At 37.9% G+C, this 71185-nt stretch overlaps 5 protein-coding genes, 3 long non-coding RNA genes, 1 other non-coding gene and 1 pseudogene across 12 annotated transcripts; 6 read left to right on the top strand and 4 right to left on the bottom strand.

Moving 5' to 3' along the window:
* Positions 1 to 8069: 8069 nt before the first annotated feature.
* On the top strand, positions 8070 to 9230 carry LOC133716193 (UDP-glucuronate:xylan alpha-glucuronosyltransferase 2-like). The gene is made up of 2 exons (XM_062142914.1): positions 8070 to 8597; positions 8727 to 9230. The coding sequence occupies exons 1-2, from the start codon at positions 8394 to 8396 to the stop codon at positions 9228 to 9230; spliced, it is 708 nt and encodes a 235-aa protein (XP_061998898.1). The 5' UTR covers positions 8070 to 8393.
* Positions 9231 to 22435: 13205 nt separating this feature from the next.
* LOC133718705 ((-)-germacrene D synthase-like) lies at positions 22436 to 28419 on the top strand (annotated as a pseudogene).
* Positions 24798 to 25780, bottom strand: LOC133713869 (uncharacterized). Its single transcript, XR_009848296.1, has 4 exons — positions 25630 to 25780; positions 25463 to 25533; positions 25205 to 25276; positions 24798 to 25108 (listed from the first exon to the last, which is right to left on the bottom strand). It is a non-coding gene; the product is annotated as an uncharacterized LOC133713869 (long non-coding RNA).
* Positions 28420 to 30410: 1991 nt separating the features above from the next.
* LOC133717913 (uncharacterized) lies at positions 30411 to 32292 on the bottom strand. Its single transcript, XR_009850029.1, has 5 exons — positions 32189 to 32292; positions 31943 to 32054; positions 31400 to 31856; positions 31157 to 31205; positions 30411 to 30824 (listed from the first exon to the last, which is right to left on the bottom strand). It is a non-coding gene; the product is annotated as an uncharacterized LOC133717913 (long non-coding RNA).
* Positions 32293 to 43571: 11279 nt separating this feature from the next.
* Positions 43572 to 44069, bottom strand: LOC133716192 (uncharacterized). The gene has a single exon (XM_062142913.1). It carries the CDS (start codon positions 44067 to 44069, stop codon positions 43572 to 43574), a length of 498 nt encoding a protein of 165 aa, XP_061998897.1.
* Positions 44070 to 50154: 6085 nt separating this feature from the next.
* On the top strand, positions 50155 to 54333 carry LOC133718175 (uncharacterized). 2 transcript variants are annotated; one of them, XR_009850130.1, is made up of 5 exons: positions 50155 to 50293; positions 50835 to 51089; positions 51640 to 51754; positions 51931 to 52098; positions 53066 to 54333. It is a non-coding gene; the product is annotated as an uncharacterized LOC133718175 (long non-coding RNA). The 2 variants fall into 2 exon arrangements; XR_009850129.1 differs by having other exon boundaries at positions 51898 to 52098.
* On the top strand, positions 52166 to 52363 carry LOC133719132 (small nucleolar RNA snoR127). Its single transcript, XR_009850860.1, has one exon. It is a non-coding gene; the product is annotated as a small nucleolar RNA snoR127 (small nucleolar RNA).
* A 1689-nt stretch (positions 54334 to 56022) lies between the features above and the next one.
* On the top strand, positions 56023 to 59616 carry LOC133718138 (peptidyl-prolyl cis-trans isomerase CYP22). The gene is made up of 7 exons (XM_062144952.1): positions 56023 to 56261; positions 56356 to 56379; positions 56473 to 56560; positions 57051 to 57143; positions 58750 to 58782; positions 58908 to 58964; positions 59338 to 59616. Exons 1-7 carry the CDS (start codon positions 56104 to 56106, stop codon positions 59446 to 59448), a joined length of 564 nt encoding a protein of 187 aa, XP_062000936.1. The 5' UTR covers positions 56023 to 56103; the 3' UTR covers positions 59449 to 59616.
* A 344-nt stretch (positions 59617 to 59960) lies between these two features.
* LOC133717919 (dynamin-related protein 4C-like) lies at positions 59961 to 62178 on the bottom strand. Its single transcript, XM_062144678.1, has one exon. It carries the CDS (start codon positions 62088 to 62090, stop codon positions 60090 to 60092), a length of 2001 nt encoding a protein of 666 aa, XP_062000662.1. The 5' UTR covers positions 62091 to 62178; the 3' UTR covers positions 59961 to 60089.
* Positions 62179 to 64276: 2098 nt separating this feature from the next.
* Positions 64277 to 67603, top strand: LOC133717995 (uncharacterized). Of its 3 annotated transcripts, XR_009850060.1 has the most exons (9): positions 64277 to 64538; positions 64880 to 64967; positions 65063 to 65102; positions 65604 to 65718; positions 65860 to 65975; positions 66062 to 66156; positions 66313 to 66367; positions 66555 to 66628; positions 66730 to 67603. XR_009850060.1 is itself a non-coding variant. In XM_062144763.1 (3 exons), exons 1-3 carry the CDS (start codon positions 64344 to 64346, stop codon positions 65068 to 65070), a joined length of 333 nt encoding a protein of 110 aa, XP_062000747.1. In that variant the 5' UTR covers positions 64277 to 64343; the 3' UTR covers positions 65071 to 65589. The 3 variants fall into 3 exon arrangements, 1 of the variants encoding a protein (XP_062000747.1); XR_009850059.1 differs by having other exon boundaries at positions 65860 to 66156; XM_062144763.1 differs by lacking the exons at positions 65604 to 65718; positions 65860 to 65975; positions 66062 to 66156; ... (1 more) ...; positions 66555 to 66628; positions 66730 to 67603 and having other exon boundaries at positions 64838 to 64967; positions 65063 to 65589.
* Positions 67604 to 71185: the final 3582 nt, after the last annotated feature.

The raw sequence follows: 71185 nt of genomic DNA, 5'->3' as shown, positions 1-71185 counted from the left end.
TGGGCACTTAAATCCCTTGACATAGTAAAGATCCTTGAGGATTCTTATTTGTTCTGGAGTAGGAATCCACCTGGTACGGCTTCGCCAGAAATCCATGTTGGCACTACTTCCAGCTGCTTGGGTGTTTCCTCCCTCCTCTGTTGGTTGCTGTTGTTGTGGTTCCATTTGTTGCGGGGTTTGGAGCTCCATTAGTTGCAGAGTTCGTGGCTCTTGGGTCATGGGGTGAGAGGATGTGGAAATCGAGGAATACATGGTTTAGTGTTTGAGGGAGATTTTGTTAGAAGGATTGGAGTTGTTGAACTGGTGATTGGAGATCTGAGATTCTCAGAGGAAAGATGAGATCGAATCTTCAAATGGAAGAAAAGATCTGAGAAAGAAGGATTGAAGATTTGGAGGAAAATATTGAAGATCTGAAAGTTCAGAGGAAAGATGGGATTGAATCAACTAGATGGGAGAGAAGATCAGAAGAGAAGGATTGAAATTGATGAAGAAAGGATTTGAGAGAGAATGGCTGGGGAAAATTTCTTTTCTTTGGTGTGAACAGTTTTTCTCCAGGATGCACCTATTTATAGAACGAGGTGAGCAGATCTCCACCGTTGGATGAACGATCTCAGAATTTGAATCCACGCGTTGGATTAAAGTCGCCCCGAAAACCGGAAAAGCTGTTGGCGCGTGTTGAGCGTGTAAGGGGACCGAGGGAATCTCGAGGCGCTGTGGCAGACAGCTGTAGCCGAAAGCAGATTTGACTTTCCGTAAATCACGGAAGAGACGTGTCGTGGCACGTGGAGTGTACCGACAGTTTGTGTTTATTCTATTGCTTTTGATAGAATAAATAAAAGAATTGTGAGGACAACAGCGAGAGCAGCTGGTGCTCTAGTGGTTGAAGAGCAAAGCTCTTGTACAAGAGGTCAGAGGTTCGAACCTTGCCTCTCGTTTATTTTTATTATGTTCGCTTATGACATAATAAGTAAAACATTTGTACACATTATATTAAGCACAGCTTGTGCTCCAGTGGTTGGTGGGCAAAGCCCTTGTGCAGCAGGTTAAGGTTTCGAACCTTACCTCTTACAAATATTTTTGGATCTCGTATATGCTTGATATACGGACGTATATACGGTATGTACGGTATACATACGTATATACGGTCTGTACGGTATGTATACTTATATACAGTTGTACAGTATGCATACGTATATACGGTCTGTACGGTATGCATACGAATATACAGTTGTACGGTATGCATACGTATATACGATCTGTACGGTATGCATACGTATATACGGTATGTACAATTTCATACCGTAGCCGAGCTGGAAGTTGGTGGGCCGATTGGTAGGCCCAAATAGTAAGCCCAAATAGTAAGCCCAAATAGTAAGCCCAAATAGTAAGCCCGAATGGTAGGCCCAAATGGTAGGCCCAAATGGTAAGCCCAATTGTTCGGCCCGAATAGTAGGCCCAAATGTTAAACCCAAAGTGGTTTGGGCCGGTTCGAAATGTGGATGGTCCGATTTCTTCAGGCCCAATTGGCCAGCCCTAGTGCTTAGCCCAAGGATTGAGCAAGCCCAAGTCATCATCATTGGGTGACTTAATTTATTGGCGTACTTTTGGGGATGATTTGTTTTGAGTGATGCATCTTAAGTTTTACTATGGAGATTTACCGTGATGCTAATTGAGTAGCGAAACACTTTGTGAGAGTGTTTACTGTGCTTGTATGCCAGTACAGAGTGATGATCTATGTGAAGATCTATGTGATGATCTATGTGAAGATCTATGTGAGGATCTATGAGATGATCCATGTGACGATTTTGTGTATGTGATGTGGAGTGTTGTTGAGCAGTTGTTGTGTGAGTTTACGTTTGTGATGAAAGGATTTAGTGGCCATAGGAATGTATTTTTATACAAAGGATTGTGGCTCTGTAGATTACTACAGATTTGGAAGAGATGGAGATTCTATGGTTAGGTCAACCTTAATCGAGAGGAATTGACTTACGCTCAAATTTCGGGACGAAATTTCTTTAAGGAGGGTAGACTGTAATACCCCGGAAAATCCAAATTAAATTCCATGGATTTTTAGAAATGATTTCACGATAGTAGGAGCGAGTACGAAGCTTGGAGAAGTTGTGGAATTAGTTCGAACGATTTTATTTTCGAAAACGAACGTTTTTAGGGGGTCAACAAAGTTGACTTTTTATACGTTCAAAATTTGGGAAAACTTCCTTCATGAAAGTTGTAGAGCTCGTCGATACGAGTTCGTGGACATGTGGAACGCATTATTCGGAGTTCGTATGATTAAGTTATGAATTTTTGAAATTTGGGAATTTTCTATAAATAGAGAAATTTTCCGAATTCTTTCATTAAGGACGAAAAAATGCAAATTTTGCATTTTGGCCCCCGGTTTCCTCCGTTCTCTCTCCTCCCTACGCAGCCGACCCGACTGACCCGACCCGGACCCATCTCCCTCCTCCGGCGTCCTCCGGCCACGACCCGGCCCTCTCCGGACTCGCCGTGCCACGCCCAGCCGCCTGGTGGCCTCCCCTTGCACCGCCGCTGCCCCTAGACGTGGATCGAAGCCCCCCAGAGCCTAGCATTCGACCCGACCGGATCTTGGCCGTGCCGGCGTTGCACGGGCCGATCCTCCCCATTTTCGTGATCTCCTCCTCCCCCTGATCATCCCCATATAGGCCTTGCTTGACGATTTGGAGTGTGGAGTGAAAGATCACGAGTTGAAGATTTCGACGTCCCTGATTCAATCTGGAATCTGATCAGACGCACGAGATTAATCCAACTTCAACGCTTGATCTAGGACGATCTAGGCCGAACCAGGCTTAGCTCCAGGTATGAAAGTCGACCACCCTTTCATTTTGAACCAGTTTGTAGTTGGTCACTTTGCCATCTGAGGTGGTTGACCGCCGCGTTGACCGCCGTTGACCGCCCACTGACCACCGCTTGTGGCGGCGCATCAGACCATATTTCGAGTTTTCATTATCTAGGCGATGATCTATGCATCCATACGAGCGTTTTGATATATAACATGGTCATGTTAGAAAAAGTTGATAAATAGTGGATTTACGTTTTGACGTTACTATTTAACGTTTTTACGTTTATCTTCGGTTTACGATCTGTGAAGATCTGACCATCGGTTTTGCTTCAATTTTGGATATGTTGATCGTATGACTGTCCCGGTGACCTTGTGAGGTCACGGGCGAAGATCCGACCGTTGGATCTTCGTATAATTGAGAAATAGTGATTCGGAAGGCGATTCGTGAGAATCTGACCGTCGGATTTTCATATAATTTTGTGGAGATGTTAGTAAAGGCGATTCAGGAAGATCTGACCGTTGGATCTTCGTGATAATTTTGGAGGATGATCCTAAAGGCGATCCGTGAGGATCCGACCGTTGGATCATCATTAAATTCAGATCCGACCGTTGGATCATCGTTTAATTTGAATCTGAGCGTTGGATCGTCGTTTAATTACATATTTGAGTTGTTGGCTAAGTCAAGATCATTATTGGACTAGGTGATTGACGGTTTGAGTTGGTGGACGATTGTGGATCGTATTTTGAGCTGAATTGAAGACGCAGCGGGATTATCGAGGTGAGTAAACCTCACGTGGTTCATATTACGAACCCAATATATTTAATTGCTTTATTTTGCAATCACATGAACTATTGTTGGTGTATTAGACATTCCTGTGTGAATGTCTGTATATATATTATTACGTGAAATAATATGTATTGTTGGAGTTGTGTTGAGTTTATTGTTGAGAAACAATATATTGTGAGAGGTGTTGAGTTTTATTGTTGAGGAACAATAAATTGTTGTGATCTGTGGAGATCACTAGGTCACGAGGTGACCATGGCATCTATTAGTGAATCACGCTCTCGTACCGGGCTGGTGGTTATTAATAGTATTAAATCGTAATCACGTCTGTGGCCGGACGAGTGGTTACGTTCAGTTAGAGCTCTAGTCTGTCTGCCAAATGTGGAGTGACCTTATGAGTGAAATTGAGAGTAACTCATAAGTGTCAATATATATATGGTAACCTTATGAGGGAAATTGAGAGTAACTCATAAGGGTCTATATATATATATGAGTCTGTCTACCAAATGTTGGGAAATCTTATGAGCGAATTTGAGAGTAACTCATAAGTGTCTATATATATATATGAGAGTGAGGGATCTTATGAGCTAAATTGAGAGTAACTCATAAGTGTCTACATATATATATGAGAGTGAGTGATCTTATGAGCTAAATTGAGAGTAACTCATAAGTGTCTATATATATATATGAGAGTGAGAAAGTAACGTGGGTTTGTGGTAGTCTTGAAATCTAATAAATCAACAGTTCTTTCTTGTTTACTCATACTGGCTGTAAAAAGCTTACCGGGTTTTGTGTTGTTGCAACTCCCGGTACACTATTCAAATTGTGTAGCGGGTAATCCTACAGGACAGGAGAACCAGGACGGTGATCGTGCGGTTAGAGCAATTGTTAGAGTTTTACAACAATTGTAAGTTGTGAGGTGTGTTATGCTCATTTGAGCTTTATAATATATTGTGAGAGTGAATTGTAATAATGAACTCGAAGTTTCGAGATTTGTTTTTTTTTGTAATTGTAATTATTCAGGTTTCGGATTTGAATTTATCATTCAAAATCCGGGGCGTGACAACATGTGTGTACATGTTCCTGCCCATAAGATATATGTTTATAAGCATGAGCTCAATTAGTGGACCGATAGCAATCGAAGGATGGCAACAAAATAAGAGGCACTATACATGACGTCCGCATGTAACAAAGCATGAATGAACATGCTGTTGGCATCACAGAAACCAAATTATAGTCATGCATGGCAGGCATGCATATATTGCTTCTAGCACGTTCACCACATATAAGGTCAATAACATAAGCAGAGATATATGTAAAGTGGAGAGGTGTCCCATGCAGTAAGTGTTCGTGGCCACCAATAATGAGGGACAGCAGAAGCACGTGGTGCTTTAAGAGTAAGGAGAAGGTTGGATGTGGGGGAGGGGGAGAACTTAGCTTGTCGTAGAGACAGAGCTGCCCAGATACTACTGACCAATTGAGGGCCAGCGGAGGAGTTCCGCCAATGGCGTAACAGAGGCCGGAGTGGGTTATGCGTCACGGCGCCCAGCGGTGCCTCATTATGATCGAAGATAGCACTTGGAGCTCGGCGGAGGATGGAGCTAGAGGTGGTGTTGGGCGGGGAAGTTGGGCGGTGGTTTTGCCGCTGGGAGATCTTGGCGGACCGTGGCGGGAGCTGCTGTTATGCTGGCGGTAAGCTCTAGCGGAGGCAGATGCAAGCGGAGGAGGTGGTCAGCGGTGCCCTTGGAGCATGGAGGAGGAGAGTAGTGGAGGATGCCGGCGGGGCACTAGTTCGGCGGTGAACCAGTTCGGCGGAGATGGAGCCCAAGAGTTCAGCGGGGACCCTTCCGGCTGTGAAGTGCAGCGGTGGTCGGTGGAGCGTTTGTTTGTGAGTTGGGCGGTGGTGTGCCGCCGGTGATCCCCAGCGGTGGAGGTCGGCGGAGACTCGAAGGTTGCCGCTGACGAAGCTCGGCGGAGGAGTTCCGACATTGAGTTCGTCCCATCGGAGGTGCAACTTGCAGCAGGGATGGAGGCGGTGCTGAGAAGAAGTCAGGCGGCGAGTGTTTTTTTTTTTTTTTTTTTTTTTTTTTTTCGGCGGAGGATGATGTCCGGCAGAACTGGAGCCTTGACAAAGACATAGGAACTGGCGGGAAAAAGTTTGAACAGGGAAGGGGTGCCCAGAGCAGTTTTCTGGGTGCCCAAAGAAATTTTTTTTTTTCTTTTTTTTTTTTTGGAGTCAGCGTTGACCTTCATGGGTTGGGCGTTGACCAACCTTGACTGGTGCTGACCGAAAGTGTGACCAAGCCTGATGGGCGTTGACCAACCCCGCCGGGCGTTGGCCAAGTGTGACCAACTCCGCTGGGCGTTGACCAACCCCGCCGGGCGTTGACCAAGTGTGACCAACTCCGCTGGGCGTTGACCAACCCCGCCGGGCGTTGACCAAGCCCAATTTGATGTTGAACGAGCGTTGATCGGCCAAAGCTCGTGGTAGGTGACGAAGCCTTTGTGTGCCGGGTTCCCACAGACGGCGCCAAATGTTAACGTTTGAATCCGTGGGGACTCTAGTTAGCATCAAGAGAGAGAGATAGAGAGAGATAGAGGCACACACGAGAAGTATAGTGGTTCGCCTCCGCATGAGCGGGAGACTACGTCCACTTGAAAGCTTATACTAGTGTGTGTCGAGCCTTGCGGCCCAACGAGATTACAAGGGATGTAATGGGATGGATGAATGTGTAATGAATTGTGGGAGGAGGCATTCCTTTTATAAGTCAAGGAAGCCATCTCCTCTACTTATTCTTCGATGTGGGACAAGTTTCCACATATTTCTAGTCTAGAAAGCCTAGAAGCATGTAGAAAGCTATGTTGTGGTGGCATCTTGGCAAGGGCGGAAAGGTGGCTTCCCGGTGGCGGATTTGTGACTTCCGGATACCGTGGCGTAGCTTGAACATAGGGCTACACGATGGATGTCGCGGTTGGGCCTTGCCATGTATCGTGGATGTCCCAAAGTGGGTGTTACTTATGCTTGGTGATGATAGCAAACTAGTCTTGCTAGTGTAGGTATGAACAGTGGTCATGACGATCACCGAAAACTGTCCAACAGATTCAAAGACTTTAACCGGAATACCATGCTTGTTTTTGAGTCCCAACACAAAAACACTTTTTGATCTGGTGGTTGTGAAGCTGTGAGTTGTGATTTGATTGTAAGGACAAATCGAATTGAATTCGTAGCCTTTTTGAGTTATCGAGCCTTTTGACTCTTTTGTATTCACTCATCGTCACCCATGTTCTAAGCTCATGTGATGTGATCATCCATGGCGCTTTCACTATAAATTCCCACCGGATTTGGTGTCCATCGCCGGAGAAGAGATAGAGAGGGAGGGAGTGAGGAGTGAGAGTTTTGAGACACAGAGACAGAGAGAGAGAGACTGAAGAAAAATGGTTGGAGAAGAGGGTAATATGGGAAACACATGTAAGATGGCATCAGAAAATGTTAAAAAATTAGGAAGGGGGTGCAGATTGTAATAAGAGGGGTGCAAATTTCACTCCCCATAAGTTATGGTCTACGGAAGCTTAATTTTACGTCGAAGTTTTCAGAAAACTATAAGGGCAAAATTGACTTTTCAAAATGTTGGGTAATTAAAGGAACTAACCCTAGTCTCTCTCTCTCTCCTCTCTCTATCTCGGCCGCACGGGCCTTTATCCTTCTCTCTCTCTCTCTTCTCGCACTACCATCGCCGGAAACATCATCTCCGGCCACCACTTCATGATACCGCCGCCACCAAACAAACCGCCTGCAGCCACCGCACGTGAGCATCACAGTTTCCACCACCTTGCTCCTTGATCTTCGTCGGTTTCCGGTCATCTTTTCAATACACCGCCATCATCATCGTGCCCAGATCAATCCGACCTTCAAAATCCAGAAGTTTCATCGACCACCGAGGCTGGAAAACCACCGCACCCGCCGTCGCCGGAGACGTCTACTCTGTGGCTCTTCGTTTTTAAATCTCCGGCCACGTCCGAGTTGCACGACCACCATAAATGGATTCAGCGCCTCCTAATCTACCATCCCTCAAAGTCCCGAAGTCTGCCGCTGTCCAGCGACGCCGCACGCTCCACACGCGCCGCCGCCGGCAGGTGGGCCACCGTACAGGATGCTCGAGTAGGTAATTTCGTAGCTTCTCCTTGGTTGAAGTCCTTAATTCAATTTGGACAGGGGACCCTAACCTATTGTTGATAGATTAAATTGGATTATGTGGTTTGTGGAGTTGTGAGATTTTGGGAAGGGTCTTTCTAAATGTACCCAGCAAATATCTAAATACACCCAGCAAAATGTTTACACCCAATTAATTTAAAAAATCTCTAACCACACCCAGCCAATTTTCCTATAATACCCCTATATTTAATTAAACCCAGACAAACCAGGATAGAAATGGAATTCAAAAAACACAAATTGTCTATAACCACAAGTATTACCAGCTTGTTATGCGGAAGAAGCAAAGCTTGTCAGCTCGCAGCTTGTTTTCTGCGAAGGAAAGGAAGTACAAAAACAAGGAAACGACACTTGGAGCTTTTTATCTATGGTTTTGCTTTGTTTGAGGTTTACTCCAATCCTTCGCTGTCTGAGTTCTCTAATTAAGTACCACCAGAGTTCTAGCTTAAGATTAATTAATCCTTTCTCAAATGTTCTAGTCTCCATGATCGGCTAGTGCTTATTGAGTTTTGCCGTAAGCAGAAACTTAGTTAGATATATATTCGATCAGTCGTAGTCGATCATAACCTCAGAAGGTTAAGATGATTGAAGGACTTGGTTTCCAGAAGATGTCGAAGATCGCTTCTTCGAAGGCTTTGGTCATCCGAGTCAACCTGGTTTTCCTTGCTCTCTTTTTTGTTGTTTACGCTGCTCTTCTTCTCCAGCCGGCTGCCACTATCTATTACCAGAACGCAGCAGTATCTCTGATTAGGTGCTCATTTCGCGACTGCCATCAGAACGGTAAGGTGAGACGATCCCTCTCTTTTATGTATTCTCCACTTCGATTATACGTCAATCGATGCTAACAATGTACTTGTATGTTTCCTAATTTTCGTCGATGATTCGATGATTTTGTTGACATTGTATCTGTACAGGTGGTTGATGGCGTTAAGATGATGAAGCAGGTAGTAAAGGAGACAAAAGAAGAGTACATAGCCACACAGCATGAAGGGTTGAATACGAGTACTAAAATGGAGGTACCGAGCTTTTTGGAGGGAATAATATTAAAGGGGATTAAGATTGGGATGGTGAATATGGAAGAAGATGATGTTAGAGAGTGGAAGAGATTTGGACAGGTCATACCGATTCATTTCGACCGGGTTTCAGAGTTATTCAAATGGGAGGATTTATTTCCTGAATGGATTGATGAAGAGGAAGAGACTGATGTGCCGTTTTGCCCGGAGATACCAATGCCGGAGTACCAAATCTACGACAAGATGAACCTCGTCGTGGCTAAATTGCCTTGCAAGTATCCGGAAGAAGGGTGGAATAGGGAGGTGTTTAGGCTCCAAGTCCATCTCATAGCGGCGAATCTGGCTGTGAATAGGTGTACGAGTTTGCTGGGTTTAACTAAAGAAAAGGGTATTACAGGAAATTAGTTAATATTTTATAAATTTATTGGGTGTAAAAGAATTGTTGGGTATACTTAGATATTTGCTGGGTACATTTAGAAAGACCCTTTTGGGAATTTCGGACAAGAAGAAGAAGAAGAAGGTTGGGTCAGTTTTGAATAAAGATTATCGAGGTATGGGTTTTGTACGAACTCCGTTTTGGTTAGGTGTTTGGATTGAGGGTTGTTTGTTAATAGTGTTCTCTTGCTAGGAACCTGAATGGTTAATGGTGGTGGAGAGCAACAGTGATGAATGGATTGCAAATTGGAAATGAAGAAGTAGTGGCTATGTGTTCTGTTGAATCAGTTTAGGTTCGGTGACCCTATAACTGTTGTAATTGGTTTGGTCAGGTTATTGAATTGATGATATTATTGGTTTGTTGTTAGAATGGTTTTAGCTACAGTTTTGGTGGTGTTATGCTTATGCAAAGTTGTTAAGTATTGAATTGGTTACTATTGTGGAAATGTCTTAAGAAGTGATATATGGTTGGCCAGTATTTAAGGAGTTGGTAAATATTGAATGGATCGGTTTTGACAAGCAACTGAATGTTGTTGTAATTGATGTTGAGAAGAAATTGATAATGGGAATGGTGGATTTTATTTGGATAAGTTAGATTAATTTTTTTTTTTTTTTTTTTTTTCCGACTAAGTTGACGAAACAATTTACCGATTGAAATACTCTAATACTACCATATCCCGGAATTACCGGAAATCATCCGGAAATGGTTATTGTGAATTAATGGCTGAATATAGGAAAAGAAATGCTAAGTAAAGGTTAAGTCGGCTGACCCAAATTTTATTATGGAAAGAGACAGGATCACCATATCCCAAATGAGCGTCAAATAGACTATTTGAATAATGGTTACCATGAAATCGGTTGAGGATAGATTGGTGACTTATAAATGTTTTGGTTACTCAAGAAGCTCTTCTTTGTTAATAAGTTACTAATTGGACTTAATTATTTCACTTAGGACCCGAGCGCGACTACTTGAGATAGAACGAAGATTCAATATTGAAAAATGACTGAACGGAGGAATTTCCGAGCTCTTGACTTGGGAAAGATAAGCTTGACGGCTATTGCAATCAATTCACTGTGAGTGGACATTTGATTTTAAAATAAATTATGCATGTAGTACTACTTTTGAACATTTATGATTTTGAGATTTATTTATGATTTACGAGGTTGATTAAATAGAGATTGAAATATTATGATTTATCAGAGTTTTGTATTTGAGGAGGTAAATATGTTAGCGCATGTATGCATTGCCTAAGAGGCAATACCCTCCAGCTAATAGTCTGGTCGGCAGTACCTTCCAGACAATATTTTGGTCGGCAATACCCTCCAAAATATTCCGGTCAGCAGTATCCTCCGATGCGTCATCTGGTCAGTTGCTGAGTCTCCAGATGGCATGAGGTAGTTAGTCTGCAGTACCCTCTAACTATCTATGGTTAGTCGGCAGTACCCTCTAACTATCACCTCCTTGTCCAGTTGGCAGTACCCTCCGATGCGTCTCTGGTCAGCAATACCCTCCCGGTGGTATGAGTCTATGAGATGACTAGTCAGCAGTTTCCTCTAGTCATCGCCTATTTTACGATATGAATATTTTTAAATGAGATTTTGAGATATTTTAGTGAGATTTTGAGACGGTTTTCAATATGATTTACATCTTTAGTTGAGATTTCAGTATCAGAGAACTAGTTAAGAGTATTTCCACGAGATTTTACTGCATGCGTGGTTTTTAAGAGAATAAAAATTGGGAAAGCATACAATCTTCTTTTTATTTCTGTTGAAATCATTTATTTTTCGTCCACTCACTCTAACGGTTTTCAAATGCTTTTCCCTGAGATTTTCTATTTTATGTGCCCAGTCTGTAGAAAGGTTGAGATTGAGCGTGCGTAGGCGTTGAGGCATAGTGTTTACCGATTCCACCTTCTTGTGGATTAAGTGTTTAACCTACTTATACCTTATTTTGGCTCATTGTTTAGATTGCTTTGATTACCAACACAAATTGTTATTTGAGATTCGAATTCAGTTTTATTTTTGGCTAAATACTGTTTAGTACCCTGTGCTTTAAGCCCAACATCGATTTAGTCTCTCGACTTTCAATTTCATCAAAAATATCCCTGCATTATCAAATCTCATCTAATAGGTCCTTCCATCAATAATCCGTCAATTGGAACCGTTAACTCGCTGACAAGGCATGCCATGTCAAATCATGTGGGCCCCACCTATCAGGCAAAATTTCAAAATTGCCCCTGCCTCTCTCCCAGCTCCAGAAGAACTCGGCTTGGAGCTCATATCTTCCTTCGTCTCCAAATCCACTGCATCCTCACTCTCCCTTGCATTCCCAACATCTCTTCCCACCCTCTTTCCTCTCACCCTCCTCACCGCAACTACCTCGCCGGACATGCATGCCGGCCACCTTCTTGAATCACTTACCTCCGGTCAATGTTCTAAAAATCAGTCTAGGCGCTGGGCGTCACCTCTCCGCTCCGATTATAGGCTGGGTGATGCTTTTGGAAGTTGGGCTTCTCGGCAGGCACCTAGGCGTTAATAGGTGGCTTCTAGGCGCTTGGTGTTCTAGGTGCTGGGCGCATGGCCTTTTTTTTTTTTCCATCATTTTGAGTCTAGAATCTCAGACTTCGACTTCATCTCAACCCAAACAAGAATCTCAGACTCTCAACTCTCAGTGTTGTTTCTCTCTCTCTCTCTCTCTCTCTCTCTCTCTCTCTCTCTCTCTCTCTCTCTCTCTCTCTCTCTCTCTCTCTCTCTCTCTCTCTCTCTCTCTCTCTCTTCCTCGTCTCTATTTCAATTTCATTTTCATCCCACCTGAATTGGTGGCATGCTGCAATTTTTCGGTCAAATTTTTGGTTGGGTACTTTCCTTATATTTTTTCGGCCTTACAACTATTGTTTGGGTTGAGTTCGGTGGATTCACTACTTATGGTCATTAAAGGTTTATTTTTGAAAAAGGTGTTGGTTTTGATGAATTTTTCTGGGATTTATGTGATCTGGTTTTTTGTTCAATTTGTTTTTTATTGGTTTTTTTTCAATTTGGTTTTTATTGGGTTTTTTATGATTTTCTTGTGAGCTTTGGTTGTTGGCAAATTGAAGATAAAAGAAGAGAAGAAAATGGAATGGGCTCTGTTTGAATCTGATTGTTGGTTTGATTTTATTTAATTTCCCAAATTTGTTGTTGTGATCATTTCTTTCAAATTTTAGAAATGTAAGAGTTAATGGGGAGCTTGGCAGTTTGGATCCTTTGTGTATGTTCAGAAAGATTTCAACTCTCTTTCATTTTCCCTTCATCTTTTGTTCTGCCAAAAATCATGTAAGTGGTATTTGTTGTTCTGGTTTTTAATATCTTTGATGGCCATTTTGATTGAGTTTTTGTTGATTAGGTTGTTTCATTTGATTCCTTGAGTAGTTTGTATTTGATATGGGTGTGCACAATGTTGTTTGAATTTGGGTTTCTGGATGCAAGTTTGAGATGGTTTTGATTTTGTATTGATTTTAGTCGAGAATTATTGCTATCTTCGATCTTCACTAATTGGGATCTTCACCAGGTGGGAAGAGATGTTGGGAATGTAAGGGAGAGTAAGGATGCAATGGATTTGGAGACAAAGGAAATATGAGCTCCAAGCTGAGTTCTTCTGGAGCTGGGAGAGAGGCAGGGGCAATTTTGAAATTTTGCCTGATAGGTGGGGCCCACGTGATCTGACATGGCATGCCTCGTTAGCAAGTTAACGGCTCTAATTGATGGATTATTGATGGAATGACCTATTAGATGAGATTTGATAATGCAGGGGTGTTTTTGATGAAATTGAATGTCGAGGGACTGAATCGATGTTGGGCTCAAAGCACAGGGTACTAAACAGTATTTAGCCCTTTTATTTTATATCAATTGTGGAAGTTGAACTGTTGAGGAGATATATATTGTTGGCTATTAGAAATGTTCAGTTGTTTTGTCACAAGTTTGGGTGGTTCACTTTTAGGGGAAGTTTTGCCAAAATTTTGGTGAAATTTCTTCTAAGGTGGGCCCCACAGGGCCACTTAGGATTTTATGGTGAAATCTGGGGCAGGTCATCATCTGGTTCCTTACTAGGATCTTTCTGCAATAAAAAGTGCAAAATCTTATATTGGATAAAGTTGATCAAGACAAGTGTACTAATTTGGTACTTACATGCAACTTACGTGCAATAAAATAGCAAAGAACATGAAATATTTAAACCCGAAATTATCGTACCACGAGGATTGAAAAGCTGACTCCAATCCTTGGGTATATTGATTACTAAGTCGCTAACAATTTTAAAACCTAAAAAATAGCACCAAGCTATTTACATGTCCGGCTCAGAACAACCAAGCCTAAAATGGGTCAAGAGAACCACAAGTGAATGCGGAAACTCACAACGAAGTGGTATGGACAATGAAAGTGATTTGGTGCAAGTTGATTTTGATTTTGAATAATAAATTGACAATTTAAAATTAAAATTGCAATTAAAAATTAAGATGCTAGAAAATAAATGCGAGAAAATCAAGAAATGGAAATTAGGTCATTAGGGTATCCTCCTAACCAAATTTAATGCACAAATATGTTCCGATAATGATAATTCAATTCATAAGAGCATCAAAAATCATACCCAAGGCTTTTCAAGGCTCATGGCTCATTGGATTCCTTAAATGGTATTCCTACTCCGGATCAAGGGCCGTAGAAACTCAATTGGGACAATCTAGAGCCGTGTTAGGGCCTCTAGTTGCACCAAAAGGCGAAGAGTTCTAGAATCAAGGTTCCCAAGCTACCCAATACGGCGATCAAAATTGGTATTGTAACTAACCATGTTCTAAACTAGTGTCATAGCCATAAATTAGAATGGTGATTAAGCTCCATAATTTGTTCTAGACATACTCATCTACACATTCAAGAGTTAATCAATCTCCTAATTATGCATTTAAGCCAAATATTATAGATTAGAACATATGTCATATTTGAATTTGAAAACCATTGAATCAAAATATATGTATTACATAAAATCCATTCTAGGACTTAAACCCTAGTTTCTTAAATAGACTACCTTCTACCCATTAACAAATCAACAACTGTATATATCAAATTAAAGAGGGAAATGTGAAGAGAAGTGAGAAGTAACAAGAACAAGTCACAACACTACTACACAAATGGCTTCACACGACGGTTTAAAATTGTCGTCCCACGTTGAAATTTTTCGTGGTCTATCAAGGCGTCGTCTGATGAAACTTCATCAGACAACGGTTTTCCATCATCGTATACCGATCATAGGGTCGACGGTGTGTAGCTAACTCAGTCGTCTGATGGGATCGGCAGATCTATCAAAAACCTGTCGACAACAATTTGCCGTTGTGTGACTTTTATTCACACAATGATCAACATGAGCATCAGTTGTCTGTTTGAAATTCAAAAGTCAGTTTTTATTTTGTAGCCATTGTGACTATTATATACATATGACAGTTCTTTTGAGCCATATGTTGTCTCTTTATAATTAAAAAGTCTGTTCTTATTTTGTAATCGTTGTGCATATTTTATACATACGACAGTCTTTTTTATAGAAAGTGTTGTGTGAAGACTGAAAATTAAATGTATGTGTTGCAATATCAAATTTACTCAAATCCCATGCATCAAAACTATGTCTCTTTTATTAAAACACAAAGCATAGTTGTACATTGGTAAAAGCTAGAACACATACGACCAGCTAAGGTAAAAGATAGACAAAGCTCTCTCCCAAATTACCCACTCCATATCAACACCATTCCAGGTATTTACATAACCTCTGATGCATCATTCCACACCATATAAATCTCAACTTCTCTCCCTGAAATGGATAGTAGATTTTGAAGATGCACTTTCTCAATATCAGGATGGTGAGTGGCTACAAGAACTGCTGGCCCTTCAACTTGAAATTTTCACCCCATCGAAGGCCACATATCCATCAGCAGTGATTCCCCAAGAGAGAGGGACCTTGCCAACTGGTCATGTTAAACACCAAAACCAATTCTTATTAGAGGTCAATTAACAAAAATATTAGCTTTACCAACATTTTTCAGTGCACAGATGACTTGCAGAAGCAACCAAGAAGCAAAACTTAAATGTCTCCTCCTTCACAATACCCTATCACAATGCACACAAAGCACGACTAAAATTGATATATTTAAGCCAATTACACCAATTCTCGGCAACTAATTCCAAGCAAATATCACTAGAATATAAGTAAAGGCCATTTTACTCTAATTCTTCATTCAAACACTGCAAACAAAAAAAGTACTAGTTCAAACCTCAACACAGTGCAACACTTGATTTGTTCAAATAGCCAAAACTCCCTAAGTCAAAAGTACTGTGAAACTAGAGGCAGTTTGACAAAACAAAAATATAAGTTATAATGCCTTGATTAAAGAAGCTTTGAAATCAGACACATACACCCACAACTATCTATGATAATTGTAGTGAGGAAGGAACAGAGTTGACCAAAGAAAAAACAAACAGGAAGGAGCAGAACACTGCTTGTTTGCAAACTTAATCTATGTAACCTCTTGGTCCAAATAAATGACGTGAGATAAAGTAGCTGATGAGTAAAGAGACCAAATCAAGACTAAAAGTTCTCCCATGCTTCAAGCTGACTAAGAAAATATACTAAAGAGAGACAATTGGTTTACTCGCAAGGCTAATGGAAAGTTACATTACTGACCTGAACATAAATTCTTGTTATAAAAGGGGATTCCGGGAGCTTGTTATTAGATAGTACCTTATTATAACCAAATGCATTTTCTCGAAGAATATGTCTTGCAACAATAGGATCTGATACCACAACAAATCCTTTCGGTCCAAACGCAAGCTTATACACAGAGCCATGCTGTAAAGTCCAACAGAAGCTTAAAAGAAAGTTAATTAACAAACCTCAGTACCACAGTTGCAAGAATATGTCATCAAAATTATAATCTAAAACAAGAAAGTGAACGTTTAATAGAACCTCAATCCAACCACTCCCTCCATGTCTTGGGGATAAAACTAACCTCCAAGCCGAGACCAAAACCGATCAAATGGCAGAGTAGACCATAAATGAAGTATGAGTTCCAAAATTAAGATATCAGATACAAAGAAGACATGACAAAACGATGTATAAGCTAAGCATCAATAAAGAAGCAAGCTTGGTCTCCCATAAATTGTAGAACAAAAGCCTTAAAGTAAAGCTAGTATCTTTCTCACTCTCATCATTGAGAAAATAAGAGACCCAGATGTTATAACATGCTCAACTGTTCAAATGACTATCTGGGTATGAGTGGTGGATGTTATAACATCCACCAAATTCTCAGGACCCAAGTTGAAGAAAACTAACAAATTAACAGCTAAAGAAATAGAGGTAACTGATAGAAGAGCGTTTGAGCTTGGAATTGAGAATATGAGTGGTGGTTGACGAGTGAAGATAACCAAAATCACTTATCTGATTCTTCATTCAAACACTGCAAACAGAAATAGTACTGGTTCAAACCTCAACACAAATACACAATGCAACACTTAATTTGTTCAAATAGCAAAGCCACAGAATCTGCTTGATGTACTTGCAAGTAAAAGAACAAAAGACAATTGAATTTCAAGCAAATCTAGGGACCTGACAAACCTCAAACACAAATCAAAACATATATACTGAAAATACTAGGATGAAACGTGTTTTCTGGGTATCGGGGATTGATAAGTACGTTACAATCCTTACTAGGCAGAAACCAAAAATAACACAGAATACACAACTTTTGGTTACGCAGTGAAAACCTTAAATTTGAGATTAAAAACACTACGGGGCTATTACTCTTGAGAACCCAAAATCAAATCAATTCACTAATGATGAAGGATACGTTTCTTTACAAACACAATTAGCACTATTCTCGGCTACAATCACTAGACTAACTAATGAGGTGTTTGTCTTGAACCTTGACTGCCTTCTTCACTTGAATGATTTGCAACTATCGCTCTTCATGCATCAACACCTTCTCTACTGATCTCAAGAGAACCAATGCACATGTATGAATGATCATTGAAACACTTTGACACGGAACAAGTGTTTCAAGGCTCCTATGCGACTCTTACTCAACAAACAAGAAGCAACAACAATTCTTGCATCTAAGTCATGCACAAATGAACGCTCACTTTCTGAATATATTAAGGAGAGAACAAATCCTTGATAATCACGACTTAACCCTAATTGGACTCCTAATAAGAAAGACCTTTTAATAAAAGATATCCAATTAAAAATAAACAAATTCTAAAACGTTTAGGACTTCAATAGCACGATTTTACCAGTTGGAATATCTTTGGAAATATCTTTGTAAAGCAATATCTAAAAACTGAAAGATACTTTCCCAAATCGAACTCCCTAAAACGTAGGACTGACTCGGGGATTGCAACACATGTTGCAATCCCATGCTTATGCATGAGATGCATTTACCTGAAATTCTCCGAGATCAGTTTTGATGAACTTTGTAGGCTTCTTCAGTGCTTTGTATAGGGATACCAACATATCATGTTTACACCTTGTACCTACAATCTCCCCATTTGGCGTTCCTATACAAAACATCCTATTTTAGGCACACTCCCCCTCAACAAGTACTTGAGAATCATCACATTCCATCAGCAATATACCTTTCCTGAAACACTTATCACCACATCTTATAAAAAGCAAGTTAAAGATAAGGCATGGGAATGTCAACACAATTTCAAGATCAATTATCAAATGATTTAAACATTCAAAGCACAAGTTGATCAATTTCACTAATTTCTCCCCCTTTTTGTCTAGGAATGACAAAGGCAGCTGAAAAGAGTAGCGGAAGCTATGCAAAAGAAGGATCACCAGTCGATGTGGCTCGATAGACACCAGCCCAAGAAGAATCAATTAGAGGAAGATAGTCTAAGTATCAATACTCCCCCTAAGTGTGATCATGTTACGAAAGATGCAAAAATGAAATGCAAACACACAATGAGTGAGTTTGTATCCTTGTACAACTGACAGAGACAAACGCTTAGCCTTTTAGACAAGAGTGTTAGCACCAATCCTCAAACATGAAAGTAATAAGATAAGGTCACATGAGTAAAGAATTTTTGACAACAACACAGTAAGCAAGAAGATGATCGAGTATTCTGTACCTTTGTTGTGTAAGTGAACATAGCTCAAAGTGGGGTGTGTAAGAAACTCAGAATCAAAGAAAATAGAACACACATAAGAAGTGACAAAATAATCACAATCAACTCAAATCTCCCCTTATGACACCGTGTCGACCCAATATTTTTTTCTTTTTGCCTTTCACACATTATGAAACTTTTCACATTTTTTTTTTCACAACAAAACTAAGACTCATGTAACAAGTTTTATGCCAGCAACTCCCAAGTCAGTTGACTTTGGGTACTTGATGTAATAAGGACATCCCAAAGGACACATCAACTCGAGTCAATAGTTTCACAATCCACCGGGGTGACCAAACCATTCATTTTTCTTCCCAAACCTCATATCGTTCACCATGACCAAGGCCTGTTTACTTCAGGAATATCCTGGTCTTGCTCCAAATAATTGTACCTTTTTACCAGGGTGCAACTACTACAAACACTCACTTCATACATGGGAACAAATATCAAATCAACCAAGAGAATTACGTACCACCACAAGGCGCATATGTGTGCATGTGAGAATACAAAGTGATGAAGAATATGTTGTTCATGCTCAAGATTACAGAGTGATGCAAGAACCAATTCAAAACATATTATTCAACTCATCACAACCAGATTTAAGGAAGATATCAGAACACTGGTAAATCTAAGTTCAATTTGATCTGTCAGACACGTTGGGATACAAGCCACACATGCAATCCTGATTTTCCAGAAAGAAAACAAAATGCAGAAATAAAAAGAGCAATGCACCTATACTAATATGATATCATACACTATGAATTCATGCAAAATGGATCAAGCGAAGTGAGAGTATTAATACTTAGAGCACCCACCAATGGTGCTTCTAAGTGATTCAAATCGAGCTGTATATAAGGGCTTAATAAATGAAGCAGCCAATTGGTGTTCAGTAGGAACAAAAGCACGCTCAAGCATATTATTAAGATTATCCATGTGAGTAGAAAAACAATTATTAGAACCATTTTTAATTCAAATTTGCTTCTGCTTCAAATTCTACTATTTGGGGATTGCAATACGTTCTGCGATCCTGCTAATCAACTTCAGCTGCTCTTTCAGCTCAGCTTGCAGTGATGCAGTTGGGCGAATTTTTGAGGCTTTCCTCTGATTTTGAGTGACCCTGCGAAGTATATTACACCTAGGACGGACGTGTCCCAATTTTCCACAATAATGACAAGTGGGAGTAAAGCTTTTAGAGTTATGAACATACCTGGGCTGACGCACAGAGGTCTGACGATCAGAACTTACCTGAGCAACTTTTTGATGGGTTTGAAAGGCTAAATTTGCTTCTGACCTTTTGGGCAACTTGGGACCAAAATCGTTGTCATTTGAAGCTTGTGACTGACCCAATGAATTTTCACATTCTACACCTTTTACAAAGGTCAAAGGCTTGCGGACGGAGCATGGTTGGGCTGGTTCGTACGACGGGGATGTGGAAGTGGGTGGACTTTGCTTTGGTGGGCTTTGAGTTTCTGGGCTGGGGTTTCTACCCTAGTCCAATAGCTTCTAATTTTGGGCTAGGGTTTAGGCTCTTGGCCCAAACCTATGTTTTTAGCTTTTGTCTAATTACAATAAGTTTCTTGTATTAGGAACCTAATGAGTGTAGTTTGGCTTGTCTATTCGCTATGTTTTTCCATAGATTATAGGCTCACTTTTAAAGTGAGCGATAAGTTCAAATATAGTTGGTCTATCCTATGTACTACTGTGGCTCCTCCACGAAACCTTGTTCTGGCCATTGTTATGTGTCAGCGAGTGAGTATGTAATTACCTTCTTGGCATGCGCTATTATCAAAAAAAAAAAAGCAGAGTTACATTATCAAAATTCTTAATGCTTCTTGGAATCTTGGGTGATGAGACTGTCCCTTAGATTTCTGCAAAATATTTGTATTAGAAATTTTTAATATTTTATATTTTATATTTTTTTAAAATAATAATATATTAATAAAAAGTAATATTTTATTATTACGAAAATGGGCCGGATCATTAACGGATCGGATCGACATAAATCCGTATTTGATCCGTTAAATAAACGGGTTAACTGATTCGGTTCATTAACGGATCAACGGATCAAAATTTTAGATCCAAACCCGTTCAATAGCCACGGATTTGAAGCGAGTCTGGATCAAAATCCGATCCATTTACAGGTCTACTCTGGGGTGGTAAATGTGGTATCAGATCCAGCCGCAAACATATCCTACAAAGACATCGAGTTGTTGATTAGATTAATGGTTATATAGCTAAACAATGTGAATCAACACTTTTCATCTACATACTAAAACAACTTGTCAGTCATGGTTTAAGGAGATAAGAGATTGTTAAGCAACTACTACTAGGGTAATTATATATGTGTGTGTGTGCGCGCGCGCGCCGGAGTGTGTGTGAGGTAAGAGGTGTACGTTAAGATTTGAGCTTTTGATGATATGTATTTGTAACACACCGGCCACAATCATAAACACAACTTGAATGTTTTAGATTGAATAATTTACAGTAGCAAATGAAGCAAGGATAGTAGTAGAGTTTACTGCCAACTTATGTGCTTGTAAAACTCAAATCTAGTATTCTTATCAACTTATGGAGGTCAGTACAGCGTAATAGGTGAGGAAATCTAAAAGGGTACGTATTAACCAAAATGGAAAAAGGATAAAGTGGCCCTAATGGGTGATAGAGAATAGGAAAAAAGACTCAACCTTTCCGCCTTTCTTGAATACAAGAGTTGGTTAAAAGTCAAGCAATTAGTACAGAGTACTAGTAATTAAATTGCTTCCATGTTCATCAGTACTCTGGCTTTTGAAACTGACCCTTATGCTTCACATGGATTTTGCCTATATTTATTAGACTAGATAGTCCTTGTTCATCAGTACTTAAAATAAAACCACTCCAACTTATAATAATTTATTTGTTTTCGTCGCCATTGAATTTGATGCCGGTGGTACGGTAGACTTACCGACAACTCATGATCTGTTTGAAAATTGGAACACAGTTGACGTTGGTCATTTATTAAGATCGATTCGATTAAACTTGATTCATTTTGATAGAAAATATTTCAAGATTTGCAGATCCCTCCCTACGTCATTAATTATGTAACGATCAACTTGGTTAAGAATACATTTACACTCGAGGAATATCATCGATTTTTAATCAGTGGTGGCGGCCTTGTTAACTAATTTAGTAATCTATTTTTAGAACCATCAAAGGCAGACCGATCATGAATAAACCCTCGGTCATGCTCTCTTCTGCATCTAGGACTATATAGTAATGGTTAATCATCTCCTCTGCACCAATACACACAACCAGTGAAGCAAATTAATAAACATTTCCTAATTAGTCGTTTACTACCATATCTTTCAATCTTTGCCTCTTTATACCTGAAAACCGAAAAAATAAAAGAAATTCCATTGAAGTTCAACCAATTAATTAGTTTAACTTTACATAATACAGCCGACACAAAACTGATGATAAGGTCACGTTCAGCCATCGATATCACCTGTTTCATTCCACAATTAAGCATTCAAATGGATATAAACGTGAACAGCGAAGAACAACCAGGAGCAATACAAACGTTTTACACATAAACGTACGCTTGAACTTGCGAGACAAGTCATGGTACTGTGATGTTTATTATACACTCATTTTACATCTATTTGAACAAAAATTACAATTATTTGAATCAAAATTACAACATTGAGAATAAAGTTACCATATTCATTTACACTATTTACATATAATTAAACAAAAATTACAATATTGACACAAATTTGTTCAAAAACTTGTAACAAGGTCGTAAATGGTGTAATTACCATTATTAGAACTAAGATTACACAAAATATGACTCAACATTACCACTTTGACAACAAATTTGTTGTCACATTTATAAATGTGTGTATGAGATACGGGTATGTATTATAGAATTTTCCTGAACTTGCAGGTGCATTCTATTATAATATTCCATGACTAAATATTCATAGAGCTACTCATGCTGTGTATCTTCTTTCTAAAGTTATATAAATAGCTAGCAAATCAAGATTAACCACAGCATAAAATTTCCTACAGATCGAATAAATGTGCCTTTGATCTCCAGAAAACCCTAAACCATAGTTGATACAATGTCTGCCCCTGCTTTAGCGTCTGAGCTAGCTCAAACCCCGAATAATATTACTGCCACTCCTAATGTTATTCGACATTCAGCTAATTATTCCCCGAGCATTTGGGGTGATCATTTTCTGTCATATGCTTCCATGGTAAGAAAGATTTATCAAGCGTCTTGAAAGAACAATGCTTTTCATATATGAATTTGCATGCACCAAGAACCAATCAATTAAGGTCATGCTCGTTTTATTACGTTCAAAATATACGCATGTGTATGTAGGAAGCGGCAGATAGTAAAAGTAAGAAGCATATCCAAGACTTGAAGGAAGAGCTGAAGAGGATGATAATGGCTCCAGCGAAAAGGCCTTCACAAAAATTGCACTTCATCGACCACATTCAGCGCTTAGGTGTCTCATACTATTTTGAAGATGAGATTGACCAAATTTTGCAGCAAGTTCACCGAGAAGAAGAATATGATGATCTTTGCACCACTGCTCTAAGCTTTCGATTGCTTAGACAACAAGGTTATAACACTTCATGCAGTAAGTCATCAGTCGATCTCCAGCTCCGTGTCAATTATGTAATTTACCATTCCTGATTTTCTCTCTCATCACTTTACTTATTCACTGGCCGTGCAGATATGTTTAACAAGTTCAAGGATGATGATGGAAGATTTAAAGAATCGCTTATTGATGATGTACTCGGCCTGCTAAGTTTGTATGAAGCCTCACATCTTCAGATGCTCGGGGAGGATATACTGAACGAGGCACTAAACCTTCACCACCGCTCATCTCGAGTCTGCAGCACACCACCTAAGCTCATCGTCTCTGCTTTGGAAACAAGTAACTCATGCCTTGTATCAACCACTTTGGCAGGGCATGCCCAGGATTGAAGCGAGGCATTACTTGTGTATTTACCAAGAAGATGATTCACATAATGAAACTCTCCTGAATTTTGCAAAGCTGGATTTCAACACTGTGCTGAAAGTTCATCAGAAAGAACTAAGCGAAATTAAGAGGTTAATATGAGTTGTATACATATTACATTACATGCACTAAAAATTGATCACTTATTACAACGTATACAAAGTTGGATTTAAACCAAAATTAATCGTTGCCTGCGTAATTAATTACTAATCAGGTGGTGGAAGGACTTGGACTTTGTAACCAAGCTACCTTTTGCAAGAGACAAGGTAGTTGAGGCCTATTTTTGGGCTTTTGCAGTCTACTTTCAGCCGGAATATTAATTTGCCAAGATGGTATTAGCAAAAGCTGTAGCTATAATTACAGTCATTGACGACATATACGATGTGCATGGCACGTATGAAGAACTAGAGAGCTTTACTGAAGCTATTGAGAGGTTCAAAATTGACAAATTATTCACCATATTTGTTTTAATGAATTCTATGATATATATATTCTTGTAATTACTCCTATACATTAACTCTATTAATTGATCATCAGGTGGAACATTTCTGTCGTTGATCAACTACCAGATTATATGAAAGTGTGTTATGAAGTGCTGTTGAATTTCTTCACCGAACTTGAAGAAAGTCTAGCGAATAAGGGAATCTTATACCGCCTCCACTATGCGAGAGAAGCAGTATGCATGTTTCCATCACATAATATATATTTGTGATATGTTGCAATGAAATAAACAGAGTGAGTATAGGATTAATCATTAATTATAAGTTGGTTGGCTTTCTATGTGTCTCTCAGTTTAAGGTTCAAGTCAGAGCTTACTTCCAGGAAGCGAAATGGTTGAAACAAAAGTACACACCAACAATGGAAGAGTATATGTCTGTGGAACGCAATACATCCTTCTTCATGTTGGCAGTAGTGTCATTTGTTGGAATGGGAGTTATTGTTACAAAAGACTCCATGGATTGGGTTTTCAATGAACCTAAGATTTTAAAGGCCACATCTATAATTGGCAGACTCATGAATGACCTAGTAGGCCATAAGGTACGCGGTAATCATGGTTAACTTTGTGTCAATTTTAACCTGCAGATTTGAAAGATAAATGCGGAATTAATTAGCTCCACCCACTACTAGCAAAATTGACTATACACACGGATTAGAATCAGTGTGTATAAATGTTAATACTCACTGATATCTGTGTGGGAAGCCTATTAGCTACCCTACACTCACACATTTAATTTCTGTCCCATTTGAGGGGGGTGGCCTTTGGTCTTCCCACACTGATAAAAAAATCAGTGTGAACTCTTTAGAGGGACCCACCTCTGCACCTGATATGCCATTAAATTACTTGGTATTTAAAATCAGTGTGAACTAATTAAATATTAAAAAGTAAAATAGTCTATTTCACAATTTATGAATTTAATGTTGAAGGAGATATTTTTAGTATTTTTGTTTTTCTTAATGTAAATGATGCAGTTTTAACCTAATCGTCACATTTAGTGATAATAATATTAGGAGTTCTAATCCCATGTGATAGTATTCACTTTTAGTCATAATCTCCAGATATGTTCATCGGCAAAGCATCTTTTCCTTCATTATCATCAAATCTCCAAAAAGTCACTCCTAAATAACTGGCGATCACTGTAAATGAAATATCAGGAGAACCTTGCAAGAAAAAATAAAATAAAAGATTAGATACAAATGAAGACCCAGATCAAGAATGTTATACCAATTTATCAACGAGAGATTAATGACAATTACCTGTTGTTATTGCGGCGAACTCTTAAAACGCAGTTGAAGCTCTGAAGATGGCCCGGCAGAATCATCGAAGATCTAGAAATAGCAAAACCACCCAATATTTAGAACAAAGAACTTGGGAGTGAAGACGGAAATCCATGGGCTTCAACAAATGAAATGAATTTATATGGTGACAAACCAAAATTCCGAGTTGAAAGAAAGAAGAGAGAAACAACAATAGACTAACTCAGCTAAAACAACGATATCGTAGAGAAAGTTCACCTCCAATACCAGAATCAATTTCGCTGATAATCAACTAATCAAAAAACTAGGGTCTCCCAAAACATGATGTCCTGCAACCAATTGAAACACAGGATTCAATAAAGAGATAACTAATTTCAATTACATGAAAGGATTTGAAGATTGAGAACAGAGGTTGAGAGAATTACTCTATTTCGTTGCAAGAAGCCGCAAACTTCGATTTGGGTTGTTTGGAAGAAACGTCGATCTGGGTTTTGTTTGAAGGAAGCAGTGTTGGGCGAGATCTACTTTCTCTCTCTAGCTTTTAGACACGGGGAGTGACTTAACTTTTTATTTACAATTTGCAAGTGAACTGTGAAGTAACCCTAATTGACTAGCTTTAAGAGAATTAATAATTATTATTATTTTTAATAAATGGCAACTGAAGTCAGTGTGCCTGCCGCTCTTTTTTTTTTTTTTTCTTTTTTCAAGTTCTGCTTTTTTTTATTTGTTATTATTATCTCTTTTGCCCTTATTATCTGAAAAATGTATCTTTTCCATGCTAATTATGAATGCCCACATGAAACTTTAATGACGATAAAAAAAATATTAGGTTTTTGTTACAGAGGAAAAAAAAAATTAATTACACTAATCACTTATTAATAGGCTTTTAAATTTTTACAATTTCTACCATATAAATTAAATCAACCGTAATTATCATTTCCACATGACGGGTAATTACATTTACCATATAAATCGAATAAGATTAATTACATTAATGAACTTTTAATTCTTTACCATGATTGAAAAGATCCGTAACTTTTTGGGAAAAATTTTTTTAGTCCATAATCAGAATAGACTTGGAAACACGAGGGAGAAGATCACTATGATTTGTTTCTGATGATTTTAATCATCGATCCACACTGATATCTGTGTGTATTAACAAAAATAATACAAACGGCTATCTGTGTGAGATGCAAACATGTCACTTTTAACAAATGTTGACACAGATATCAGTGGGAAAGTAGCAATTGCTACAAATATCTGTGTGTATTAACAACAATAATACAAACGGATATCCGTGTGAGATGCAAACGTATCACTTCTAACAAATGTTGACACAGATATCAGTGGGAAAGTAGCAATTGCTACAGATATCTGTGTCAAATAACATACAGATATCAGTGTCATTTCGACATTCACACGGACGACAGTGTGAAAATTCATTGTTAATCTGAATAAACTTGGAGAAGATCACTATGATTTGTTTCTGATGATTTTAATCATCAATCCACACTGATATCTGTGTGTATTAACAAGAATAACACAAACGGATATCTGTGTGAGATGTGACATGTTTGACACAGATATCAGTGGGAAAGTAGCAATTGCTACAGATATCTGTGTCAAATAACATACAGATATCAGTGTCATTTCGACATTTACACGGACGACAGTGTGAAAATTCATTGTTACAGATGTATGTGGGAAATAAAATTATTTTGCAAATTATAAGTTTGTTATTACTAACATATATCTGTGTGTGTATAATTCACACAGATATCAGTATAAGTTAAATATTTAGTACATACAGACATCTGTGAGAAAGTCTAGCCACACTGATTTCAGTGTGTAAAAGTGTGAGCATGTTCTTATGTAGGACCCAGTCATTCAATTCACACAGATATCTGTATCTACAAGTTAAAACCCACTGATTTTTTATCAGTGTGAGAGTCAGTGTGTTTAAAATCTGTGTGCATTGCTCTTTTTGCTAGTAGTGACCCTCAATGCCATTCTGGTTTACCTTAAACCTTCTTTGTTTGTCAACATTTATATGCAGTTTGAGCAAAAGAGAGAAGACATTGCATCAGCAGTGGAATGCTACATGAAGCAATGTGGTGTCACAGAAGAAGAAGCAGAAGTCGAGAAAACTAAACAAGTGAATGACGCATGGCAAGACATAAACGAAGAGTGGCTCGATGCCACCTCTATCCCTAGGCCCCTACTCTTGCTGATTTTGAACTTTGCACGTACTAGTGAAGTTCTATACAAGGGTGAAGATGTGTTTACTCATTCTGAAAATGTGCTCAAGGGTCATGTAGTTTCTCTCTTTATCGAACCCGTGCCCATATAAGCCTAAAATCTGGACATGTTCTCTTTACTGCAAAATAAAGTCCTTCGTTGTCGTAAAATAAGCAGTTTGCAAGACAGCTAGCTAGCGCTAGTACTTGCTGCCGGATGAAACGATGTTTGAATAAAGTTTATTTATTGAATTGTCTTGTTGTTCAGGATACTAAATACGCTCCATAGAGAGAGAGGCTGTCGCTTCTCTCTCCTCATCCCTTAGTCTGCCTCTACCCTTACCTATAATAGTTCTTTGCTCCGGCAGTGGCAGGTTTCCTTGTTTTCCCTTTCTTAATTTCTTCTTCATGTCCCTCCCAACTCTTGTTCTTTAGATCCCTTTCCTCTTTTCCACCCATATTATTCATCCACCAGTATCCTCCGTACTTCAAATTCTAGATTCTTCACGTATCAAGTGCATAGCCTCCTCAGCCATCAATTTCAATTTCAGTGAAGGACTGTCTGTTATTCAGAGCTCCGAAAACAATGGTGAATCGTGTTTCCCACAAAGACAGCAAGGCTTTTTAACCACTGCCTTTCTCAATCTATTCCTCTTTTTTCTTCTCTCTTTCGTTCCTGTTCTTGTCTGGGGTTCGGCTGGTTGAGAGTGTTTGTTTCTTCCTCGCTCATGGAATTTGTGTTATGATGATACATCATATCTTTGGATAGGATCTCCCTGGTTGTTCATGTGATAGGGTGATTTGGATACCTTTCAGGCTCTTGTTGGAAAGTATGGTGACGTCTCTGTGTCACCAAGAGGACCAACGGCTTTTGGCGGTGAGGCAAACGCTCCTAGCTAGCTTTTACTTTCTTTGAGGATTTCGTCCTGACTTTTCCTCTCTAGCTTGGAGGGTTTCCTCTCCTTATTGGACTCCAGTTGAACTTTTACTGTTGTTGGGTTTGTGGTGTTTTTTACTTCCTCCTTTTTTGTAATCTTTACACAAAAGTTGGGTCTTAATTTGTTTGTAAACTTTTATGTTTGAATAAAAAAATTATAATTTTTTCATTGCCAAAAGAAAAATAAGAGAATTATTTTAGAGAATAATATTTTTGTAAATCTTTTTCTTCTCATCAGAATATTTCATCCAAATACAATTGTGTACGCTAACACTCCACATCAATTTGGAGCATACAATCACGTATAGGCTTGAAGAATTCAAAGAATCGAATTTGATAATTTTATTCAATAAGCTATATTGCCAGGGGCTAGCTACTGCTTATCTTTTTTTTTTTTTTTTTTTTGGGTAAACGAGGAGAGGACAAAAACCAAGTCCCCCCTCAAAAAATTATTAATAAATAAAATAGTAAATGGGGTGGAGGACTAAGCCAAGTCCAATACCTGAAAATTACAGAAAAATTCGAGCACAACATGATGGAACATTCTAGAAAGGGTAAATTTCAGTTTACCTCCCTGATCTTTAGACCCTAAATCATTTCTGTCCTTGCACTTTAATTTCATCACGAGTGCCCCTGTGCTTACCAATTTCAATCAATCTTGTCTAACCCTTGACTTTCTTGCCAACTATTGTATGATGTATTTTGAAATTGTAGTCACATACAATATAATTTTGCATGCCACATTAGTGAATTTTCATCATACATGGGAGCCCATTAAACCCACATTTTCAATTTACAAAATACTTGACAAAAAAATTAATGATTGGACATGATTGATTAAATTGGAGAGCACAGGGGTACATGTGATGAAATTAAAAGTGCAGAGCCACAACTGATTGAACGTGTAAAGGTCAGGGAGGTCAAATGAAATTAGCTCTTGTAGAAACAAGCCATAGAACTTAAACAAAAGGAAACAAGGCACATTCAAGAGCCTAAAACCAGATCAAGAGAACCTATAATTAATTAAAGAAGCCTGGTCCCTGCCATACTCAGCAGCAAAAGAATTAGGCAAAGATCTCCACCAAAATGCTCCATCATGCGCTGCACCATATCTAGCAAGCTTATCAACTAATGCATTTCCCTCTCGATAAACATGTGAAATACGAAAGGCTAATTGAGTAATCAGGTTCAAGCAATCTATCCATTGAACATGCAATCTCCATGGAATCAAACTGGGTGTTTTGATGCAAGTGAGCACTAAAATAGAATCTGTTCCTAACTAAATATGAGTCCAACGACCAACCAAAGCAACGTGGATTGCTTCAATGACTGCTAGTATAGGCTACTGCTTATCTATCTATAGTCAGAAAACTTAACATTAAAAGAACTTATTAACATATAAGTTTATTTGGATGATGAGTTGATCGTATAAAGGGTGAGAACTCTATTTGAGATAGAAGTTTATCTCTAACAATGCCCAACTTGCTAATTGTGAGTCATGAAAGGCTCTACTTGAAATAACCTTAGTAAGAATATAGGCAAATCTTTCTTCTGAGTTGAAAAAAAAAAAAGGAAATAAGATTGGCACTAACCTAGCTTCTCCTTAATATTATATTTATCAACTTCAATGTGCTTAGTTCGATCATGTTGAGTTAGCACTACAAAAAAATTGACTTTTTACTACGGATAAAAAACGTCGTAAAAATATGAAAAAGCGTCGCAAAAAGTTTTTTACGACGGCTTTGCGACGGTTGAGCACGCGTCGCTAAAAATCGTGTCGCAAATGTTTAACAATTATTTACGACAGATCACAAACGTCGTAAATACTATTTCCGACGGATTTTGCGACACATTTTTGTATGTCGTAAAAAAATGCACTATCAGTCAAAAATTTATTGGCGACATTAGAGCCCCGTCGCAATTTTTCTATTTTTTTTTAAAAAATATTTTTAATTAAAATCTACTTTCGTTCTACTAATTTCCATTACATTATTGATGTTGTTTCCCAGTTACGGTCTTAATATATATCATATGATAAAAAACAAATTTATATTAATAACAAATTAACAAATACAATGATTTTCAATTGAATGTCAATAGGAAACAGTATCATGAAAATAGTCATGAGGTCGTTTTCAAACTAAAATAAGCTACATGTTTGAGCACCTTTGTATTCCTATTCCTACTAATCTTGAAACCAACTGCCTTCAAGCTATTCAGCAAAGTCTTCTATACTTAGATGTCAATCCAGTGGAAGATATCCAGGTGCTTCTTGTCTTCTTGATCCCATTCGTATTTCTCTTTTCTATTTCCCTGGGCAGGCCAATGGTGTCACACAGAGACCATCTGGTAATGATGTTCACTTTTTATTGACACCTCTTGTAGTAGTAAAATCTCCAAATTTAATCTGTACTTTGCTCTTGGGCTTATGAGTCTAGTCGAGGGTCTACATGTTCATAAGATCTTAGGTTAGTTCACAGTAGAGACATCCAAAATTCATTGATCTGAGCTCAATTAAAGATGATATTAGTAATCAATAAAGTCTAATAGAATACTAAAAGTAGAGTATTAAAGATAGCCAATTGTAAATTGTAATTGATTATGCAAATCAAGCAATGGTAGCTCACAAAGTAATACAGTAACCAAACCTAGCAATAATCATGCATTATGTAAAACTGCTGAAGTAAAAGCCAATAGAAATGATCTTCTATGCTAACACAATGACACAAAGGAAAGTCCCAGTGCAGAAACCATTTAAATTAGAGGAAAAAAGCATACCTCCACCCACACTATTTGTGAAGCTCAGATGACAATGAAGTGGTGTCACCTGCATCAAGCAAAAGCATCAACTTATTGTCAGTTGGACACAATTCTCTTGCTATAAGGAAAAATGTAAAGCCTGAAGTCATTGTTCTCTAACAATACCTGAAAATTGGTAAACCCAAATAAAATGCATAAACAAACTACACAAAAATCTTTTGTACACATCTCCTGCACACTTGGAACTTAAAATACTCCTACCTTAATTATTTAATTGAGTATTAACAGACTATCAGCATTCTCCGAATGCTTCAATCTCTCTTAGTCATCACCGCCCATGGAGGCCACCTTCCCCCTGTCTAGAGTTCATGGCTTTTTCAGCTTCATGTAATTCAAAAAGAACTCATATAACACACAAATAAAACCCCCAAATTATCAGAGACAATGTCAATAAAAACAAAAACCTAAAGATTTAACTGCATAGAAAATCTAACACCCCCTTTCAAATACCATTAAGATAATTAGAGTATTCTAAAACCTTAGGTGCAGTGACAATTTTATTGAAAACGAAAGGTCATAAGTGAATTCGAACACCGAGTAATTCAGATTGCATAATTTGATAAATCTTACCGAATAAAATAGCACCAATTACCAAATACACTTCAAGTAGACAAAAGCATCAATGGGTTTTTATCCCCAGACTCTGATATATCCATTTCTGCACATAAAAAAACAAGAATTCATTCCCAAAATTGGAAATTAAGTGATGGAATTTGAAGAATTAAACTAAAAGAAACAGGATACCACTGGAGATCCATATATAGACAACCCCAAAGTGAATGTCGAAATCAAATTGGAAGAGCAGCAGAACAGAAATCATAAATAGATCCAGGTGAGTAGATTCGTCAAACCACAACTGTAAAACATTATTGAGAGAATTGAATAAGTTTACCTAAATTAGACGGAGAGCGTGTTAGTTTCTGAAATAATAGTCATGAACTCAACATGTAATTAGAACTTTGAAACCCTTAACAAGAGCAAAGAAGTAACCTCATTTTCAGAGAGACAGAAATCTGGGGAGAGGGTTGAGCGAAAAATAAACGACGAGAGATTTCATGGAGAGTGGGCGGCTAATGCGTGAGAGGGTGAGATAAGAATAAACCTTTTTTTTTTCTTTTTCCAGCTTCAATATGTCGCAAACAAACATGTTTTCCTTTATTTACGACAACTGTGCGACGTTTTTAAATCAGGCGTCGGAAATCTATAAGCGCCGATATTTACCGCGCAAGGTTTTAATAACCGCCCAATTTTTTTTAATAATTTACGACGGCCGCTTCCATGTGTCGCAAGAAAATGTCGTTAATAACTCTTTTTCTTGTAGTGTAGATTATGTGTTATTTAAAATGTCTTCTTATTATCATATATAATACAACTTCATAGCTCGTTTAGTCTTAAAACCCAAGTCTCAGTGAAGATTTCTTAACCACAAGAGTTCACACATACCATGTGTCATACCATGACACTACAGCTTCAGCATTGGATCGAGTTACCACCCTCGATTTTTCTTCCGATTAACAAGATTGCCTCCAAAAAGTGAAATATCCTGAAGTTGATATTCAATCAGTATTGTAACCAATCTAATTTGTATAAGTATATCCACTAAGATGTAAGTGTTCATGCTCGGAGAACATGAGCCCTTTATCATGGTGCAGACTTGACATACTTCGATATTGAGATCACTACTTCTATATGAGTCTTACTAGGATAATGCATGAACTAACTAACAACACTCAGGCAATGTTAGGACATCTAATTTGTGCCAGATAAATCAATGTATTTTTCAACAAGCATTTGATATTGAGCTCCATCAATATATAGTAACCAGATGAAAGGTACCCAACAAAAATACCGAATCTAGTTTGTGACTCTGTAAGATCCCGGAAATTCTTTATTAATTTATGATGATTTTATGAAAATTATTAAGTTGATTGTTGGACAATTTCGTGGTTCGGGGATGGAGTGGAAGTGTTTCGGATGAATAATTACTCGAAAACATTCTATTTCGAGGAATCAAGAGGTTGACATATTATTTGTTGAGTTTCTCCAAAAACTTCCTTCACGAAAGTCGTAGAGCGCGTCGATACGAGTTTGGGGATATGTTGAACGCGAAAATCGGAGTTCGTATGAAGAAGTTATGGTCAACGGAAAAAGTTTCCATTTTTGGATAAATAGAAAAATTAGGAAAAAATCAGAAAAACACCTAGTTTCCAAAAACGGAAATCCTATCCGAGTTTCTCTCCTAAGCAGCCGACTCGACCCGAATCCGTTTTCCGGCCATATCTTCGCCGTCCAGCCACATCTGGCCGCGCCACCGGTCCCATTCGAACCTGCTCTTAATTATCTTTCGATCTGTGGTGGTGGTGCAAGACGAGCAGGCGCCGCCGGGACGACGCAGCAAGGCAGAAAGTGTGGTCGTGGCGCTGTTTCAGGTTGCAGGTTGTAACCTTAGTGCCGGAATATTTGGATACCAAGCCTTTGGCCGGGTGATTGGTTACAATTCAGTTAGAACTCTAATCTGTCTGCCAATGTACTGTCATGGGGCATAACTTTGTGTTATGGCACTTGTGGGTATATGTTTTTAAAAGAGAGTTTCAGATGTGTACTTTCTTTTATTGTCCAGGTTGGACCGGAGTTTCATATTGAATTGTTAGGTTAACGATTTATATGATTTTTTCACTGAGTTGACTTCTATTGTCTAGGTTGGACCGGATTTTCATATTGATTTGTTAGGTTAACATTTTATATGATTTTGTCACGATGTGACTTGTATTGTTTCTTTTGGGAAAAGAATATTGGGTTTTTAAAGAATCATGGTGTGTGTTTCTTTCCTTGAGTTTGAAATGTTTTCCTTAGGATTTGGGTGAGTTGCTTCCTTAAATGGAATGGGTGGATTTCTCGTGTTATTGGTGTGGGTTATTTTCTTTGAGTTGAAAGGTTTTTCTTGTTATTCGTGTGAGTTGTGTGGTTTTTGTATTTGAGTTTACTGATACGAGCTTGCAAAAGCTTACCGAGTTTGTTGTTTTAACCCAGTGCACTATTCCATGGTGTAGGGTGTATTGTGCATATCAGAGTAACAGTCGTCGAAGCTGAGGTTTTATAGCTGACGTAGCCTAGACGTAGAAGGGTACTTTGGTTTTAGTCTTCTGCTGTGTAGTGAGTTGTGGTGGGTGTGTTTACTTATTGAATTGTTATTCAGTTTAATTTGTGAACTGTCTGTAATGTAATATGTGACTCTAAAGAACGAGTTGGTATTGACATTGTGAGCTCAGTTTGTTTAGTAGCTTAATTTAAATGAAAAATTTTCTAAGTGTTTTTCTTGTGCTTGTTAAGTTATCGCGTTTCGGATTGAATTTCTTTATTCAAAATTCAGGGCGTGACAGTGAGACCTTTAATTGAGATAGAAATATGCGTGTAACAATGCTCAAATTGCTAATTGTGAGTCATGAAAGGCTCTACTTGGAATAGCCTTAGTAAGAATGTAGGCAAGCTATTCCTTTTGAGTTGACAAAAGAAAAGGAAATAAGCTTGGCATCAAGTTTCTCCTTCATATTATGTCTATCAACTTCAATGTGATTAGTTTAGTCATTTTGAAACGGATTATGTGTTATGTCTGATGCCTCTTTATTATCACTATAAAATCATGGATCGTTTAGGCTTAAAACCCAAGTCTCGAAGGAGATTTCTCTACCACAAGAGTTCACACACACCATGTGTTATACCATGACGCTAAAGCTTAAGCATTGGATCGAGCTACCACCTTCTACTTTTTTCTTCCAATTAACAAGGTTGCCTTCAACAAAAGTGAAATATCCTGAAGTCGATATTCGATATTCGATCAGTAATGTAACAAGTCCAATTTGTATTAGTATATCTACTAATATCGAAGTGTTCATGCTTGGGAACATAAGTCATTTTCTTGATTTAGACTTGAGATACTATAATATTCAAATCACTACTATCATATGAGTTTCACTAGGATAACACATGAATTAACTAACAACACTCAAAGCATATGCAATGAGACGTCTAATGTGAGCCAAATAAATCAATATATTTTCCGACAAGCATTTGATACTGAATAGTGTGTCTAGAGTTATTCTGCCAGGTTTTAAATTATGTAGAGCATTTTAGAGTTGTTTGCCAATCAAATCTTTCTGATTGGACATTTTGGATCGTAGTTTAGCAATTAAATCTCAATCTCTTGTGAGTAGGAATCCCATACTCCCATCGACATTCTTCTACTCTTGTAAGGTTAAGTTATGCATTTTGTGCATCTATTTTAGGTGTAACTAAAATATCTATCAACAAAAGACATAATTGTAAAACCATAATTACATGCTCACAACATATGCACAACAATCATAAAAGGATTAAGGCTTACCTTCAGCAATAACAGACATGGATTCCATCTTATGCAACTGCTTAACTCGATCACTGAATGTGGTCTTCTGTTACTTACCAACTTGCTTCTCAATGGACAGAACAATATGCAATAGTCGTGGTAGTAATCAGGGACCAATTCATCTGTATATATATGAGACTTAAACCTCAAGAAGCTTCCCATTAAAGCATTCCTTGTCGGTTTAGGTTTCACTGTTAGATTCCTAATGTATCACAACTTGTAGCCTTTCTTGTAGACTAAGCAATGGATTACTATCCTTAATGAATTGATACACTACTTCATTAAGTCACTAGTATTGATTTACTGTTTGTATCCATGTTAAACTAGGATTGATATTAAGCTAATCATCAATTACTTTATGATGATATGTGTTATGTCCATATTTGATCTTACAATCTCCCCCTTGGACTCACACATATCATGCTCGATGATTTACACCAGAGAACATCAAAACCTACTTAACTTACTGAAGTGCGCGCCAGATAACAAACTCAAATCGAAAATCCATTCCAACATGGTCAGATCACAGTTACTTATGCAGAGCAAGAAACAGTATACATTTTAACAAAAATGCAGAGTTTCAAAACCACTAACACAAGCTTCTGCAATCCACATATGTTCAACCAGAAGTGATACAATATATGTTAATGTGTATCAACAAGTAAACATATATTAGATCCTACTTTATGTTTCTAAAACCAGAAACTCAAGCAAATTCACTGAACACTGATGGCTTAAAAATATTGCTTGAACCTTAACATCATGCTTCACATGATTTAAGCCATCTGATAGCAAGTATAACTTTAAACACAAAATCGATAATTTTCAGAACATTCAACAAAAAACTGCAGCAATAACCAAAATCTGAAAATACCTCAAAATTTATTAATAAGAAAATCTGTCATTACAAACAAGTTGTGATAAACAAAAACAAAAGATCACAACTAATACACAAGAACTCAAAAAACCTTAGAATTTTAAATGCTCCAACTGGACTAACTCTCTACTAAACCTAAGCATCTAGATTAGCTAAAACTCCAATGCTTGCCGTATGCTTCTGGAATGCTGCTACTGACAAGGCCTTGGTGAAGGGGTCTGCTAGCTGTGAATTCGTGTCAATGCTCAAAACAGCTATCTCACCATGCTTAACCCTTTCTCTAACACTGTAATACTTTAAATCAATGTGTTTAGAATTATTTGATCTTTTACTGTTCTTGCTAAAGAAAACAGCTGCTTCATTATCACAATAAATCACAAGTGTGCCTGCCACAATGTGACTTAACACTTTGGTCTGCATCAAGAAATTCCTGATCCAAAGTCCTTCACACACAGTTTCATATACTGCAATAAATTCAGCTTGCATGGTGGAGGTTGAAACTAGTGTTTGCTTCATGGTTTTCCAAGCAACTGCACCTCCTGCTAGCATGTACACATATCCACAAGTTGACTTCTTGGAGTCTGGATAGTTCCCTGCGAAATCAGAATCTGAAAATCCAACGAGTTTCAAATCCTCCACTTGCCTATAAACTAGCATGTGACTTTTAGTTTTCTGCAGGTATCTCAACACTTTCTTCCCAGCTACCCAATGTTCATGGCCTGGATTAGATTGAAATCTCGATAAAATCCCTACTGCAAAAGACAAGTCTGGCCTAGTGCAGACTTGTGCATACATGAGACTTCCTACAAGTCTAGCATAAGGCTTTGACTCCATAATTTCTTTCTCAACATCACTATTAGGACTCTGCTTCTTGGTTAACTTATCACCTTTGGACATGGGAACTTCTCCAGCTGCACACTTTTCCATACCAAATCTCTTCAAAACTTTGGTAATATAATTCTGTTGAGACAAACCAAGTAGTCTCTGTGCTCTATCTCTTTTAATCTCAATGCCTAGTACATAGGATGCTTCTCCTAAGTCTTTCATGTCAAAATTCTTTGACAGAAAGCTCTTGGTGTCTTTAAGCAGTTCAATGTTACTGCTAGCCAAAAGTATATCATCGACATAGAGTACTAGGAAAATAAAATTGTTCCCAACTGTCTTCAAGTAAACACACTCATCAACAAGATTCTCTGTAAATCCAAAAGTAGAAATCACAGAATCAAATTTCTTGTACCACTGTCTAGAAGCTTGTTTAAGGCCATAAATTGATTTTCTTAACCTGCATACTAAGTTTTCACTTCCAGCTTGCACAAAACCTTCTGGCTGCCTCATATAAATCACTTCATCTAGTTCACCATTCAAGAAGGCTGTTTTAACATCCATTTGGTGCAGCTCCATATCAAAATGAGCCACTAAAGCCATGATTATCCTAAACGAGTCTTTTGTAGAAACTGGAGAAAAAGTCTCAGTAAAATCAATGCCCTCCTTCTGTGTAAAACCCTTGGCAACTAATCTTGCTTTATGTCCCTCTACATTGCCATTTGCATCTCTTTTGGTTTTGAAAACCCATTTACAACCTATAGGTTTCTGATTAGGGTCAGGTTCAACTAATTCCCAAACTGCATTTTGCCTCATGGAATCAATTTCTGCTTCCATTGCTAGCTGCCATTGGTGAGATTCATTACTTTCAATAGCCTGGTTAAATGTAGTTGGATCATTGTCCTCTGCACAGTCCATTTCAATTTCTGCTTCTTGTAGATAAACAATGTAGTCACTATCTTCCCCCCCCATAAGTTGGTTTTCTTGCTCTCTGTGATCTTCTAGGCTGAGGGTTGACAGGGACTTGATCAGTTACAGGGTCAGTTACTTGACCAGTGACAGTTACTTGGTTAGTTACTTGACCAGCGACAGTTACTTGGTTAGTTACTTGACCAGCGACAGTTACTTGGTCAGTGACTTGACCAGTGACAGGTACTTGACCAGTTACATGGTCAGTTACATGACCAGTTACTTGATCAGGGACAGTTACGTGGTCAGTTACTCGACCAGTGACTCGATCAATTACATCTTGTTCTAAAGGCAATACAACACTTATATTCTCATCCGACACAATTTCCTCAAAATCTGAGGTTAAATCCTCAAGGTTTGTATTGTGAACTTTTTCACTTAGAAACTTTACTTGATGTGTTTCAAAAATTCTAGGTGAATGATGAGCAGAATATAATTTATAGCCTTTAGATTTATCTGGATAACCTATAAAATAGCAACTAACTGTCTTAGGATCAAGTTTATTCAAGCTTGGATTATAAATCCTAGCTTCTGCATGACATCCCCAAACATGGCAGTGATGAAGACTAGGTTTTCTGCCACACCAAAGCTCAAAAGCAGTCTTTTCTATAGCTTTGCTAGGTGTTCTGTTGCAAATATAATTTGCAGTTTTTAAAGCCTCACCCCACAGAAATTTAGGCAAACCTGTTGTACACATCATACATCTAACCATGTTCAAAAGAGTCCTATTCTTTCTCTCTGCAACACCATTCTGTTGTGGGTTATAGGGTGTTGTATATTGAGCTTTAATTCCATTGTCTTGCAAAAACAAGGCAAATGGACCCTTTTGTTGGCCGGATTCAGTGTACTTGCCATAGAACTCACCCCCTCTATCTGATCTTACTGTTTTGATTTTCTTTTCTAGTTGATTTTCTACCTCAGACTTAAAGATTTGAAAAGCTTTCAATGCTTGTGCCTTTTCTGAAAGTAGATAAACATAACTGTATCTAGAAAAATCATCAATGAATGTGATAAAATACACATTCCCACAGATAGTTTGATGCCTAAATGGTCCACATATATCAGTGTGTATGAGTTCTAATAAATTTTGGCTTCTATATGCAGTCTTCTTTCTAGTATTAGTTATTTTTCCCTTAAAGCATTCAACACAGTCTGTTAGATCAGAAAAATCAAGTTCATTTAGGATGTTGTTTTTCACCAAAATTTTCAGTCTCTCTTTTGAAACATGGCCGAGTCTTCTATGCCATAAAAATGCAGACTTTTCATTTAGTTTGGTTCTTTTAACACCTGTTAAAGTGCTAGTACTGTTGGTGTTATTTTCAACAAGTAAAATTTCTTGTTGAGCCATTGAACAATTTAACTATAAATAATCATTCATAATAACACCAGAACCAATTTGAACAGAATTTTTAGAAATAAGAATTCCATTACTATCCATAACAAGTCTACAACCAGATTTTACTAAAAGAGAAACTGAAACCAAATTCCTTCTCATGGAAGGTACATAAAAAACATTGTCCAGAACTAATAATTTTCCTAATCCTAAATCGAGCTTTAAGGTTCCAATAGCCTTGACTGCCACTCTCATGCCATAGCCTACACACAGGTTCACTTCATCACTTTTTGGGATTCTCCTCCTTATGAATCCCTGCAAAGAATTAGTAATATGAATAGGTGAACCTGAATCTATCCACCAAGACTGTGGTTCAACATTTATAAGATTAATTTCTAAGGAAAAAACTGTATTAGAAAAAATCTTACCCTTTTTGGCTAACCAATTCTTATAGCCAGTGCAGTCCTTTTTCATGTGTCCTACTCTTTTGCAAAAGTAGCACTTGAACCTGAATGGCCTGTTTTCCTTGGCCACTGCAGCTGTTGAACTCTTAGTTATGGCTTTGGTAGGCTTGAGCTTATTCTGGGGCTTTTTCCTTTTAGGCTTCTCAATGAGGTTAATGGTTGTAGCAGGTTCCTTTTCTTCCTTGATCCTAGATTCCTCATCCACACAGATGAATATAAGTTCATCTAGAGTCCAGTTTCCCTTTTGAGAGTTGTAACTGGTCCTAAGATGACTAAAACTGTTAGGCAAGGAATGTAGTGCATAATGCACTACTTGCTCATCCCTAACCCCCATTAAGAGTTCCCTGAGTCTGCCATTTATATTGATCATCTTCATAATATGCTCTCTAACTCCCCCTGAACCCATGTACTTCAAATCATGAAACTCCTTGGTTAGCCTAGCTGCTTCTGCTTTTTCACTTTCTTTAAACTTAGCACCTATGAGTTCCAGAAAATCTGATGCTAGCTCAGGCTCTTCTATACTTCCCCTGACAGTCTTAGACATAGATGTTCTGATGAGGTTCTTAGCCATTCTATTGGATCTATGCCACTTCTTGTAAAGGTCAGTATCTTTCTTGGTGCTCTTTTCATTTAACTCTTCAGGCTTATCCTCAGTAAAGCAGTAGTCTATGTTCTCATGCATTCCCATATAATTTTCCACAGAGTCTAGCCAAGCTCTATAGTTGGTTCCAGTTAACATCAAGACACTGTTCAAGTTCATGTAAGAGTTACCTAAGGAGCAAAACAAAAATTCGAGTGAGTTCTCAGTTTGTAAAGAAAATATGTTTAAGTTTTCTGTGTTTTATTTAGCTTTAAGTAACCAAAACAAGAACATACAGAAAACCTAAACAACCATACTTGCATTCATGTCAGTCCATAACAAAAAAACAATGTTAAGCAACACTTTTGAGCAGAAGCATAACATCCTGGAGTTCTTTATCAATATGCCATGTTTAATGAAAACAAGTTATCCAAAGAAATTTATCCACATCTTTAGACAGAAGAAAAATTTCTAAGTATCCGTATTTATTTTCATCAAGCATGCATACTGCTGTTTTGTATTCTAAAACCATACTTAACCACTTCTTTGGAAGATAAAACTGAAGCATAGTTTTAAAACACAAAACACAATTTCAGTTTTGTTACTCGATCAGGTACAGTTACTTGGTCAGTTACTTGACCAGTTACACGTACCTGATCAATGTTTTCTGCCAACATCAATGAAGGATGCTTTGTGCATCATAATCACTTATGCCAACAGAAAACCACAAAACATATGAGCTCTTTTACTTTACATTCTATCCAGATTCATCCTTGTAAGAAAATTAAGCTCTTGTATCTGTCAACTTTAACAACGTGTAAACAAAATCTGGGAGATTTCTGTTCTTCATACAATTTTACACAATCACAGATACAATACCATATCATCAATCAATTCAACATGCATATTCAAGCATAACCAAAATTGATTCGATTCCAAGAAACCACAGAACAATCAAGAAATTGTAAATTTCATCCGGTCACCATCTACTCTAGCCTAACGCACGCCGGGAATGCAACTAGGGTTCTTGGGCACAATCAAAAATTCAATTATCATGCTATGAATCAAAATCAATCTCACAGAAAAACCTGTTTTTGCTTTTTCCCCAATTTGCTGCAAAAAATCTCAGCGGAAGCGTGAATTTTATAATTAACCAGATGCAGCAGTCGACTTAAGTAACTTACCTTGATCAGGTACCTGACCAGTTACTTGGTCAGTTACCTGGTCAATTACTTACTTGGTCAGGTACCTGACCAGTTACATGACCAGTGACTTGGTCAGTAACCTGATCAATTACTTGACCCGTAAAGCAAAAACCCTTAAAAAAATTTATGTTTGTTTTGCAAAACCCTAAAACGATTTTCATATTTGTGAGCCTATGCTCTGATACCAATTGTAAAACCATAGTTACATGCTCACAACATATGCACAACAATCATAAAAGGATTAAGGCTTACCTTCAGCAATAACAGACATGGATTCCATCTTATGCAACTGCTTAACTCGATCACTGAATGTGGTCTTCTGTTACTTACCAACTTGCTTCTCAATGGACAGAACAATATGCAATAGTCGTGGTAGTAATCAGAGACCAATTCATCTGTATATATATGAGACTTAAACCTCAAGAAGCTTCCCATTAAAGCATTCCTTGTCGGTTTAGGTTTCACTGTTAGATTCCTAATGTATCACAACTTGTAGCATTTCTTGTAGACTAAGCAATGGATTACTATCCTTAATGAATTGATACACTACTTCATTAAGTCACTAGTATTGATTTACTGTTTGTATCCATGTTAAACTAGGATTGATATTAAGCTAATCATCAATTACTTTATGACGATATGTGTTCTGTCCATATTTGATCTTACAATAATCTCAATTTTACGGTCGGGATTTTTATTGTTATGCTGATATTAGAAGGCCAAGACGAGGCAACGTCGCAAAGGCGATCCCACGACCGATCTCAAAGCTTCTATACCGAGTCCGAGCATAAGCGTAATCCCAAGACTCCAAGAGAAGAAGCGAGGGACGACGGGTCGTGAGACATTATGTAATGTTAGTAGGTAATTATATGATCCATTTTGACCCTTCTGAACGACCGGTCACAGTTCAACGGGCTTCAATTCCTCCATCTTCTCTCAAGCCTTTTCTCTCAAGGGAGGCAGCATTTAGATAGTCTGATACATTGTGCAGCCCTAAACAATCTATTCTGTTGTGATTTATTACCTCTATCTTTGCCTTCATTTCTTTGAGGGGCATCAAGCTAATCCCGTTCTTCAGACTCCCTGTTTTTTTTTCTCGTCTGTGAAAATTCTGACTAAATAAGAAGCCTTTTAGTTTCAGCCGGGCCATGAAATTAAATCTCAGGGCAGAAAGAAACTCCACCTTCCCTCACGGCTAGCCAGTAGCCACCACCTCTACATACTACTCCACACAGTCCACCCCAAAACCCATGTATGATCCAAAATCACTACACCAATACCTCCAGAATTTCAGCTTGTCGAATGAGCATCAAAATTCGGCTTCAATGGTGCCGAATGTGGTTGGCAACACTGCCTCAGGCTTCTTCGTTCTAGTAGGCAACAATGCACTATGATAATATCGGCAAGTGTCAAAGTAATCAGCTTTCGGCTTCAAGAATGTAAGTGTTTCAGACGAACCTTGTAGTGATATCCTGGGTCAATATCAATCTATTGCAATGGAAAAGGAAACTTGAAGTTGATGAAAAATGCAGCTATAAATTCTTGCAGTTAATTTTGGTTCAACAATGGAATTAACTCTAGATAATAATTTATGATTGAGAGGATATTTAGTTACAGAGCGTATCAGACACTATCAGTACTGAACTCACTGAAATTTACCTTGTTTGGTGATATTTATGTATTTGCAGAACAGGTAAACAATATTACTACACACTCTGCTACTACTCGGGAATAGGAACCAGCACAGGTCGCCAAGCCCTCTTCAGCAATCTACACCTAAACGACGCCGTCAGGGGTCGACTTAAAAACCCGCCGCGCCGAGTCCTCGCCAAGCCACCGACGCCACCGCCGACGTCCGTCGCCGACAGCAATCCCCGCTCCTCTCCATCTTCCACCTCTCGGCCTCTCCTTCCATCCTCCAGCGGCGGCGGCGACGACACGAACAGGTCCCTGAGCTTACGGCGGACCCGAGCCTGCTCCTTGCTGTTCTTCCTCTCCGGCGGGTCGTCATTTTCGCGATCGTCGTCGTCGTTGTTGGGAGCATCGGAGGAGGTACTCCGGCGAGGCATTCGGCGGCGGTCGGGGCGGGTGAGGAACATTCTGAGGGTTTTGCGGCGGCGGAGGTGGATGACGGGGCTGGCGGATGGGCTGCGCGTGGGGCTTCCGGCGACGACGGAGCATTGAGTGGCGAGGAGCTTGAATTTTTGCAAGGTTGCCATATCCGATCGAGGGTGAAGATTCGATGTGGGTGTTGTCAGGTAGTGATTGGAAATGGAAAGGGTTGGGTGGTTGAGAGAGAAGGTGAGATCTGATCTGAGGCCATGGCACCTTTTTTACCGTTGGGACTGAGAGCTAAATGGAGGTGGAGCAATGCAAAAATTTAGAGAGAGAGAGAGAGAGTAAATAAAGCGGCTTTAATAATTGGAATTATTGGGGGGTGCAACTTTTGCTTTGGGTGTCGAGCCGATTGGGGTGTTGGGGTCCATTTGGGTTGGACTACGTTAGATGGTTACAGGCGGCAGGCTGTGGATGGATGGAATCTTTGCTGGGTTGAATAGGATCATGTAGATGAAGATCGCAGTGAAGACAAGGATGCTTGGAATTTGAGAAGGTTTAGTTTGATGATTTTGTTGGAGGTTTCTGGTTTTAAATCTTGTTTTGTTGATAATGAAAGGAGAATAGAATCTAGGTTTGGCTTTTGCTAGATTCTAATGAAGCCTGTACACTTAAAACCAAATAGAAATGTTGTTAGGCGTTACAATCAATCAATTGTCCATTTTTACATTCTTCGTCTAAATAAACATGATACACGTCCACGTACTTCTGAGATCGTATTTTCATTGCTATTGAGTATTTTCATTGTTACCTACTGGTTATTTGAAATATAAATATTGTCTTGGTCAAGGATTCGGATCTATGTGTGTTACTGTGTATACAAGTACATAGTGGGAAAACTGATAGAAATAGTAAATTATGGCTCCGCGTGAGCAAAATCTTTCTGGTATGTCACCACCTTTGTAAAGCGAATAGAGTAGCCAATGATGCACTCTTCGCTAATTGGTGCTCGTTAGAATACATATTTTTTGTAGAGACTCTCGTTATGATCTCGGGTTGTTCTCTTCATGCTTATTGTAATCTGGGGTTTAGGTATCATGTCCCCCCCATGTATTCTGAGGTTTCATTAATGGTCAAGGCTTGAGGGCAGCCGTACTGACCCTATTTCAAAAAAAAATAAATAAATAAATGAATGGGTTTTGCGGGTTGAGTGAAGAATATACGAGTAGATTTGGATTTGAATTTTCCAATGCATTTATTAATTGGCTCAATTTTAAGTTGAAATTATCCAAAGCTGACACAACACAATTCATTAACAACATTTTACAAGTTAATTTTAATTAGTTTGTTACTTTATTTTCTCTTGATTTTTTTGTGATTCAATTATTTTGCCCTTCATGCTACCAAATCAATGTTTGGACCTGGTTTGGCAAAAGATGAGCTTTAGACTCACCTAGACGGCTAGACCGGTCAATTTATTGCACTTTATGTTGTTGCTTGATTACAACTTGAGTGTGTTGGCAGCCACTATATTCTTATTGAAGATTATTATGGACTATGTGTCACGCCCCGATCTCTAACACATATGAGATCAGAAGCTATCATAATTATTTACCACAAGAAAGGCAGAAGAAGGTAACTAAATCAAAGCAGAAGAAACAAGTAGACCAAACGATGTCTTTATAAACATTTCAGCATGATCTGTTGCGTGTGTACAAGATTTAAACTTGCCTATAATACAATTGCAAAAACCCTTACACCAAGGGATCATGTCCAGAAGTATAGAAGATAATTACAAGACAGGGTTCACCAAAAAAAGAAAACAAAGCACAAGTTCTAACACTCAGCACTCAATTCTTGACCCTGCCACCTTCATATCTGCAAAACAAGAACCGCAAAGGAGACATGAGCAACTAAAGCTCAGTGAAAGAAATACTCAAAAGTTACAAACAAAATACTAAACAAGTATGCAGCCGTGTTCCCCTGGTCAGCAGCTGACCATGGGGAATATGGTCACTCACCGTCCGATTGAAATCGGACGGTTGACAGCTAAGTGATGAAATCTGAGATGAGAGCTGTCAACCGTCCGATTTCAATCGGACGGTGAGTGACCATATTCCCCATGGTCAGCTGCTGACCAGGGGAACACTATCTCAAGTATGAAATCAAACCATAAGCAAAATCTAACAAATTGGTTCCTCACCAGAACACAATTACACAAATTGTAACTAACAAACTAGAACATTTAATCTCCAGAACTAGATTTACTCTTCCTAAATCTAGATTACACAAAAGAAGAATGAAACTAGATTTAGGTGTCTTCCTAAACTCTAGCCACCTCAAGCACAAGAACAAGCTAATATAAGACTTTGTTAAAAACCACACAAATAAACAACAGCAAACTCCAAAAAAAAAAATAATAAAGAAGCAAAGCAAAGTAATAATAAAAAAAAACGGATATCACAGTATCACACTATGTATTGAAGGTTCTTGTGCATGAAGGACAATAAGACAAGTATGAACATAAGGTGGAAGGTTTATTGATACTTAAGAAATTTTACAAAGTGAGAGCAATAGTAAGTATTCAGATTTTTTCTTCTCAAAAATGCACTTGCTCTGCTTGCCTATTACACCATTCTATATACTAGCTTCAACTAACTTTGTTACAAAACCCACTATAAGGCGGTGATGACTGAAAAAAAAAAAAGAAAAAAAAAAAGACAAGTGGACTTAGCATAGAAGTGTAGACAACTTAACATGCAAGTGTAGACAAAAGTTGAAATGCAAGTTTTTTTTTCCCCTCAACATACACTCTGGTACAATCTTGTAAAATTAATAAAAGCACATGCCTCCACAATTGTTATGTGTACCTCCTCAAATTTTTATACAAATTTATTTCTCTCTACTCTCATAAAATTGAAAAAGAAAGGGGCCATAACCTATCTGTCGTCTTCTCTCTTCACCAGAGCCGGCTTAGATGCCGTGCAAGGTGTGTGATGGAACAGGGCCTCCAAATTATGGGGCCCTATATAATTCTCAGTGCTATTATATATTCGTGCGAAAGGGTCCTGATTGCATGAATGTTTCTTAGTTCAGTTGGCACTCAACTTCTATACAAGTTCAAATCACATTGCATGTCATTTGTTTTACTTTTCTGGGGGCCCCTTTTCCTTCCTCTATTTTTTTTAAATTTCTTTATTTTATAGATACTACATTTATCCCTTATTCTTCTTTCATTTATTTTTATACTACCCAAAAAATTATATTTATCTTCCTTTTCCTTCGTCCTTTTTTTTTGTTGATAATACATTTATCCTTTTTTTTTTTTTTTTAAACCCCACCCCATTCCCACCCTTGATAGAGCTCGAACTCCTGACCTCTTATATATGAGACCAAAGCCGTACCACCCCACCAAACACACACACCCAATAATACATTTATCCTTGATCATTCTTTCATTTATTATGTTTTTTGAATAATATTGTATTGTATTTATCTTCGTTAATAATTCATTTGTAGTTTTGCTTGTTTTAATGGAATTTTTGTTTACAAGTTTTAGTCATCTTTCTCTCTGTTTTTTGTTATTTTTTTCCTTTTGTTTTTAAAAGAAGTGGAAAAGTAATATAAGATATATAAGAGGCTCAAAACAAAACAAGCAACTAAAAAAAAATTAATTGTATTTATATTTGTTTGTATATAACAAAAATTTTCAATAATATATTTATGTAAGACCGGGTAAAGAGGCCGTATTCTCAATCTCGAACAAGGCCTCTAAAACTTTTGCGACGAAGAGCAGAGCCACCTCGTTTTTCTTTCCTTTTCGTTCTCCTCTACTTCTTCCTCTTTCTCATGAGAAAATTCACCATGTCATTTCATAAACGGATCTAATGTACAAGCAAGAGAGAGGATAAAACTTTTTGCAAGTCAGATATTGAGACTTTGACATTGGTTTCGAAAAGAAGTTTCTCAAAGGATAAGATCTTGCTGGGAAAAAACAGAGAGACAGAGAAAAAGAAAGAGAAGAAACAGAGAAATAGAGAGTTAAGGTCATGAAGAAGGAAGAGGGGCATCTCATTTTCTTTTCTTTTCCAGTTTTGTAAAGGGGTATAATGGAAATTAAGGAGTAGCTACAAAAAGTGTGCAGCAGATTTTTAGAAGAAAATTGCCGACAAAATGTCTCTCATGTCATTTCAAAAGTTTGAAGACCGAAAGGGAGTTACCTCCATCTCGGACCCCCCCCCCCCCCCCCAAATTCTTGTTATAAATATGTATTTTCTTAAAAGTTACAACCAGCACAGCTATTTAATAGTAAGTTAAGTGCATTTTTGTTTTTTAGCTTTCATATTAGGTTTTTTATTGTTATTTTTAATTCTCCCGTACTTATTGTATCTTATTAGGGCTGTCATTCGGTCAGTTCGAATCGGTTATAGGTATTACCAACTTCAAAATCAAAGCTTTCGGTTTCAAAATTGAGCTACCAATTACCAACCAAAATTTTCGGTTTTTAATCATATCTACCAAATTCGGTATTTCAATTTTCGGTATTACCAACTTTAGAACAACTAATTCTTTGTAATATAAATTAGAATGAACAAAATTAGGTTTTTCAATTTTATAACCGTAAACTTTGTATTCATCTACTAATCATAGCTTTCTTTTGTATATATGACATCAAATTTTAGCCATTTTCAATAAAACTAGGTTATTTAACCATCTTGGACTAGGTTACTCAAAATACATGTACTATTAGGGCATGTTTGTTTCACGGGACTACCATGCCTCACCTTAATTTCTATGAGAGTCCTGGACTTCTCAAGCCTGGCTTATGCTAAACTAATCTTGATCCATGTTTGGTGCTGCATAGGACTACAACAGAAGAACGAACTCTTAATAAGAAAGAACAACACAGGAAAGAACACCAGGAGAATGATTGGTTGAGTAGAAAAAGAACAAAGAACCAACTAGTGGAGTAGAAAAAGAACAAAGAACCAACTGATCGATTAAGGATTAACCAAGCCTTGATGAACTATCCAAAAAACATAGAGACAGATATCAACTTATCTGAAATTTTTGAAAACAAAACATATGGTTTGGCAAGGCAACCAATCCCCCAATCTCTCTCTCTGCTCTCCCAGACTTTATCACGTAACAAACACAACTAGTTTGAACAATTTACCAAACATTAGATCAAATCTCAAATACCAAAAGCAAAAATCAAAATCAAACTCAAATTCACAAATATGTCTTCTTTGTCCAGCTCTTGCTTCAATGGTTCTGTACTCCGACTCTCTTTTCTTATTTCTTCTCATAATCTAAATCAGATGTCTTTATTGCCACTGACTAGGAACCCAACTCGAATTTGTGGTAATCGGATTGCATGCAAGAACTCAAATTCCTGGTGAGTAATTAGCCTTTGAACAAAAAACATTTCTTAAACCCAGAAAAAAAAAAAAAAAGAGCAGAGCAAAAACGTGAAATTGATCACAATTCTTACCAGGTCAAGCTACTCAGACAACAAATTGATCAAAATCTTAGCAGATCAAGCTACCCAGACACCAAAGAGATAGAAGAAGAAGAAGAAGAAGGTAGAGGGGATTGAAGGAAAGAGTGCACAATGATTAACGCAAGAAAGGGAGTATGATCGAGTAAAGAGAGAAACTGAACCTGGTCTAGTTGAAGGAGACTGAAGCGAAAGATGCGAGTGAGCGATGAGAAGCGAAGAACGAGAGCGTTGCTTCCACAGTCCGGTGAAATTTGGGGAGACTATGTAAGAAGGTGCGGAGGCAGATTCGGGGACTGCATAGTCTCATTTAAGTGAGTCCTTGTTTCAGCCAAACATAGGATAACTCTTATTCTAATAAATAAGACAGTCCAATCCCATGTAACAAACACCACCTTAATGTAATATATTGAGTAATGTTCATACTATTATGAAAACTTTTATGTTTATTTCTTAATATACATGTATGTGTATTGAAAACCATAGTATATAAAGCTAATATTTAGATAATCGGTAGATTCGGTATTTACCAAAACCAAACCAACTTTTTCAGTAATTTTCGATTTCGGTTTTATCGGTCTCGGTTACCAAAAAGTCAGTTTACCAAACCTAAAGTATCGGTTGGTATTCGGTCAGTTTGGTAATTACCAAACCAAGTGGCAGCCCTATATCTTATAGTTGTATCTCATGTGAATAAAATTTCACATTCATCTCAAAAAAAACAAAAAACAAAAACAAAAAAGTAGCATATGTTGGGGTAAATTCCAAATATATTATCCGGACTCCGGAGTAACACGGACGTTGCGAATTAGTAGCTGACACTCTCTCAACTTCTCAATTTAGCGTTGAATCCCTCTCAACCCTGACACATTCTGTCTCATCCAAGAGGTAAGCTCATCAATCTCTTCTTTCAATTTTAGTTTTCACAGCATTTGGGTTTGATTTTCTTCTTTTTGTTTGGTGATTGTCCTGATCGTGTACAAAATGCTCAACCATCGACTGCGTTCTTCAACTTACTAGTTCTGTGTTTAGATTGAAAGCTCCATGTTTTCTGGGATTTTTAAACACGAGTTAACCACAATTCTCTCCTGTAAGCGGGAACCGGATATGGGTCTTAAGCCTGAGAGTCTTTCCTCATAATTTAGTCTTGGAATTTCTCATTTGTGATGTGCCTTTTCAATAAATTTCTTAGCATAATTATTGTAGAAACAATTACTTCTATAGTCTGGCATATTTTCTTTTTGTCATGATCAATGGTGGTTCATTTCAGAAGGACAGAGCTTAATGGTGGCCTTTAGTTTGTCATGTTTTTCTGAGTAATTTACGTTGTTGGTGCTAAGTTTTCGGTTTGTTAATCTGATCCCTGTATTTAATACCGGTACAACTATTGAGGGAATTGCTCATTTCTACTGTGCTACTTTATTTGCAGAGGTTTGATATGAGCTAGTTTGTAGTCATGGTCACCGAAGAGCCTAAAGACCCGTTGAGACGGGTGAACTGGAAAGCTGTTGGTATTGATATGCAGAAGAGCCCCTGTGGTAAATCAGGCATAATGAAACGGCTTCCCAGAAAGATTAGTCTGAATCCAGATTGCTATTTTCTTCCTCCAAAGTTACTACCCTACAACATTGCATCCTTAGAAGCATGTATTGCTGTTGGATATATGTAATCAAGAAAATTAGAGGTATTCCTATAATTCCCATGGTGGTTTTCCTTCACATTTTTTTTTTTTGGGTGAACTGGTGATCCTATTCTGATCTGTGTAGACAACTATAAGATGCTGCATGTTTGGTTAACTGCCATGTTAGCATTGCATAATGAATCTTTGAGCTTTTTGAAAGGTCAGAAAATATGCACTTTGGGTTAGTATTGCTGATCCAGACCATTAAGTAATATAAAAGGGGATCTTAAAACAAAGAAATTTATGATCATATTGCTCTTGTTCTGTGGCCATTATATATGGTAACTTATATTTCTTGATCAGATATGTGCTAGCATTGCTATTGTATACAAGAGTTGTTTTTCCTACAAGAAATTCGGTTTGTTTTCATTTTGTGAAATCAGTGTTTGGCTGAACTAGTGGGAACTTTTGTAAGTGTTTGTAAGACCTTATCTTTGGTTCTTGGTAAAATGATCTCTAATTTTATGATCATTTGGAGTCTTGGAGATTCATCATTTAGTTTCTCCGCACAAAGTAGAGTTGAGGCTAATGTATTCATCTTGATATTGCAAAGTATGGAGGCATAATATGGATTTTGACAAATAACGCTTGGAGGAGTTTGTAAAGATGGCATTATTAATATCCCCTCATCTCTGGCCCCTTTTCTCTAGCAGAAGTTTCTTCATGAGGTATACGCTGTAACAGAATTTTTTTGTTTTTGTTTTTTGTTTCTATGCTCCTATTGGTCTTGCATTGCATTACGAGTATTTTTTGATTTGTTCTAATATCCTCTTTCTTATCTTTTCTGTTTCAACTTTGTAAACACTGACAGAGATTTCTGTTCATTCTCCATTCTCCCCTTAAGTTGACATGGAGGATGCCTAATTTCCTCAATCCAACCCTCAAAATGTTTCTTTGTGCAACCATCAAGCAGTATCTTATGCAAGCAGTACGCCTGGGCTTTGGCCCTCTATTCAACCAAAGAAAATGTGAAAAGTATATCTAGCACATTTTGGCTTAAACTAACGAGAAGGTACTTGAGAAAGCTATTGGGTAATTGTTTTGGTTCTCTTGTTTCCCTCCTGGCTCCCTTTATATCTCTGGGGTGATGCAAATTAGCCAAATCATATTTGATGTGCTCCATGAGGCATTTAATTTCTTCTAAGCTTTTATTACTTCCTATTAGAGAGGCACATTGAAGGTCTCTGATATGGATTTGATGAGGCTATAGAAATTTGCCTCTTGTAGAAGCATATCTCTCTGATGATAACATAGAGATTGGTTGCGTGCTGACCAGAATTTTTCCAGAACTATGTCCTTTTCACTCTTTCTGATATTTGTTACTTCTTGTAGTCACTAGCATAACCTAACTTGGTAGTGGCATAAATGCAGTCTGGGTCAAATTCTTTAATACTCATGCATGATACATGTACAGCACTAGTGTAGATATACAGAAAATTATTACTTTTGAATACTTCATAGCCTCATAGGTTAACTTAAGTACTTAAATGACTCTATCAATTGTTATTGCTGTTGGAGTAGAGGCAGCCCACAAGCCATCCTAGCTCACCTATGTTTTCTAGTCATTACCATTGATGAGCAATGTTTGTGGAGTTGTGCATAGTTATTGGGGTCGTTTCTGCAATAAAATGGGACGATAAGTTAGTTTATACTTATATGTAATGTTATACATACAATCTTTCACATAGCATTATTAACTACTTTTACTCTTTTTAACTTTTGATCAATCACAGTTTTTTATGTCATCAAACTATTACAAGAACTGTTCAGCTCATTGATTTGTATATGAAATGCAGTTAGTATGATATGCTTGTTTAGTTGTTCTAGGTCAATTCAGGGTTTGATTTGAAGTGTATCTGTGCATAATCAACCCGAGTACTGAATAGTGTGTCTGAGTAAATATTGTATTTCAGAGTGAATGATCCACCTTGCTGCATGATTTAACTTGTTTTTTGCGCTGCTTCATTTTTTTTTTCCAGGTATCTTGTTCTTTGAGTAGAAAATGTGTACCATCTGAAATTTAGAGGAAAAACCTTACAATTTGCTGGAGTGGTCAGGTGACTGGAAATTATTGCTTATGGTTAATCACTTGAACTCGGTTACTGAGGGAAAAAGTGGTTTAATTATGATTTTTTATGTAATGAAATCATAGTCATAAAGGCCAATTTACAGTATTAGTCTTATAAGGTGGCCTTCTAAAATCTAAACACATCTGGATCAGATGTAAGACTCACATGGATTGAGGGGAAGCACACACTTGGAAGGGTGTTCAGCATGCATGTATACCAGGTAATGCTCCGGTTCATCTGTAGAAGATTGTTCACAACATATTACCTGCGATTGATCGTCTTTTATCAAGGCATGTCCAGATAGAAGATGCTACTTGCGTGTTTTGTGCTAGTGCAATGAATCAACAGACCACTACAGTTGACGATGTCCTTTCACGACAACAGTCCTGGAATCCGATGAAGAGTTGTGTACCATTTGGTTTACACCAACACTGATTGACTTAATCCTTCATGAGTGGTTATGTCATTGCAAAGTTATGCATCTTCCCAAGCTTGGAATACTCTTTTTTGCTCTTTACAGAGTGTTTGGAAGGAGAGAAACAATAGAGTATGGGAAATTTCATCTCTGAGAGCTGGTGATGCTGTGTTTACGGTAAATGCAAGACTCGCAGAGTATCAATTTTATCATAAGAAGCAATCTGGTAATAGAAGAAGCACGGTCAAGTGAAAACCACCACCTGCAGGGTGGTTGAAAATCAACATTAATGGCGCGTTTGATCTAGCAACTCATACGGGGGGAATTGGGTTCATTGTTCTTGACTGTGATGGATCTTATGTAGAAGGGAGATCTTAACCGGTGAGTAATGTCCATTTTGCTGAACATACATAAACTTTAGCAGGCAAGGCAGCTCTCGAGTATGCACATGAATACAACTTCAGTCCAGTTGGCACTGAAACAGACTATGCTTCTTGCCAATGCGTCGAAGCAATCTGTCATTCCCCATACATTGACAATTGGATGTGTGTATGACGAGAATGTATTCGAACTCACCATGGTCCTAGGTTCTCTTTTCTCTCATCTGTATCGTGAAGCCAATGTTGTGGCTAGTAAGCAAGCTTTGGTTTGGGAGACTACTCCCTTTCATTTGTTTCTGATGTAAATGTAATCCAATGCAATATCGTTTGAAGCCTAACATTTTCCTTAAACAAAATACACTGGTGCATTCTATTTGTATTTTCTTTTTGTTTTTAAGTATAATATTAAAATATATAATGTGATATACACATACACATTTTGGAAGGGAGCAAAAGTTGATCATGAAAACAACAATAAGACCCAAGTGAGAAAAATTATCATAGTTTAGACCACATCTATCGAGTATCAACTAACATCATTGTTATTGGACAGTGAAATTCACTCCCTAATTTGTAAATTTACTCTCTCTTTTTCTTTTTCTTTTTTGGTTGAAATAAAAATAATAAAAAAATCTACGTTACTAGAGACAAAATTTGAGTTACTAAAATTTAGAGTAAAATGTATTGTGAAATGTAGAGTTATACTACAGCAAAATTTGAGTTACATTTTACATTTTACAAAATTTGAGTTATACTTTAATAAGCAGTGTGAAATTCACACTCTACATTTTACTAAACCCGTAAAAACCTAATAGTATTATGTTACTGTACTTACATGAGCATTTGCCAAGCATAATTAGCTATAATGAGCCACGCTCATACTACCGCCAGCGGTACCAACGACTAAATGGTGTGACCTACGAAAACACCGCCAGATAGGATATCGCATGAGCCCCGACTCACCCCCAGATTACCGCTGACGCGCCACCACACGCCGAGCCAAAACAGCATCAGAAGCTCCAGAAGCTGGGAACTGAAGCATATCAGTTCCACATCGAAAACATGGAAGAAGTCAGCCTCTTCCTCACCTATAAAAGGTTCACTCCTCTCTCTTAATTAATTACGCATTAACTACTTACCTACTGTTATACTGTCAACATAAATACATTGACTAACTTAGGCATTGGAGAAGAGAAGACCGCCCAGTGTGGTCTCCCTCTGACGCCACTGTGTATTTTATTTGACAGATAGCGGAAGCTCCGAGAATACCACAAGTAGCGGTCCGCCCACCAGACCCGCGTTAACTAAGATTAGGCTACCGCCAAATCTTAGACATTAACAGTTACTGGTTACTTAGCGCTTCTCTTTATGTTAGCATTACGTATGTAGCTTTAGGGCTCCCTTAGCAATGGTTCAATTCATACGTGCCTTTTGTGGGTAATCATTGTATATTGTTAACCACATTTTCTTTTGACGGATTGACACCCAACTCCTTGAAAAAGAAACATTATTAATTAAAGAGAACTCTTAAATAATCTAGTTCGTTAACCCTGCTAAGCTTTAATAATTTTAGATTCAATAATAAGTTATTTGGTAATTGAAACTAGTTCTAATTTCGATCGATGATAGAGACTTTTTAAAGAAAATAAAAATAAAAAAAAAACTTTGCCAACAAAATAATTACGAAAAAAAAGAGGGGCAATATTAGAAAGTGAAAACTTTCATGGCACGTTTACTTACTTGGAATGGAAAATAATCATGAATCGGAGACAAGTAGAATGGGAGAAGAAATGAATCGGTATTGATTCCGGAGGAATGATTCCTAAACCCATCTCCCCCCTTCGTAATCAAATTCCTGAGTATTCAGGAATCGATTCCTGATAAGGAGGTGAGACCTACATCCATTCCGATTCCTTCATGTGTTAGTAAACGCATGAATTCTTTTACCCGGAATCATTCCGATTCATTTATGTGTTAGTAAACGCATGAATGTTTTTACTCCCGTAATCATTCCATTTCCTTCCAAGTAAGTAAACGTGCCCTCAAAGCTCCTATAAATCTCAAATCGGAACGGACTATCAATCCCTGAAACCCCGTAAAACCTACGAAGCTTACTCACAGCGAAGAGAGAGAAAGCTCTCGACTCTCTGTCAATGGCGGCATCAGGCGGAGGTGTGGAGTGGCACGTGCGTCCCCCGAACCCTAAGAACCCAGTCGTCTTCTTCGACATCACCATCGGTACCATCCCCGCTGGCCGCATCAAGATGGAGCTCTTCGCCGATATCACCCCTAAAACCGCCGAGAATTTCAGGCATTTCTCCTCCTCTTTCCTCTCTGCTTTTTGCTCATACGCCGTCGTTTCGTTTCTAACGTACCTCGATTTTTTTTTGTTTTACTTGTTCCAGGCAACTCTGCACCGGCGAGTACAGGTAGTACATCTCCGAACACACAGCATCACAGTTTCTTCAGTGATTTTGTTATTCACTAGTTTTCTGTGTTTAATTGGCTCTGTGAAATTACAGAAAAGCTGGATTGCCGGTTGGATACAAGGGTTGCCAGTTTCACAGGGTCATTAAGGATTTTATGATCCAAGCTGGGGATTTTCTCAAGGTCTCCCCCTTGCTTCTACTATTCTATTTTATTTCAATATGTTATACCTATTTGTTCTTGTTTCTGTTCGTATTCGACAGTTGTGATTTTTGGGGTTATTTCAATTTTTTTCCAAGTATGAAACTATGAATAGCCAGCAATTCTATATTATAGTTGTGTTGTTCGTGTAATTTATTCATTGCTTGATGCCAATCACCAATATTGCTTACAACAGTCCTTTTTTTTTCCCTTAAAAATGTGTATTTTGCATATGAGAAAGGGCAAATGCTAATTCCTGATAACCATGTTATGGCTAAAAATGCATATAGTGGAGGTTGTACTTATTCTGCTGACTGCTTTGGGGCAACATGGTTGTTGATCTGGAACCAACATTATCCTCAAAAAGAAAAGAGAAACATTGTTGTTATTGTCTGCAACTATATTGGCTCAGACGTTTTTTCTTTTCGTTTCTCTTGTTATAAGAGGCTTATCAGGAGGTCTTGCTTTGCAGGGAGATGGTAGCGGATGTGTTTCCATTTATGGACATAAGTTTGATGATGAGAATTTCGATGCCAAACACACTGGTCCCGGACTCTTGTCAATGGTATGCATTTTCCATCTCTCTCTCTTAGTAACTGGGATTCCCCCCTTTTTTATTGGAATACATTTTCATATTTTGTTCACATTATGCGGATGGGTTATGCTTTTACCATCCTTTGATGCAGTTTCAGTAGACTATATAGAATATCTATTTGGGACCTTCAAAGACTCATTTATGTGTACGTAAAATCTAAGCTGTAAAATTGATGGCTTCAAATCTGCATTTCTCAATCATGGCGTCAGGGTTAATCTATTGCAGGAATTTTGGGTGTAATATTGTGTATGTAGTTGATGGTTCTTGTTTTTCATCCCCACATTGGCTTTGGGTTTATATATAGATGATGCATTTGGAGTTTAAAGTCTCAACAGCCTATAAATATGGTGGAATTTGAATAGAATGATTTACTTTGCAGAAGTTATGAGCAAATAAAATGTGCCTGGGTTTTCCTGGAGTTGGTTGTTTTAACCATTAATTTTTGTAAAGAATTTGTTCAAAGTCTTGCCATTTCTTGGCAGACCTCTGTGTAGGCTTTTGTCCTGATTTTCTCTTCTTGTTTGAAGATATAAGATTTTCATACTCATTACTTGCTCCTACAGTCTGAACACATTGTAGTGTAGAGATATTGCTTGTTGATGCAGGACAAGTAGCAAAAGGGATTTAGAATAAGAAACTTAGGAAGAAAAGGGATAGAACTACTAGCATCACACCAGTAGGGTTTCTAGGCATCACACCTAAGGTTAGGTTGCATCACACAAACCTGGAGAGAAGCAGAAAGCTTTCAATTTTATTGATCTCAATCTGAAAATAAAAGACTAGTAGACTACAAAGGCCTCTATATATAGGGAGGCTAAGATAACTCTAGAATAACTAGGAATATCCTTGAAGAATCCTAAAGAAATAATCCTAATAATTATAAGAATCCTAATAATAAAAGCCTAGATTTATTTGAACTACTTTCCAAATCTTGACTTAAAATATTCCGTTTGTATTCTTCATCACTTGTGTACTGTGTTCATACATGCACAATATTAGTAAACTTATTCAGTCAATTTATCCACCCACCTGTGTTGCTCTGTATTTAGGAAATTGTGATGGTATAAAACTCTAGAGTTTTATATATTTTCAATCTCCCTTTTGTAAGAGTTCAATCTAGATTGCTTATAGAAATAGGATTACACGATTTCATAATTGAATGCCATTTTGCCTCTTCATATTGAGATCTCAAATTTTCACAACTTTTGTGATCATTTTCAAACCTCTGTTTGTTATACCTGCGTTATGTATGACATGCAAGCAGATTCTCTAAAAGACACCTTTGGTGATGTGAGTGGCTCTATAGAATCTGCTATAGGCACCATTTAGGCCTTAGGTTTACATTCCAACTCTTGGCTTTGGGCATTGTGTAAAACCCTAAACTGGGTACAACAAAAAGCGGCCTCAATTGAGCTGGTGTTCAAATGGTCCTTGTGGCCATTTGAATAGCATGGGATCGTATTAAGTGGCATCTTGCATCTGAAGGAACTGCTATGTTTATGCAATTGTATATATGCTAGAATATGAGATTCTACTTTTAAGACTGATTGGATCTGATGGTTTACTCCTTTTTCAGGCAAATAGTGGCCCAAATACCAATGGGTGCCAGGTAGTCCAACAACTCAAGCTCTGTCTTTCCGGCTGAACAAAAAAAAAAAAAAAAACTAGTCCTGTCACACATACGAATTATTAAATTGTGGTTATGTTCACTAAAATTCTAAAATTTCTTTGCAGTTCTTTATAACTTGCGCGAAATGTGACTGGCTTGACAATAAGCATGTTGTTTTTGGGGTATGCTATGATCCCTTATCTCTCTTCTGTCGATGTATTTATTGCTTTACATAAACCTAGCAGTCATCTGATTACTATCTGTTTATCAATGGGAATTTGTATGATTTAGGTACTAAAGAAAAAACATGATTAAAAGCTTAAGCATTGAGGTGAAAGTCAATCTGGCATGGAATTTTGATATAGTACTAGATCCCAAACACATTTTGCGTAAAATAGTTTGTGTCAAAATTTACTCTATGCGAAAGCTCAAAGATGTACTTTCAAGAGTTTCTTGTTTCTACAAATTTTAGTCTATTTTATTTTTTGTGGCACAGCCCAAGGTTAGCCTATATTGTACTGATGATCTATTTTTTTCATATGAACTTTTATGCAGAGGGTACTTGGAGATGGGCTTTTGGTTGTTAGGAAGATTGAGAATGTGGCTACGGGACCCAATAATCGCCCTAAACTAGCCTGTGTTATTGCTGAATGTGGGGAGATGTAAATCCCAAGTTTAGAAGGCAGCTCTGCTGTAAGAACTTATGTAACCAATAGAATCTTAATTCCTAGAAACAGAAACATTCCATTAGTTGAAATCAATATTACTTTCCTGAGCATATTTACTACATGTAAGATTTGACTTATTTTATTGATGGAGTTGGATCCTTGTTCATATCAAGATTCCATATAAGCTGAAGGCTATTAAATTCATCCTTGTCGTGCCTTTCCGCCCTTTCGTAATCAATTGCTAACCAAGTAATTGAAAATGAAGCCACTCCGAAGACTCTGTTAGTGGAGCTATTTGTTTAGATTAAACCTAAAAGAAAAACATATTCATTTGAACCTGGATTAGCAATTTAGCACTAAGTTTGGCTTTGGCCGGCTCTGTGGGTTCTATTAAACAATCATCACAGGTACTGACTTGAGTACTGAGCATTACATATTATCTTATTTCATGAACACTATCAAACCTTAAATGAAGAAAGATTCCTTGAAGAAACAAAAGCTGCATCAAAATTAAAGCAAAATCCACTCTACTAATTGCCAGAAATAGATAGTTCATATAGACACGATAAACAAAACGCATTATTTTTTAGTACTAGCTAGAAAGAGACCACATGCTATTATGCAAGCACTTAATCACCATTAGGTAGCAACGCCATCCAAGATCTTAGCAACAACCTCTTTGGAATCCCTAAGCTTTTTGATGCTCTTAACCAGCTTCTCACGCTTGACGGAAACTGCTGGAGATTCCTCCAGCATTTTCTCAATCCCACCACCACAATTTGGTCCCATCAACTCATTCACAATCTCACTCTCCATGTCTTGGTTCAATAGTTTCGAAACACTCAACTGCAAATGCAAAGCCATACAATCAACAAGCCTTGTCAGAACAACTTTCCAATAGGCAGTCATCCTCATTTTCAAGTCGAAAGCCTGAGACAGAACATGATTATACTGCCAAAGGACTCCAACTTCAACTCCCCCAATACCCTCTACAGAGATCGTAGAGTAATTTTTAGATAACACCGCATGTACAAATGCGTCTTTTTGACCCATCAGCCTGCTCCATTCGGATTCATATTCTGGATTACATGTATAATCAGTCAGCTGCTCCATTTCCACTATCTCCATCATCCACTCAACTGACCTTTCTTTCATCCTTGTTATAAGATTACGGCCAGCTCTTTTGGCGCATACCTGAAGCTGATAATAGTTTTCTGTATTATGCATTAACACAGACATAACCACTTCTTCAATATAACTCCAAACCTTCTCAACAAACCCAATAGGTATGCTCGAAATTCCCTTCACTTTTCCCTGCAAGATAGCAAGAAAAGCATTGTGGGGAACAAAATTCGGAAGATTAATACCTTTTGCTTCCTCCAAAATCTTGATCTCCTCTACTAAGAAGTTACTTTTTGGGTCACTTTCTCCACACTTGTGAAGTTGATCTGAGTACTGACTGATCATCTCAGAAAGCCGAGCAGTGCAATGCATGTGCTTGTCATCAGGGAATTCATCAAATTCTCCTCTCACCAGAATTTTCCTAAGCGATTCTTTTGATGATCCAATGATCTGCATAAACGCGGTCATGGCTTCAGCAACAGATGACAGTTTCTTTGGCAATTTGTTCAACTCCAAAAGACAATAACTCAGCTTGTCATTTATCTTCTTGACAATGTCCGGCAAGTTTCTAGCTATGCTAGAAGCTTGAATCTGCACCAACTTTTGAGCCAGAACTGGAATTCCAACCATAGATTTGTCAATCTTGGACAGCAAAGGATGAGTTTGAAATAGTTGTTGAGATTTAGCCCTTGCCTCCTCATAAGTTTCATCTCCAATCCGGTTCCTCACACAGACATAACCGAGACCTATACTAACATCATCTGCTGTAACCTTCTCTAATAGTCCTTCGGGGGCCGTATCAACCTTTGTGACCACAGCCAGAGTCCTATCACCAGCTCTATCCACACTCTGTGACATCCTGATGGATTCACAAGTTGTAAAATCAACAGTAGCAGACAACACATTGAGAATGATGCTCTCTTCAGGCTTGATATAATGCATGATCATGTCTTTGATTTGATCATAGATATCCTCGGGCTGACCACGAACAGGAACTCTAGTGATTCCAGGGAGATCTACCATAGTCAAATCCGGAACACCATTCTTTTTCACCAACAAAGTCAATGGGGTGTTAGAAATTCCCTTACCTCCCCCAGCAATAGCATTGGTGGCATTGACAATATCATCAGCAATGTTGAACTCATCAGTGTGCTCAACCTTGCCATTGTACTCCAACTGGAACTCTGGTTCAGGACTAGAGTGGTGTTGAAGCCTCATTATAAGGGGTACCCTGGTGCAGATACCTTGTCCACGTGGCAGGCTGATGCCGGCCAGGGATTCAAGGACGCTTGACTTGCCAGATGATTGGTCACCTACAACAACAATGGTGGGGAGCTGAATGCCTTCCTCCATAACCATGAGGCTCCTGAGCTTGTCAACGGCGTCAAGGAGAGGACGGATTTTGTCATTGTAGGATGACACAATAGGTGCTGCTTCAATGATGGCATGTTGTTCTACACATGATGATCCTTCACCTTCTGAAATGCATGCTAAATCTGTTTGCCTTGCTGCTCCCATCTTCTTGATAATCTGATGTATTAACTGAAAGAAGACTTGAAGAGTGAGATGGAGGAAGAGATGGGATCAGAGTAATAAACAAAGTAGGGACCTTTAGACTTTTATTCTTTGTTTGGAAAAGCCATGAAGATGACTAGGAACAGTAGGACGATGATTGAAGCTCATAGATGCCCCACCAATACATGTGAATTGAATCTGTTCTGCTAGGAAAAAGTGAAAGGTATACAAACAAAATGTTAAAGCAACATAGTACAATAAAGTAAAATTAAAAGTATATAAATAGTAAAGCAAAAGAATCGAATATGTCAGCTGGTTTGGACTTCACGATCTTTGATCTTTTACATTTTAGAATTTCCCGCAAAATTTGTTATTTCATGCATCATAGTCCAATAAGTTATGACTTGAATAAAAATCATGATACTTATATGATATGTCTTGTGATATTGAATCGTGATGTGCAGGTAACAAAATGATCCATATGAAGGCCTTCCTAGAATAATGAGGACAAGAATCATAGAGGTAGCTGATTATGAAACAAACGTTGCATGTTGACTGAATGAGAAGTTCAAAAATGACTAGTGTGCTTACCCAAGATCTGTAGAGCATTTGATATCATCAAATAGCATGTTGCAACTTTGCCACTTATAAGAGCAAGTTCACGCGTTGGGTCACCAGGTCACCTAATATTCATTGCTTTTTAGTGTTTATTTTCACTCTCTGGGTCACGAGCACAGTTTCCAATAAGATCTGGGTCACCAGGTCAGCTTGCAGGTCACCAGGGTGACCCAGAAAATGACTCAGGGTGACACAGGGCGACCCAGGGCACGAAATACACTATGCCCGTGACCTAGAGAATGAAAATACACATAAAAAGCAGTGAATAGTAAGTGACCTAGTGACCCACGGGTGAACTTGTTCTAAGAAGCATTAGTTTCCGGCATCCAACAGAAACATGGTGTACATATTGTTAAAGTAATAGAGAATGGAGAGGTTCAAGATGAGCATGATGTGCAGACCAAGTCTAATGTGACAAGTGATGAGCCTGATGTGACTAAAGCTATGTCTACTAACGTGCCAACAGCTATGCATAGTGAGGCTACTGCGTGCGGTGGTGTATCTGATTGTGTGCAGACTAGCAAGCCTAGTGAGACTAATACCAGTACCAGTGGGCATAGTGAGGCTAATATCTGTGCGTGCAAAACTGCAAACAAAGTCATCTTGGCAACAAAACTCATACTTAAAGCATGACCCTCATCTCCATTTGGCTATTTGAATCTGTTGCATGAAGTTTGAATCTTGACCGTATCATGATGGACGCGTGGCATGATCTGCTTGAGTATCTGGAATAATCCAATTCAATTTGTTGTAACGGCCTCTACTACCAACTAGTATAAAATAGCTACACTCTCTATTTTTTCAGTTCAGTCTCAACCATTTGTAAAATGACCAATTATCAATATCAATTGCTTCGTTCTTTATTTCTGTACTTCATCTTCTTCCTCAGGTTAGGGTTTGATTTTCTGCCATTGTTACTTTGTTCTTCAAGCTTTCATTACTGCAACCATGAGTTTTAGCACATATCTCTACCTGTACCAAATCATGAATTTTCTGTTGCAGCAAAGATATTAACAAAGTTCCACTGAAAGTCTATAGGTAGATTTTGATAAATTAATCTATACAGACCTCCATCAATTATTTTTTTGGATTAAACCCACATAATTAACCTAATCCTATTAGGTTTTGGAGTTTGCCTTATGCACATATAAATATACTCTTTTTGTCACCAATTAAGGTGTGAGAGAGAAAAGAAAAAGCCGTAGCTTAGGGTTATTGAGAAGTAGCCGCATTTTTGGGTTCTATAGAAAAATTACCTTTTGGTTTGTTGCTTTTGTTCTTATGAGCGACGATATATATTAGAGGTAGTTGTTCTTCTATTTGGTCTCACTACTACAATAATATGATTTAAGGACACCAAATAAGGACACATAATTTATGTGGAGTCCTTGAAGATTATTAAGGACACCTATCCGCCAAATTGAAATTTTTAAGTGAGGGAGACTCTTTTCAAGGACACATAGACTTCTTCAATACTTTGTCCTAAGAAAAACTAAAATTTCGGTGGCCCCAATTTGACTCAAATAAGAAAAGAAACGCTTCGCGTATTCCCTCCCCAATTTTCAGTTTCCCTCCTCCCCCAATTTTCAACTTCCCTCCTCCCCCATTTTTCTTTTGAAACCCACCACGAGAAACAAAATGTTGTTTCATTCACTATTTTTGTTTTTCAGTTCTAATAGAAAAAAAAAACAGATCCAAGCTGAAAACACATTCATCTCTTTCGACTCGGCAGAGGCGGCGACCGGTAAGGGTTTAACTCGACAACTCGTAGTAAGGTCTGAGACAGAGTCGGGGTTGAGAGATTCTGGGAAAAGTTTCAGTTGGGAAGAGCAGGTTCAACTCTCTTCACCGTACTCCTGTTCGATTTGTTTTTTTTTTCCCCTTCTCTAGCTTAATTATTGCTACTGATAGTGGGTTTGGCTTGGAATCCTTGGATTGTTGATTATGGATTTTGGGTTCTGTAATTTTTCACTTTGAGGTGGGTGTTTGTTAAATACTAATTTTGAGTGATGATAGTTTTGTAAATTAGTTCAAATTTTGGTACAGATGAATGTATGTGGGGACTTGTGTTTCAGTTCCTGATTCTGGTTTCCCAAGTAGTTTTAATTGTTAATCCTTTCCTTTATGTCCAGGTAATTGCTCCTCTTTTTGATGAAACTTTAACGATGTGCCAGGTGTTGAATCATTCTTCTGCTATCCTGGTGCAGCAGCCCAAGATTCAACAAGATGGTGGTAGTATGTCATGTAAAAAGCCATTTACAGGTATATCAATAGTTCCATAGTTGACTAGTTTAGCTCTAACAAGATGGTGGCAGCATATAATTTTGCTGGACTTTTTTTCTTTTCTTAATTTTCAGAAATATAGAACAGCCAGATACAGACCAGAGTCATCATAAGGTAAATATTACCTCCTTTGTTCTTCTTGTACTGTTGCATGATTGTTTTGGAGGGGATAGGTTGTCTCTAACTTGTTTATTTTGATTGTTTTCTCAAAACCAAAAACCCAAAAATCGTTGTCTTGTTTATTTCTTTTTTTCTTTCTGTTTTCGCAGGTTTCTGTGCTCTTTTTTCTTTTAATTAATTAGCATAGCAAATGATCTCCAAAATCCCTAAAAATTTCCCAGCATCCAGTTTAGTGTGTTAGCTTAGTGTCTATAAAATTTCATTGAAATCGGAGTAGTTTAGGTTAGGTTTTTATTCTCATTTTGGTTTCTGGTCAGAGTCGTAGTTAATCTGTTTTTTGTTCATTAGATTAGTTGTTATTCAATCTTCTGTGGGTAGTGACCCCTGTTATTAACTTGTATTTATTTGGTATTGTTTTATTAAAGTGATGTTTGCTTCAACCTGAATTGGGTTCTTGCTTAATTGCATTTGTGGATGTGGATTTTGTTATTGAAGGTATGCTTTGGATGTGAATGTGGAGAGGGCACAAGATATTCTCATGCATAAAAGACTATTGCATATGGTACATGACCCTGCCACTAGACCCGCAGTCTAAGTCTGTCTTGTGCAGGTAATTTTTTTATATTTTTTATTACACAATAAATTGATCATTCTTGAGTCGAATTCATAAACGGTCTAGTAAATTTTAAAAAGAAAAATATACTGTAAGCTTAGTCACATGGATTCAATGTGCAGTTTATGTGTTATGCAGGTTCATTCTTCTTCTGGTTCAAACTCATCCAGAAAAGCAGATGCTCAATGTTCTGGTTTTGCTGGAAAATGGAGTCATGGTCCAAAGAAAAGATGTTTGGACTTGTTTTTCTTTATGTAAGATTCAGTACAACCATTGCTCTTTACATCTCTCATATGATACCCTCTTTCCATTTCTCATGTGTTCAGTCATCCACCACCAGCTTTTGGTTGGTCTGAAGACCTTGAACTTGCTCTTGAAGCCAAGAAGCTACAAGTTCAACATGGGAATAACACTGTGAATTCGATCCTTTCCAAGGTAAAACAATACTGCATGAATATGCTTCCTTTATGATTTTGAAGCTTTAGTCTCATAATTTTATTCCTAATATCAGGCTTGCTTTATGTATTGGATGCTATATATAAGTTTGCATTGTTCACACTTAACTAAATTTGGTATTTTCATATTCTGTAGGCCAATGCATGAAATTACAATTTCAACTAATGATAAGCCCAAACTCCCTAGTGAGGTAATTTTTTTTTAATCTTTTTATTTGTACCAGTTCTGCCATGTGTACTAAAAAGAATACGATAATTACTCTAAATATGACATGTTAACATAACATCCTTCATAATATATAGGGACAACAAGGCTGCTACTAGCAGCCTGTTTCAATGTATTTGATCTTGCATTTCTCATACTTTTTATCTGTGCAGAAAAGTTCGGCACAAGAATGTCGTTCAATTCATTGGGGCATGCACTAGACCTCCTAACCTCTGCATAGCTACTGGTAGTGTGAAGTACTTTCAGGAATATATGTGTATTTTCTATATTACCAAACAGGGTTTCTGTTCAGTTCAACTGCTGCTTACATAGCTGTTTACTTCTCAGAATTTTTGTTGGGTGGAAGCATGTACGACTTTCTGCATAAACAAAATGGTGCCCTTTCACTTCAGTCCTTGCTCAAAGTTGCAGTTGATGTTTCCAGGGGAATGAAATACTTGCATCAAGATAATATTATCCACAGGGACTTGAAAGCTGCTAATCTTTTGATGGATGGAATGGAGTAAGAGATAAGTTTTCTTCATGTTGCATTTGTCTATTTCTTTCAGCTCTGTAACATAGTTTACTGTATTCGCTCACTTACAAATTTTGGACTTCTGATCTCTTATAGCCTTCAAAAAAAAATTATGTTGGAGGGGAAGAAAGCCTTTGTATTACTGTCATTTCTATTCGAATAGATGGACTATAAATATCTTCTAAATACAACGTACTATTCCTTATTATACTTTTCTCAAAACTAAAGGGAGGCAGGGGCAAGCATGTGCATTCTTGTCCTTGTTTCAAATTGCTCTTGTTGATAAGAGCTCATCAGGTTCTTCCAAGGCTGTACTTAGATTTAAGAGGTGTTCTAAACTTCATTATTTTAAAGATTGAAATACTTGTTTTAACAGGTTGTGAAAGTAGCTGATTTTGGGATTGCTAGAGTACAGGCACAATCTGGTGTCATGACTGCAGAAACTGGCACTTACTGTTGGATGGCTCTGAAGTAGGTTGATGGATATATCCAAGATGAAGTAAAATAGTTAGCATGCATGTATGCAGATTTCTTATTTCTGGTATGATGTTATATATGTAGCAGCAGCTAGCTTTGAATTATATTGGTCCAAACATAGTAGTAGTGCATTCTGGATCTTGGAATTGTGGTTTTTGTAGGTTACTTGTTTTGGATCTTGGACATGTATTGATGGATGTTCTATATATATATAAGGACTTGTTTGATATGTTATCGATCTTATGCAATTTTGATAATATGAGAATGTATTCTCTTATATATGGATTTAATGACTCCATTTTCAGAACTTTGAGAACATAATTTATGTATCTTGGTATAGAAAATAGGACACATATGGGAATGTATTTTTGTGTCCACTTATGAATTTAAGGACTGCGTTTCTAGATATTTAAGGACACAATTTGTGTGTCCTTGTATAAAAAAGAGGACACATTTGAGAATGTATTTTTTGTGTCCTCTTATAGATTTAAGGACTCCATTTTTAGAGCTTATAGGACACAATTTATGTGTCCTTATATAGAAAAGAGGACACATATTAGATACTATAAGGATGTAATTTAGGTGTCCTCTTATAGATTTAAGGACACCACGTCCACAGCTATTAGGACACATAAATTGTGTCCTCGTATAGATAAGAGGACACATTTCCAGTGTCCTTATTTGGGACTTATGATGACACCCAGATAGATGACACTTTTTTAAAGAGTCCTTGTATGTATTTAAGGACACGGTTTCAATGTCCTTAAATCATGTTATTGTAGTAGTGTCTTTCTCTTTCCCTGAGTGTATTTGAGTGTAATCGGATTTTGGGTTTGAGTGTTAAACACCTTGTAATCTCCTTTTGATATTAGTGGAATCTCCTCATTGTTACCGCCCATGGATGTAACCCTTTGATTTTTGGGGTCAACTATATAAATATTTGGTCTTCTAGATTTTTCTATTAATTTATCTTTTTTCATATTTTGATACTTCATACTTGTTTCAAGCTTCCACACAACAACACCCTTACACATGTGCAACAAAGAAGTCATTTACCGGCCATAGATGAAACAACTATGTTTTCATCCATGATACACTAACTTTCCAAACTTGAAGATCATGGTTCCCTATTAAAGTTGGTTTGACCTCCAAACATGGGATAATATTCACCATCTCATGTCTCAAAGTTCTATTGCAAACATGAGAAATGATGTCAATTTAGCTTTGCTGATTGGTTAACCGGTGTTGTTCAAAATCGTACATAAGAATAGTGAATTTGGATAGTCTTCCAAAGGTGGCTGTTCTCTTTTTGACAAATATATGATACATGATTGAGTACAACTTCACAACTGGTCAGGTTCAAATTTTATGTTGTGAGATTTAATTCTCTTTTATTAATACATATAGTTTACAATGATCAGTTAAGAACTTATGTAACTAATAGCATCTTAGGCCTTGTTTGGTTGTTAGAAAAGAAATTGGTTCCTTGATCTTTCGTCTTTCCCATGAGCATGAGAAAGTAAATTTCCCACTAGTTTCCCTACCAATGTTTGGAAATGCCGGGAAAGTAATCGGAAAATGTATTTTACTTTCCTTTCCGATGTTTGGTTTGTGCATGATTGCATGAATACGAAAGTAGGTAACATCAATTTTCCAATAATATCCTTATTATCAAAACATAAACAATCCAGGTAATAACAACATTAAAATAATCTTTAAAGTAAGCAATTAATATGCAATTAATGCAGGAAAAGTATGAGGGAAAATGTATCCCATGGGGTGTGGGAGGATCCATTTTCCCGTCTATTTTTCCTTCATGCAGGAAAGTTGTTCCTTTCCTTGGGTGTGCCAAACACAGGAAATGATAAACTTTCCCTTCCCAACTTTTCCATTCCGCAAACCAAACGAGGCCTTAATTTCTAGAAACAGAAACATTCCATTAGTTGAAATCAATATTACATTCCTGAACATATTTACTACATGTAAGATTTGACTTCTTTTATTGATGGAGTTGGATCCTTGTTCATATCAAAATTCCACATGCGCATTATTTCATTTTTCATGGAAACCATTGACTGGGTTGAACCAGATCAGCCTAGATAGAGATGGCCGCCTTTATTTTCTCTAGTACATGAGTACAATGACAGTAAAATTAGTTTTTTTTTTCTTTTGGGTTTTGGTAAACTTTGTTGTAAGATTTTTTTTTTGGCAAGAACATTAATTTATTTTAAAGGTAAACACCAATACAACAGTAGACCCAGAAAATGGGCCACAGATTACATACCGAAAGAGGGAAAAAAAATCCCAAACAAAGATAACCCAAATAGCAAAAAATCCAGCCAAACGCTTCCCGGGCACATCACCATTGCAAACACTACCGCACGATAAGGATCCCAATCAAAGAGCCTACCTTCAGACACTAACAAGATTCGTCAAATCTGAATCGCAACGGCACCAGAGAGCAACAACATGAACCACAAAGACCAAGGGATAAAAAAGCAACATAAAGGTTGAATAGTACTTGTGCACTAGCGTGTACATGCCTTTGCGCCCTAGCGAGTAGCAGCTTAATACGACGCTCCAAAGTGCGATCACTTTGGTGGTGGTTGAAAACCGTAGGAAAAGTGTTGAAAGCAGCGGTGCTCAGAAAGAGATACAGAGTTGGAAGAGGAAGGTAAGAGGAATAGGTGCTTTGGGTGATTGATGTGGACGTAGAAAAACAAAGACCCAACAAGGCAAAAATGAACATGATCGAAAACATGTAAGAAAAAGAGGCATGGAAATCGTTTCTTAAACTTCACCTCCTCCACCTCCACCCTGGGTTGGGACTTGACAACAAAAATGCCGACCTCCGCCGACGTAGCCGAGCCATTGGAAAATAGAGATTCTCGGCGGTGGTCGGCATTTTTGTTGTCAAGTCCCAACCCAGGGTGGCTTATTAAGAGTCCAATAAAATTTTATGATGACATCTGCGCCTCTTAACTTGACATGAGCGTTAGTGTTTTTTTCTTTATCTTTTTCTAACTTTTCTTTCTTGCCTAGGCTATGATGGCATCGTACCATTTCCTGTGTAGCCTCGATGCCTTTCACTTCAAATAATAGTAATGGCCTAACGAGGCTAATTGTGAGCTTAAGTCCAAGGAAAGGGTTCTTGACTACCAAATGAAGTCGATGTTGGAGCTAAGTCTCATTCTCAAAGACACGAATTGTGAGATGAAGTTGAAAAATGATTTGGCTTTAGTGACTAAGGGTAAAGATGTTGAGTTCGAGAAAGGAGCTGCTCAAATGAGGCGTGTGTCAACCAAACACTTTCGACTTAGGTTGAATCAGGCTCTGACCAAGGAGGAAGATAGATGCTACGTGGGGCCTGACAAATTTAACGGTTTCTACGGATTCATCCCCAGGGGGTATTCTCCAATCTGTGGCCTGTTACCGAAGGATGTTCCTTCATTGGCGTTTAGTGCTTATAAGGGGTCCGGCGGTGAGGATGAAGTGTCGTAGGATTTCTTTTCTTGGTTTTGTAGGTTTTTCTTCATAGTATGGCCGAGATTCATCATTTATTTTTCTTATACTTGTTTCTTTTGCTTCCACCTGGTCTTCCTAATCAGGTTGTTTCCATCCGATATATTGTAGCAATCCTTAATAAAGTAATAATAATTTTCTTTTATCGTATTCTGATACCTGTTGATTTCATTGTTATTTTTCTTCCTGACCTCTCCGGTCAACGTGGGCTGCTATCGGAGGATGTTCCTTCATCGGCGTTTAGTGCTTATAAGGGGTCCAGCGGTGAGG

The sequence above is a fragment of the Rosa rugosa genome, chromosome 6 (genome assembly GCF_958449725.1).
Source record: "Rosa rugosa chromosome 6, drRosRugo1.1, whole genome shotgun sequence".
In the NCBI taxonomy this organism is placed as follows: domain Eukaryota; kingdom Viridiplantae; phylum Streptophyta; class Magnoliopsida; order Rosales; family Rosaceae; genus Rosa; species Rosa rugosa.
The sequence above is the reverse complement of the archived record's forward strand: the minus strand, read 5'-3'. Positions and strand labels throughout refer to the sequence as shown.

Coding starts and splice junctions, on each gene's coding strand:
- LOC133716192 (XM_062142913.1), bottom strand. CDS start 44,069: ATGGCAACCTTGCAAAAATTCAAGCTCCTCGCCACTCAATGCTCCGTC.
- LOC133718138 (XM_062144952.1), top strand. CDS start 56,104: ATGGCGGCATCAGGCGGAGGTGTGGAGTGGCACGTGCGTCCCCCGAAC. Junction 57,144..58,749: donor GTCCCGGACTCTTGTCAATG/GTATGCATTTTC, acceptor CTCCTTTTTCAG/GCAAATAGTGGCCCAAATAC. Junction 58,965..59,337: donor ATAAGCATGTTGTTTTTGGG/GTATGCTATGAT, acceptor ACTTTTATGCAG/AGGGTACTTGGAGATGGGCT.
- LOC133717919 (XM_062144678.1), bottom strand. CDS start 62,090: ATGGGAGCAGCAAGGCAAACAGATTTAGCATGCATTTCAGAAGGTGAA.
- LOC133716193 (XM_062142914.1), top strand. CDS start 8,394: ATGATTGAAGGACTTGGTTTCCAGAAGATGTCGAAGATCGCTTCTTCG. Junction 8,598..8,726: donor ACTGCCATCAGAACGGTAAG/GTGAGACGATCC, acceptor GTATCTGTACAG/GTGGTTGATGGCGTTAAGAT.
- LOC133717995 (XM_062144763.1), top strand. CDS start 64,344: ATGTTGTTTCATTCACTATTTTTGTTTTTCAGTTCTAATAGAAAAAAA. Junction 64,539..64,837: donor GTTTCAGTTGGGAAGAGCAG/GTTCAACTCTCT, acceptor CTTTATGTCCAG/GTAATTGCTCCTCTTTTTGA.